At 44.8% G+C, this 72089-nt stretch overlaps 1 protein-coding gene across 1 annotated transcript; it reads right to left on the bottom strand.

The window, feature by feature from the left end:
* Positions 1 to 38403: 38403 nt before the first annotated feature.
* Positions 38404 to 40537, bottom strand: LOC119349177 (calcineurin B-like protein 4). The gene is made up of 8 exons (XM_037617207.1): positions 40390 to 40537; positions 40135 to 40278; positions 39966 to 40048; positions 39720 to 39888; positions 39555 to 39607; positions 39369 to 39449; positions 39127 to 39239; positions 38404 to 38980 (listed from the first exon to the last, which is right to left on the bottom strand). Exons 2-8 carry the CDS (start codon positions 40229 to 40231, stop codon positions 38908 to 38910), a joined length of 669 nt encoding a protein of 222 aa, XP_037473104.1. The 5' UTR covers positions 40232 to 40278; positions 40390 to 40537; the 3' UTR covers positions 38404 to 38907.
* Positions 40538 to 72089: the final 31552 nt, after the last annotated feature.

The following is a 72089-nucleotide window of genomic DNA, read 5'->3' as shown; positions in this document are numbered from 1 at the left end:
CTTCTGCAACAAATGAGCTCGGAAAGTACCCTTCCAAGTAGGTTACAACGGGGTTGTTGGAAAACCAACAACGAAACGAATAAGCTTGTAGTGGGCTTATGGAAAACATCTCAAGACTATGAGATGACATTCTGCCACTAACGAAAACAATTTCTTGCTTTGAGATCGACGAAGAGATGAAAACTTCTTCCACCAAGAGGATAAGAGCAAGCTTGGGTCATGCATAATCACCACAATTAGCAACAACCCTTAAGGAAAAGGTTTTTAGGTGAAATCTGACACAAGATAACTCCAACAAAGAAGTTGATTGGTCGAAAAGATCTCTTGAATGAAGATAAAATGATGGATTTAAAATACCTCATTCTTGACAACATATGAATCATGAGACATGAAGGAAATTGTCAAGAGTGACATAACACCACCTCAAAAGATAAGGTAGAAAGAATTGCACTTTGGAATGCAAGATGAAGAATACTTGAACTCCTCAAAACAAGACATGTGTTGAGCACCATGTTTATTTTTTAGAGTATAGCCTAGCGGGTCATAACTTCGAGAGAAATCTTGAAGAACAATTGAAGAATGAAAGGAATCCTTGATGAACCACCATGTAGAGCCTCCATGAAGAACTCCGGTAATAAAAGGATGATAAAAAGAAAGAGAAGTTGAAAACACAAGCTGAAGCCTTGCGATGATTTAGATGGAGCTTTGCGACGAGATAATGCGAAAAACTTAAAACTCCGGAAAAGAAAAAGATGAAACACTAGAACCGAGAATTACTTCATCATGAACAATCTCCGGAAGAAAAGAATTGAATCACCTCGAGGACATAAGAATAAGATTTATTGTATGCTTAACCTTCATCAAATTAAATTGATGCAAGCAATGGATTTGGCATACTACTTATTCTCATAGAAAGGATTAAAAGAGATATAGCGCAAACTTGAGAAGGTATTGATGGAACCACCGGTGGAATTTGGAAACAACGAATGATTTGATATGATAACCAAGAAAAGAGAACTCTTGAACGAACCACCGTAAGAACTGAAAATGAACGAAGAAAAGATAAAGAAACACCGGGAAGAATTTGAAAATGAACGAAAATACTTGAGAGAATTTAGATACAAGTGAACGCAGAGATCCCGAGCTGATTAGATAATACTTGAACGATGCACCGGTATGATTTGGAGAACAAGAGCTGAAAGCTTGAATGAATAATTCTGAGATGATGGGCTACGGAGAATCAATCTGAAAAGACTCTTGAATTGCTCCGGATGGATGAAAAAAAAATTCTCACAATTGAAAACAATTATGAGAGGATGGCATCAAGCTTGAACTACGCATCTTTTGAAGAACGGGTAAGGATTTAAGAGGAAATCTTCTTCGGACTTCAAAATTCGAGAATGACGACGAGAAACACCACCATGAATTGTTGAGGCACTCCGGAATGACAATTAGAAAGGTTGAACCAATAATGAAAGAATTTCAAAGCGATCTTGGAGAAGGCATGTGACTGCTGGAATCCATTCTTACGTCACACTTTGAAAAGAATTTGGGAATAGCTCCGGGAAGGTTAGAAGAGTCAGGTATGATCCTGGGAAAAGACCTGTGGGTTAGGGCCCACTCAAAATATACACCGTTGAACGATTTTGAAGAGATTGCACTGATTGAATTAAATAGCTTGAATGAGAGAAAAACTTGAAGTAACTCGAACGGATTAAGAAAGGAAACATGATTCTTCTGAGATATCTTGAGCACTCCGGACAAGAATAGAGGGAGGTGAACAATTAAGAGGTGCACCGACGTGGAAAAAACATTTGAAATGAGCAAAAGAATATGATCAACACTGAAAGCTTGAATTGTATCCACCGGAGAAGAAACAACAATGGAGGATGATGAACTTAAAACTGTTGAGCATCTTCTTGGGAAATCAACGGATAAGAACATTGACAGGAAAAAAATGTAGAAAGTTCACATGAATAATTGGATACTTGATTAAGAAATCTGAGTCCTTGAAGAAAAAGGGTGGGAGGGCGGGAAAACAAAGGCAACTTGGGCGGATGAAACAAACACCGGTGAGAAAACTTAAAAATGATCTTGCGAATGTTGAAATGATCGGATCCACTTGAAAAGAAGCACACCGGTTGGAAAGAATTGACATGACAATCTCGATGATCAAAAGGATTAGCACTCCCATAGAAATATGAGAACACCATTTAAGAAAGGTATGGATTCAACATTTGACTCGAAGCAACTCGAATACCACAAATAAAACAAAACAAAGGATTGGCTTGCAGAATAAGCCGGAACAAACATATGATAGAGATTCCGTCCGAAGTTTTTGTGGTGGGGCCCACACGGGCTCAAGTGTACAGCACCATCATATACAAGGCAGTGCACATGACATACGAAGTGTCCCTGAACCAGCATAGCCAAGGGTTCTTTAAGACACAATGAGACCACTGTAAAAACGACCGTGGAAAGGCGGACCACTAGACGTCGAACCCCAATCTCATATCATGCATCTGTCGAAAAGATATTCTAGGAGCTACTTGAATTCCCACCTATAAAACTCTCGAAACTTTCTGGTTATGCAATCTGGTGTTGGGGATATAGGGGAAGCAATATATCTCACCCAAACTAACAATACCTACATCCAAGCTGTATCCATCCGTCAACACATAACCAAGAAACCTTCGGAAATCGTGTACCTCAACCTTCAAAAAGCATCCGTTATACAAGCTATGGCAATACTCCCGAACTCCCCAGTACTGGGTGGCGTCAAGGTTATCTCACCAACAACTGCATAAAAGAGATTTTCGATGTCGGCAAAACTCAGGTATTCCAGAACTACAATGATAAAATTGTGACGACAACACCTCAGAGCTCAACTCCCCGGGTCAAAGCCACATAAATAGACAGGAGGCACCAAGAACAATGTTCTCGTCACAAAACCATCGAAACGATTCCAAGATACCCGCGTGATCCTAAAAATTTTTAGTGAAATTTGAGAAGAGGACAGTCAAAACATCTATGTCAGGAGACCTTACCAGAGCGATGAAGGGGACTGAGGAGTAAAAAGAATCCTACTCTCCGATATATATAATCCTAAGACTCAAAATAGTTTTTTTTCTAGACTCAACAACGGCCAATAATCAAGGGGGCTCCTATGGTCGGCCGAGGCTCTGATACCAACTTGTCACGCCCAATATGCGACCCTATCTAAAAGGAACTCAAAGGTCCCACCAAGGATAGACCCGCATATTGAAACGCTTTTGCAAGGTGGATATCATTACATCAACATTACATAATAGATGGGGATACATACATAAGGCATACAATGCCACATGAATACAACATCACAATACATCAGAGCATCATCCGACTACGGATGAAACACAAACGGAAGCTCCAACGACATCCACCCTGCAAGCCCAGGCTGCCGACCTGGAACCTATCCCCTAATCGAACAAGCAGAAGAAGAACTCAACGCAAGCAAGCATCGCTCTCGCGTCATGATCATCGCAAAACCTGTACCTGCAACTGTTGTTGTAGTAATCTGTGAGCCACGAGGACTCAGCAATCCCATTACCATGGGTATCAAGACTAGCAAAGCTTAAAGGAAAGGAAGGGGTGAAGTGGTGAGGCTGCAGCAGCGACTAAGCATATATGGTGGCTAACATACGCAAATAAGAGCGAGAAGAGCGCAAATGGAACGGTCGTGAAGCTAGCAATGATCAAGAAGTGATCCTGAACTCCTACTTACGTCAAAGATAACCCAGAAACCGTGTTCACTTCCCGGACTCTGCCGAGAAGAGACCATCATGGCTACACACGCGGTTGATGCGTTTTAATTTGGATCTGGTGTCAAGTTATCTACAACCGGACATTAACAAATTCCCATCTGCCTATAACCACAGGCATGGCTTTTGAAAGATTATACCCTGCAGGGGTGTCCCAACTTAGCCCATGACAATCTCTCGCGATCAACGAAGGAATAGACCTTCTCCCAGGAAGGCCCGATCAGACTCGGAATCCTAGTTTACAAGACATTTCAACAATGGTAAAACAAGACCAGCAAGACCGCCCGATGCGCCGACAAATCCCGATAGGAGCTGCATATATCTCGTTCTCAGGGCACACCGGATGGGTCAGCCTACGAGTAAAACCAGACCTCGAGTTGCCCCGAGGTGGCCCTGAAGTCTGCCCGGTTCAGACCAACACTTAGACAAGCACTGGCCCGGGGGGGCTAAAATAAAGATGACCCTCGGGTTGGCCGACCCAAGGGAAAGGGATAGGTGGTGGTGAGGCAAATGGTAAAACCAAGGTTGGGCCTTGCTGGAGGAGTTTTATTCAAAGCGAACTGTCAAGGGGGTCCCATAAATCACCCGACCGTGTAAGGAACGCAAAATCCAGGAACATAACACAGGTATGATGGAAACTAGGGCGGCAAGAGTGGAACAAAACACCAGGCAAAAGGCCGAGCCTTCCACCCTTTACCAAATATATAGATGCATTAATAATATAAGAGATATTGTGATAACCCAACCAAAATCATGTACATCATGGAGAAATCTTCAACTTCACCTGCAACTAGAATGCTATAAGAGGGGCTGAGCAAAGCGGTAACATAGCCAAACAACGGTTTGCATAGGAAAGGTGTCAAAGGTTAGAGGTTCATGGCAATATGGGAGGCTTGATGAGCAAAAGATAGGTAACCCAGCATAGCGATAGAACGAAGCAACTAGCATAGCAATGATAGTAGTGAGATCCAGGGTAGCGGTCATCTTGCCTGAAATCCCGCAAGGAAGAAGAACGATTCCATGAAGAAGACGAACGGAAGTAGTCGAACAAATCCTCACAATCGCAACGAAACAAGAACTATCAAGAAGAAGCAATACCGGAAAGAAGCAAACAACATGGTAAAAAACCATCACACAGACATGGCATGATGCACAACCAAGTATGATGCATGTCCGGTTTAATAAGGCATGGCATGGCAATATGCACAAACAACACTACAAGTTAAGTGGAGCTCAATATGCAACGAGTTGCATATTGACGAAACACCACATGCAGTTATTTAGTTGATCTCGGTTAAGCTACCAAACAATATTAAATGTTGCTAAACATGGCAAGAGGTGAAGCATATGGAAACTAACTATTTAGGCAAGTTTAAATGAGGCCGGAAATAACAAACAACAATTCCGGAAAATCCCCATGTGCATAAAATGAATTTGGTACTGTTCTGTCCTAAACCATATTTTAAGTTTGTTAGACAGCAAAATAAAGTACAGCAAGTTAATCTATGCATTTTTCTACCACATTTACATATGAAGTTTATTAAAAACTGAGTTACGGTTAATTAGTTATGAAATAAATCATTTTAACATGTCATTTAAGCAAATTAATTCAAATAGTAAGTTAAACATTTTAGACATGGATGAAAGTGGCATATTATGAAACTAGATAAAATTCTAAGCATTTTACATATACAGTTTGATTAATTTGGATGCATACATATTTAGTTATAGGCATTTTAAAACAGTGGCAATTCGGTAAATATGCATGCACTGGAAAATGGTAAAATACACAGAGTGGGGGAAAAATATGCACGGGCCCGAAGCATCACAATGCAGCGGCCCAGATGAGGATTCGGCCCATGTGGCTATGAGAGTGTGGAAAATTACAGGAAAACATAGCAAAAATTGGGGCCGCTGGGACTCGAACCCCAGACCACTTGAATGAATAGTGGTCGCGCTAGCCACTGGGCTAGCTGTGTGTTTGTGATACAAACTGCTCCCACGCTCTCTTGAGCTATCTAACGACAGGTCGAGCTTGGCCATGGCTGCACGGCGACAACCGACGGTGAGGGCAAGCGCAAGCGACGATCGTTGGGGTTATGAACCTGCGGCGGGCGTGCGGAAACTGGCGAGGGAAGCGGTGGTGGGACGCGCGTGTGCTATGCACGTATGAGCAGAAGGCGCATGGGTGTGAGGAGCTTGAGCACCTCGTCCATGGCGTACAAGATGCAGTTGGCAGATGCAATCGGGGCAAGACGAGGCCCTTGCGCGTGCACTCACGTGCGTGGGTGTGTGCCCTAAGAGGGTGCAGCCGTGCGTGCGGGAGTGTGCAGGAGCATGCGAGGTGAGTTTTCGAAACTCGTCCATGGCGGATATGGAATCGGCGACTTGGGAAGACGACTACGATGACAGAATTGAACCGGAGAGAGAGATGGGGAGGAGCGGGGATTCACCGTGGGGGTGCTGCTGGAGTCGTACGATGTCGACGACGGTCGGAGGATGCGCTGGTGGCCCGTGTTCATGACGTAGAGGAGGAAGAGGAAGAAGACGAAGACGTGGACGTGGACGACGGCGTGGAGGCGATCCAGTCCAGCCACCCATCAGAATCGGTCGGGGACGAAGACGGGGTGCAGGAGGACATGTCGAAGACGAGCTTGAGGCCCTCCGGCCACGAGAACGACGACGGACGTTGATGGTTTATCTCTCTGCTCTCGGTCCTCTGATTTGTGAAAGAAGAAGCAGAGGGAACGGAAAGAGGTGGCGGCGGCGAGAGGGGAAGAGGGAAAACCTAGGAGGGCTCGGACGCCAAGAGGGGTTAAATAGGGGTGCGGGCGCGGCTGGCTCAGCCACCGTGGCCATGTGCCTCGCTCGGCTGTGCGAGTTACTGAGAGAGAGAAAGAGAACAATCGAGGTGGAAGAAAGGAGCGGACTGGTGAGGCTGGCAAGCGGGCCCAGCGAAGTGAAAACAGTGCCAGCGTGGGAATTTTACCAGAAGGAGGGAGGTTGCGAGGTGGTGAGCGGGCCGGGGACGCGCACTAGTGGGCTGGATGATGACGCTCATGGAACCGGTGCTAGAAGGCTGGAGTCCAGGTAAAGCCCCTCTCCTGTATGCATTCTTCTCTTTCTTTCTTTTCTTCAAACAGAAAACAGAGAAAACAAAATGCACAGGGATAGGAGAGTGGCGTGTGAGATATAAAATATCCTCAGGACCCTGGTGTTATGTGGAATTTGATAAAATTGAGTTGGGCATTTTTAGAGGCAGAAAAATAAATCATGTTTGAATTAAATTCAAACTTGCTCCATTTTTGAACCCAACCAAAACAACTCCAAAATGGATGAAACTTGGCAGAGAGGTGTAAGGCAGGGAGTAAGATTATCAAGAAAAAAATGAACATTAAAGGAGGAGGGAATAAGGTCACTTGCAAAACATTAAATAGAAGAAGGAAGGGAGAGGTGATGATAGATGGGCATGGCTTGAGAGAGAGATAGCAAGGGTTGATGCACACACAACATAAAAGCCACACATAACATGAGGATGAGTGCAATGCACATGATGCTCATAGCAACAACATGAATGGCCAAATGCAATATGACAAGAGATAGGCATGACAAAGCAATATAACAAGTGAGATGAGCATGGTGCAAGTAGCAAAGAGATGACAAGGCACTCAACATGATCATGGCATAAACATGTAGGAATTAAATATGCAAAACAATTATGATAATGCAACTAACATAATAAACACACGACAACAACTAAAATAAAGGAAGGCATCTGGAGCATCGGTCTCGGGGCGTCACAATAAGTGAATTATGAGAGATCAACAATTTCTTCAAAATTAATCCACCGTCGTGCTCTAAAAGATATAAGTGAAGTACTAGAGCAAAAACTATCTAGCTCAAAAGATATAAGTGAAGCACATAGCATATTCTAATAAAATTTCAATCAAGTAGGCTTCTCCAAAAAGGTGTGTACAGAAAGGATGATTGAGGTAAACTAACAAGCAAAGACTAATATAATGCACGATGCTCCAAGCAAAACACATATCATGTGGCGAATAAAAATATAGCTCCAAGTAAAGTTACCAATGAAAGAAGACGAAAGAGGGGATGCCTTCCCGGGGCATCCCCAAGCTTAGGCTTTTGGATATTGTTGAATATCTTGGGGTGCCTTGGGAATCCCCAAGCTTAGGCTTTTGCCACCCTTTATTCCATAGTCCATCAAATCTTTACCCAAAACTTGAAAACTTCACAACACAAAACTCAACAGGAAATCTCATAAGCTCCGTTAGTGAAAGAAAAGAAAACCACCACATACGGTACTGTAATGAACTCATTCCTTATTTATATTGGTGTTAAACCTACTGTATTCCAAGTTCTCTATGGTTCATACCCTTACATCCTAGCGATGGATGCATCAAAATAAGAAAACAACACACGAAAGGCAGAATCTGTCAAAAACAGAACAGTCTGTAGCAATCTGTAACTAGTGCAAACTTCTGGAACCTAAAAAATCCTACCAAAATAGGAAGTCCTAAACAATTTGTCTATTGATCAGCATCAAAAATAATCAATGCAAAATCACGTTCCTGTGATTTATTGAATTGTCTCTCGTGAGCGCAAAGTTTCTGTTTTTCAGCAGAATCGAAATCAACTCATATCATAGGTTATCCTATAGGTTCTACTTGGCACAAACACTAAATAAAACATGAAAACACATCTAAACAGAAAGTAGATGCAAAATTTATTACTAAACAGGAACAAAAACAAGAAACACAAAGAAAATTGGGTTGCCTCCCAACTAGCACTATCGTTTAACGCCCCTAGCTAGGCATAAAAGCGAACATAGATCTAAGTAGTGCCATCTTTGGCACTTGATTCATTGGTAGCTCGCATGATAGATTCATAAGGTAATTTGACTTTCTTTCTTGGAAAGTGCTTCATGCCTTTCTTTAATGGAAATTGGAATCTAATATTCCCTTCCTTCATATCAATAATCGCACCAGTCGTTCTAAGGAAAGGTTTACCAAGAATAATATGGCAAGAAAGATTGCAATCTATATCAAGAATGATAAAATCAACGGGCACCAAATTTCTATCTGCAACAATTAGAACATCATTGATTCTTACCATTGGCTTTTGAATGGTGAATCCGCAAGGTGCAAATTTTAAGAGCAATCATCAAGGTCATGGAAACCTAGGATATCACATAAACTTTTTGGAATCGTGGAAACATTAGCACCCAAATCACACAAGGAGAAACACTCATAATCTTTAATTTTAATCTTTATAGTAGGTTCTCACTCATCATTAAGTTTTCTAGGTATAGAAACTTCCAAATTAAGTTTTTCATCGAAAGATTGCATCAAGAAATCAACAATATGTTTGGTAAAGGCTTTATTTGACTATAAGCATGAGGAGAATTAACAACGGATTGCAACAAGGAAATACAACTTTCTAAAGAACAATCATCGTAATCAAAATCCTTGAAATCCGAGATAGTGGGTTGAATACTATTTAAAGTTTTGACCTCTCCAATTGCACTTTTACCAAATTTAGCATCAAGATCTAAAAACTCCAAATTATCGGAACGCTTTTTAACAAAAGTTGATTCACTTCTAGTCCCATTATTATCAAGATTCATATTTCAAAACAAGGATCTAATAGGGGACACATCAATGACTTTAAGATCTTCATCATTATTTTCATGGAAACTAGAAGAACATGCTTTTATAAAGCAATCTTTCTGAGCACGCAATCTAGCGGTTCTTTCTTTGCACTCGTCAATGGGACTTCTCATAGCTTTGAGAGACTCATTGATATCATGCTTAGGAGGAGTAGATCTAAGTTTCAAAGAATCAACATCGAGCGAAAGTCTATCAATGTTCCTATTCAAATCATCAACTTTGAGCAATTTTTCTTCAAGCAAAGCATTAAATTTCTTTTGAGAGATCATAAATTCTTTCACACTATTTTCAAAATCAGAGGGAATCTTATTAAAATTACCATAAGAATTATTGTAGTAATTTCCATAATTATTACAGGAATTGCTAGGGAACGGTCTAGGATTAAAGTTTCCTCTATAAGCATTGTTTCCAAAATTATTCCTACCAACAAAATTTACATCCATAGATTTATTATTATTCTCAATCAAGGTAGATAAAGTCATATCATTGGGATAAATAGAAGAACTATTAGTAGCAAACAATCTCATAAGCTCATCCATCTTTCCACTCAAAACATTAATTTCTTCTATAGCATGCACTTTTTTACTAGTAGATCGTTCAGTGTGCCATTGAGAATAATTAGCCATAATATTATCAAGAAGTTTTGTAGAATCTCCTAAAGTGATTTCCATAAACGTGCCGACGGTGGCCGAATCTAAAAGATTTCTAGAAGCAAAGTTCAAACCGGCATAAAATTTTTGTATGATCATCCATAAATTCAAACCATGAGTAGGGCAATTTCAAATCATCAATTTCATTCTTTCCCAAGTTGGGCAACATGCTCATGATCAAGTTGTTTAAAATTCATAATATCGTTCCCAAGCGAGATGATCTTAGCGGGAGGAAAATACTTAGAGATAAAAGCATCTTTGCACTTGTTCCAAGAATCAATACTATTTTTAGGCAAAGACGAAAACCAAACTTTAGCACGATCTCTAAGTGAAAACGGAAATAACTTCAATTTAACAATATCATTATCCGTATCTTTTTTTATTTTGTATCTCACACAAATCAACAAAGTTGTTTAGATGGATAGCGGCATCTTCACTAGGAAGGCCGGAGAATTGATCTTTCATAACAAGATTCAGCAAAGCAGCATTGATTTCACAAGACTCAACATCATTAAGAGGAGCAATCGGAGTACTAAGGAAATCATTATTATTGGTATTGGAGAAATCACACAATTTGGTATTACATTGTGCCATGGCAACAAGTAATCCAACACAAAAGCAAACAGAAAAAGGCAAGTGAAAGAGAGGGGAAGAAAACCGCAAGCGAAAAAGATAGGAGATTGGGAAAGAGAGGGCGAATAAAAACGGCAAGGGTGAAGTGGGGGAGAGGAAAACGAGAGGCAAATGGCAAATAATGTAAATGCGAGGGAGATGAGTTTGTGATGGGTACTTGGTATGTCTTGACATGAGCGAAGACCTCCCCGGCAACGGTGCCAGAAATCCTTCTTGCTACGTATTGAGCTTGCGTTGGATTTCCTTGAAGAGGAAACGGTGATGCAACACAGTAGCGTAAGTATTTCCCCTCAGTTTTTGAGAACCAAGGTATCAATCCAGAAGGAGGCTCCTCACAAGTCCCACGAACCTACACAAACAAACAAAGAACTCGCAACCAACGCGATAAAGGGATTGTCAATCCCTTCACGGCCGCTTGAGAAAGTGAGATCTGATAGAGATAATATGATAAGATAAATATGTTTTTGGTATTTTATAATATAGATGCAGAAAATAAAGATGCAAATAAAAGTAGATTGGAAACTTATATGATAAAGAATAGACCCGGGGGGCATAGGTTTCACTCGAGGCTTCTCTCAAGATAGCATAGGTATTATGGTGGGTGAACAAATTTCTGTCAAGCAATTGATAGAAAAGCGAATAATTATGATGTTATCTAGGCATGATCATGTATATAGGCATCACGTCCATGACAAGTAGACCGACTCTTGCCTACATCTACTACTATTACTCCACACATCGACCGTTATCCAGCATCCATCTAGAGTATTAAGTTCATAAGAACAGAGTAACGCATTAAGAAAAATGACATGCTGTAGAGGGATAAACTCAAGCAATATGATATAAACCCCATCTTTTTATCCTCAATGGCAACAATACAATACGTGTCTTGCAACCCTTTCTGTCACTGGGTAAGAACACCGCAAGATTGAACCCAAAGCTAAGCACTTCTCCCATGACAAGAAAGATCAATCTAGTAGGCCAAACCAAACCGATAATTCGAAGAGACTTGCAAAGATAACTCAATCATACATAAAAGAATTTAGAGAAGATTCAATTAATAACCATAGATAAATCTGAACATAAACTCACAATTCATCAGATCTGAACATAAACTCACAATTTATCAGATCTGAACACCGCAAAAAGAGATTACATCGAATAGATCTCCACAAGAGAGGGGGAGATCATTGTATTGAGATCCAAAAAGAGAGAAGAAGCCATCTAGATAAAAACTGTGGACCCGTAGGTCTGTGGTAAACTACTCACAACTCATATGCGGGGCAAGGATGTTGATGTAGAGGCCCTCCATGGTCGATTCCCGCTCCGGCAGAGTGTCGGCGAAGGCTCCAAGATGGGATCTCGCGGATACAGAAGGTTACGGTGGTAGAAATTGTGTTTCGTGGTGCCCCTGGATGTTTTCGGGGTCCGTAGGTATATATAGGAGGAAGAAGTACGTCGATGGACGCCCGAGGGGCCCACGAGATAGGGGGAGCGCCCTACAGGGGGTGGGCGCCCTCCTATCTCGTTGGGCCCTCGGAGCTTTCTTGACTTGCACTCCAGGCTCTCCGAATCAGATTTGTTCCAAAAATAACGCTCCCGAGGGTTTCATTCCGTTTGGACTCCGTTTGATATTCCTTTTCTTCGAAATACTGAAATAGCCAAAAAAACAACAATATGGGCTAGGCCTCCGGTTAGTAGGTTAGTCCCAAAAATGATAAAAATATGTAGAATAAAGCCCATAAGCATCCAAAACAGGTAATATAATAGCATGGAACAATCAAAAATTATAGATACGTTGGAGACGTATCAAGCATCCCCAAGCTTAATTCCTGCTCGTCCTCGAGTAGGTAGATGATAAAAAGAGAATTTTTGATGTGGAATGCGACCTAGCATAATATGTTATTTTCTTTCATTGTGGCATGAATGTTCAGATCCAAGTAATACAAAATAAAAGTTCGTGTTGATATAAGAAATAGTAATACTTCAAGCATACTAAACAAGTAATCATGTCTTCTCGAAATAGCATGGCCAAAAGAAAATGTTATCCCTACAATAGTCTAGCTAAGCTCTATCTTCATCACACAAAGTATTTAATCATGCACAACCCTGATGACGAGCCAAGCAATTGTTTCATACTTTAATAATCTCAAACTTTTTCAACTTTCACGCAATACATGAGCGTGAGCCATGGACATAGCACTATATGTGGAATAGAACGGTGGTTGTGGAGAAGACAAAAAAGGAGAAGATAGTCTCACATCAACTAGGCGTATCAACAGGCTATGGAGATGCCCATTAATAGATATCAATGTGGGTGAGTAGGGATTGCCATGCAACGGATGCACTAGAGTTATAAATATATGAAAGCTCAACAAAAGAAATCTAGTGGGGTGCATCCAACTTGCTTGCTCACGAAGACCTAGCACATTTTGAGGAAGCCCATCATTGGAATATACAAGCCAAGTTCTATAATGAAAAATTCCCACTAGTAAATGGAAGTGACAACATATGAGACTCTCTATCATGAAGATCATGGTGCTACTTTGAAGCACAAGTGTGGTAAAAGGATAGTAGCATTGTCCCTTCTCTCTTTTTCTCTCATATTTTTTTATTTGGGCCGTTTCTCTTTTTTTATGGCCTCTTTTTTTTCGTCCGGAGTCTCATCCCGACTTATGGGGGAATCATAGTCTCCATCATCCTTTCCTCACTAGGACAATGCTCTAATAATGATGATCATCATACTTTTTTCTACAACTCAACAATTACAACTCAATACTTAGAACAAAATATGACTCTATATGAATGCCTCCGGTGGTATACCGGGATATGCAATGAATCAAGAGTGACATGTATGAAAGAATTATGAACGGTGGCTTTGCCACAAATACAATGTAAACTACATGTTCATGCAAAAAAGCAATATGACAAAAGTAATGTGTGTCATATGAACAGAACAGTGGAAAGTTGCATGGCAATATATCTCGGAATGGCTATGGAAATGCCATAATAGGTAGGTATGGTGGCTGTTTTGAGGAAGGAGTATGGTGGGTGTACGGTACCGGCGAAAGTTGCACGATACAAGAGAGACTAGCAATAATGGAGGGGTGAAAGGAGTACGTATAATCCATGGACTCAACATTAATCAAAAGAACTCATATACTTGTTGTAAAAATTTAGAAGTCATCAAAAACCAAAGCACTACACGCATGCTCCTAGGGGGATAGATTGGTAGGAAAAGACCATCGCTCGTCACTGACTGCCACTCATAAGGAAGACAATCAATAAATAAAATTGTGCTCCAACTTCATCACAAAGTGGTTCACCATACGTGCATGCTACGGGAATCACAAACTTCAACACAAGCATTCTTTAAATCCATAATCACCCAACTAGCATGACTTTAATATTACTACCTCCATATCTCAAAACAATTATCAAGCATCAAATTGATCATAGCATCCAATTCACTTTCTATGATAGTTTTTATTATACCCAACTTGGATGCTCATCATTCTAGGACCAAATTAAAACCATAGCAAATACCATGCTGTTCTAAGATACTCTCAAAATAATATAAGTGAACCATTAGAGACTAGCAATTTCTATAAAATTAATCCACCACCATGCTCTAAAAGATATAAGTGAAGCACTAGAGCAAAAACTATCAAGCTCAAAAGATATAAATGAAGCACATAGAGTATTCTAGCAAATTCTAATCAAATAGGCTTCTCCAAAAAGTAGTGTTACAACAAGGATGATTGTGGTAAACTAACAAGCAAAGACCAATATAATACACGACGCTCCAAGCAAAACACATATCATGTAGCGAATAAAAATATAGCTCCAAGTAAAGTTACCAATGAACGAAGACAAAAGAGGGGATGCCTTCCCGGGGCATCCCCAAGCTTAGGCTTTTGGCTATTCTTGAATATCTTGGGGTGCCATAAGCATCCCCAAGCTTAGGCTCTTGCCACTCTTTATTCCATAGTCTATAAAAGCTTTACCCAAAACTTGAAAACTTCACAACACAAAACTCAACAGGAAATCTTAGAAGCTCCGTTAGTGAAAGAAAACAAAACCACCACATAAGTTACTGCAATGAACTCATTCTTTATTTATTTTGGTGTTAAACCTACTATATTCCAACTTCCTTATGGTTTATAAACTAATTTATTAGCCATAGATGCATTGAAATAAGCAAACAACACACGAAAAACAGAATCTGTCAAAAACAGAACAGTCTGTAGCAATCTGTAACTAACGCAAACTTCTGGAACTCTAAAAATCCTACCAAAATAGGACGTACTGGAAAATTTGTTTATTGATCAACAGCAAAACGAATCAATGCAAAAGCTCTTTTCTGTGATTTATTGATTTTTTTCTCGTGAGCACAAAGTTTCTGTTTTTCAGCAGAATCAAATCAACCATCATCATAGTTTATCCTATAGGTTCTACTTGGCACAAACACTAAACAAAAGATAAAAACACATCTAAACAGAAATTAGAAACAAAATTTAACACTAAACAGGAACAAAAACAAAGAACATAAAGAAAATTGGGTTGCCTCCCAACTAGCGCTATCGTTTAACGCCCCTAGCTAGGCATAAAAGCAAGGATAGATCTAACGAGTGCCATCTTTGGCACTTGATTCATAGGTAGCAAGAGAGGATCTCCTTTCTATGGCATTCATCCTTCTATACAGGTTAAGAACATTGCCATTAATGGATGAAGTAAGATTAAGCACGTTACAGAAATTTGCATCTAAGCTAGACTTCATTTCTTTGATAATTTCATTTTGATAAAAGCACAAGAGGGTAGTTGATTCAACTTTATCATTTAAAGGGTGCCCAAATATGGTTTTCATTTTTTCATAGGTATCTATAGCATCCCCTTCGACAAAACCTTCTTCAAAAATAGAATCTAGAACTTGTTTGAAAGAAGCGGGCAAGCCAACATAGAAGCTTTTTAAGTAAACCTCAATTTGATATTGTGGCACATAACTAGCCCGAATCCTTAATAACCTATCCCAAGCATCTTTTTAAGGATTCATCAAGTAAATAGTGAAAGATTCCGAAGTCATCATCATCAAAATCATCTAAATTCTCATTGGTGATCCCGGTGGGTCTTTCCATGGCATCATTGTTTATGAGCTTAGAAAGGATAGAGGGGTTATCCAAGGCACTAGAACTCGGGAGAAATCCCTTAATTCTTTTTCATTCGGGCATGGCAACGGGAAGGCAAACAAAAAGGCGGAGAGGAGAACGGGAAAGAGAGTGCGAATAAAACGGCAATGGTGAAGTGGGGGAGAGGAAAACGAGAGGCAAATGGCAAATAATGTAAATGTGAGGAAGATGAGTTTGTGATGGGTACTTGGTATGTCTTGACTTGAGCGAAGACCTCCCCGGCAACGGCGCCAGAAATCCTTCTTGCTACATCTTGAGCTAGCGTTGGTTTTCCCCGAAGAGGAGAGGGTGATGCAGCAAGTGTAGCATAAGTATTTCCCTCAGTTTTTGAGAACCAAGGTATCAATCCAGTAGGAGGCTCACAATAGATAAATCTGAACATAAACTCACAATTCATCGGATCTTGACAAACACACCGCAAAAAGAGATTACATCGAATAGATCTCCACAAGAGAGGGGGAGATCATTGTATTGAGATCCAAAAAGAGAGAAGAATCCATCTAGCTAATAACTATGGACCCATAGGTCTGTGGTAAACTACTCACAACTCATAGGAGGGGCAAGGATGTTGATGTAGAGGCCCTCCATGGTCGATTCCCCCTCCGGCAGAGTGCCGGCGAAGGCTCCAAGATGGGATCTCGCGGATATAGAAGGTTACGGTGGTGGAAATTGTGTTTCGTGGTGCCCCTAGATGTTTTCAGGGTCCGTAGGTATATATAGGAGGAAGAAGTACGTCGGTGGACGCCTGAGGGGCCCACGAGACAGGGGCACGCCCTACAGGGGGGTGCCCTCCTATCTCGTGGGGCCCTCAGAGCTTTCTTGACTTGCACTCTAGGCTCTCCGGATCAGATTTGTTCCAAAAATAACGCTCCCGAGGGTTTCATTCCGTTTGGACTCCGTTTGATATTCCTTTTCTGCCAAATACTGAAATAGGCAAAAAAACAGCAATACGGGCTGGGCCTCCGGTTAGTAGGTTAGTCCCAAAAATGATAAAAATATGTAGAATAAAGCCCATAAGCATCCAAAACAGGTAATATAATAGCATGGAACAATCAAAGTTTATAGATACGTTGGAGACGTATCACGTATCAGGGACCATTGCAATCTATCACTTTTGATGAGCTCAAAGCTTTGCTTACTCATGCTCCGATTCTTGCTTTGCCCAACTTTGACAAAACTTTTGAGGTTCATTGTGATGCAAGTAGTACCAGAATTGGCGGAGTCTTGATGCAAGAAAAATGAGCCATTGCATACTTTAGTGAAAAACTCTCTGGTGCTCAACTTAACTATCCCATCTATGACAAAGAATTGTATGCTTTAGTGTGTGTGCTATATGTTTGGGAACATTACCTTAGACCTCATGAGTTTGCCATACATATCGATCATGATACGCTTAAGTACTTAAAAGGCCAAACTAAGTTGAACAAGTGTCATGCCAAATGGAGTGAATTTATTGAATCTTTCCCCTATGTGATCAAGTATATTAAGGGTAAGGAGAATGTAGTTGCGGATGCCCTTTCCCGCATATGCACGCTTGTCACTAAACTTGAGTTGAATGTTATTGGCTTTGAGCACATAAAACACTTGTACATCTTATGCTAAGTGTTTGACGCATAAATCTTGGGAACGATATTACATCAAGGATGATTATCTTATGAGAGCTAACAAACTTTGCATTCCCGAGTCTTCTCTTCGTTTGCTCCTTTTGCAAGAGGCTCATGGAGGCGGACTCATGGGACACTTTGGACGCGACAAGAAATTCGCCACACTCTCCAAAAACTACTTCTGGCCCAAGATGTTCCGCGATGTCTCACGCTTCACCAACCGTTGCTCTACATGTCGCAAAGCTAAGTCTAAAGCTCAATACCATGGTCTTTACATGCCTCTTCCTATTGCTTATCAACCTTGGGAAGACATTAGCATGGATTTTGTACTTGGTTTGCCTAGAACTCAAAATGAAAAGGATTCCGTGTTTGTTGTTGTTAACCAATTTTCTAAGATGGCACATTTCATTCCATGCAGCAAAATAGACGATGCTTCACATATTTCCAATCTATTTTGTAGGGAAATCTTGTGACTCCATGGAGTACCAAAGACAATCATCTCGGACCGCGACATCAAGTTCTTGAGTTACTTTTGGAAGACGCTATACGCCAAGCTCGGAATCAAGCTCTTGTTCTCGCCGGCCTACCATCCTCAAACCGACGGCCAAACGGAGGTGACGAACCGTACACTCTCCACTCTACTTCGCGTGTTGATAAAGAGGAACATCAAGGAGTGGGAAGAGTGTCTACCCATCACCAAGTACGCCTACAACCGTGCAAGACATTCGACTACCGGCAAGTCCCCCTTCGAGGTAGTCTACGGCATCAACCCGTTGTCCCCATTGGACATTCTACCTATTCCTCTACAAGAGCTCACCAACCTCGACGCGAATGCACGAGAAAGCTACCTCAATAAGATGCATGAAGATACAAGGCACTCCATCGAGCGCCAAGTACAATGACTCACGACCAAGCTCAACATCAACAAGCAACCCATGATATTCAACATTGGAGATCTCGTGTGGCTACACCTTCGCAAGGACCGCTTCCCCAACGAACACAAGTCAAAACTCCTACCTCGAGCCGATGGACCCTTCAAGGTGCTAGAACGCTACAACAACAACGCTTACAAGATCGACCTCCCACGCGACAAGTAAAACGTGAGCGACATCTTCAATGTCAAGGACCTCTCGCCATACCATGGTGATGACACTTTCGATCCGAGGTCGGATCTTTCCCAAGGGGGGGAGATGATGTGGAGCATCCCTCGATCATCCCCATGGACGTACCTACATCTCCCTCGACTACACGTGGACCTATGACAAGACTCGAGCAAAGACTATCGAAGATAAGGTGAACTCGCTCCTCTCCGAACTCCCTCTCTCTACTTACGAGACATGGCTACTACCTCATGCGGAGACTATGTGTGATCAGGTGCTTGGAGGAGAGCCATGGAACAGCTACATCCAAAGGCCAAGATGGCCAGGACACCAAGTGGGAAGGACAAGAAGAAGAGCTTCCATGGAAGCTACATGCTCCGGACGACCGACCCAGCCCTGAAGTCCGACCCCTGGAGGTCGCAACAGCCAAAGAAAGACTGGAAAGACAAGGCTACAGGCTCCAGACGATCGGCCCTGCCCGGACGTCTGGCAACTCCCAGGCTCCGGACATCCGACACTTCCCCAACAGAACCAAAATTACAGAAATCTGAGGAAGACCGGACGACCATGCCACCGACCACAGAAGCAAATTCATGGACGTCCGAAGATCTATGGACGAACGGGCCGTCCCGAGCCTCCGGACGTCTGACGCCCTCCGGACGTCCGACCCCTGGCTGCGCCTAGTTGCGGGCTGAGGCCCATGTGCCCCTTCACTTTGCCCCTCATTTGCACTATGACTATAAATAGGCCCCTCCTACCTCCTAGCTAGGGTTAGCGTTGATTTAGCTCATTTGTGAGATAGAGCCTCGCTCATCCATCCGGATCTACTCCTCGTGAGGGACCGACACCTCTTCGGAGAAGATCCACCTGGATTCAAGACCTCCATCCGGAGAAGACCATCATCAAGACCTCCGCGCGGTGAAGAACCGGTTACCCTTTGTATCGTCCCTTGTTGACTTTGGATCTTGTATTACCTTATGCCTCCGCATGTGTGACTTTGTTCTTGTTGGTTGAGTGTTTCTCTCGTGTTTTCTCTTGTTCCCCTCCTCGTGTTCTTTGTGTTCCTCGTAGGGATCCTCTCCAAACATGAAAGATTGGCCCCTAGGGTTCTACCCTACATAAGAGATCCTCTCCCCATCCAGGGGGGAGGCCATGGAGGAGGAAGCGCAAGGGGGGGAACCTCTCCTCCATGGAGTGCCATCAGGAGGGGAATCATCGCCGTGGTGATCGTCTTCATCAACATCACCATCCTCATCTCTTTTACGCAGTCCACTCTCCCGCACCCCGCTATCTTGAACATGGTGCTTTATGCCACATATTATGATCCAATGATGTGTTTCCATCCTATGATGTTTTGAGTAGATATCCTTTGTCTTTGGGTTGATTGATTATCTAGATTGGTATGAGTTGTATGTTTTGTTTTGGTGTTGTACTATTATGCCTTCCGTGCCGCGCACACGTGAGGGATTCCCGCTGTAGGGTGTTGCAATACGTTCATGATTCGCTTATAGTGGGTTGATAGAGTGACAGAAGCTTAAACCCGAGTAAGGGGGTTGTTGCGTATGGAACAAAGGGGACTTGATATGTTAATGCTATGGTTGAGTTTTACCTTAATGATCTTTAGTAGTTGCGGATGCTTGCTATAGTTCCAATCATAAGTGCATATGATCCAAGTAGAGAAAGTATGTTAGCTTATGCCTCTCCCTCATATGAAATTGCAAGGACGACTACCGATCTTGTTAACAATTGCTTAGGACAATTCCGCACACTGATCCATCATTATTCCACACTCGCTATTTATAGTACTTAAGTAATATATTTTAACCTTATGATAATAGCACCTACTTTTATATTTTAGCTCTCCGATACCATGCAAAGTTATCCTCTTCATGCCCACAACATAGTTTTATTTCTCGTTTCTAGTTGGAAGCAAACGTTTGGTGTACGTAGAGTCGTATCAGTGGGAGATCAGACTTGATGTACCTTTAGCTCCTTGTGGGTTCGACACTCCATGCTTATCACTTCCACCTTTGTAAATTGCTATGATGATTCCCTGCACTTGGAGATTATCAATATACAATTCTCGCCAACATGGATATCCCCTTCAATGTCGCTTCATGATGTTTGGCATTACTCTTGGGGCTCTGCATTCTATAGACCGAAGGATTATTACAACAACTACTTTAGAGATGGAGAGGCACACCCCGCCTTCAATCAGCTTTGGAAGTCGAAGTGCACTATGAAGATCAAAGTGTTTGGGTGGCTCCTATTCCATGACAGACTCAACACACATAACATGCTGAAGAGGAGACACTATAATATAGGAAACAATTTCAATTGCATCCTCTACGGCTAGAACATTGAATAAACAGTGGAGCACATGATCTTCACATGTCCTTTTGGTCAGAGCTGTTGGGCTAAACTTCAAATTAACTGGCCAGCCTTGGACTGCCGACTCACTCTCCTTGAAACCACACGGGACACTTGGCCAAACCCTTTTTTTAAAAATTCTTGACAGAAGTGGAGCATATGGAAGGAGAGAAACAAAAAGCACTTCATAGGAGTGGCCCCTAGTGTGGATTCTTGGCTCAAACGCTTCAAAGAGGATCTGTCATTGCTTCAGCATAGAGTTAAAGCAACGCATAGAGCTGCCATGGTATCTTTTTGTACCTCTATTGTATAGTCTATACTTTGCATTCTGCCTGGTAGTTTAATCACACATTGGGTGTGGTTCACACAATGTAAAGTAGATGATATGTCTATGTAAACCTCCCATTTATATAGATATATGAAAAAACAGTAGGGGTTTTCCCCCTACTGTCGTTTTGTCAAAAAAAACAATCAGGATAATGGTATACTGAAAGAATAGTGGGAAATGTACCGTACCCAGCATCCTTCATGTCAATGTCTCCAATGACAACATTAGTGATCGTATTGCATTCCCCATGTTGACGCTTATCATAACGGTTAAGGCAACTAGGAGCCCAATGGTCAGGATCTCCGCACACATGACAAACTCCTTTGTTCTTGTTAGTCCTCTTCTTGAAGTTAATGTGCTAATAAGCCTTCTTCTTCCCATCAAACTTCCTTTTACCATCAAACTTACCCTTGTTCTCGAACTTGTGGTGCTGGAAGTTTTTCTTCTGTACCAGATTGGCACTAGAACCTCCCTCAATACCTCGAGCATGCATGTCTTTTGATCTCGCCTTTTCTTCCGCATCAAGAGTGGCAATGAGATCCGGAACGGAAAACCCCTGCCTCTTATGTTTAAGAGAGGTAGCAAAATTCCTCCGCGAGAGAGGAAGCTTAGTGATGATGCCTCCGGCAACAAACTTGTGCGGCAACATACAATTGAAGTGCTCTAGTTCTCTAGCAAATGAATGTATCCCGTGAGCTTGCTCAACCATGGAGCGCTCATCAGTCATCTTGTAGTCATAGAATTGTTTCATGATATACAGCTCAATGCTGGCATCGGAGACCCCAAACTTGGCCTTGAGTGCGTCCCACATATATTTGCCATTATCAATTGACGCATAAGAAAAAACTATATATGAACACTTCCGGTGATTCCAAAGTCCATCTGTATGGAGTTTCTTCATGTGCTTTACACCGATATGACCCAAACGGCAATGCCACAAATAAGTTGCACTATCATTATCAACTTTGCATCTTTTGGCACCAATATTATGAATATGTGTATCACTACGATGGAGATTCAATAAACCATCTACATTGGGTGTATGACCATAGAAGGTTTTATTCATGTAAACGGAACAACAATTATTCTCTAACTTAAATGAAGAACCGTATTGCAATAAACATGATCCAATCATATTCATGCTCAACGCAAACACCAAATAACATTTACTAATCCCGAAGGTAGAGGGAGTGTGCGATGGTGATCTCATCAACCTTGGAATCACTTCCAACACACATCATCACCTCGCCCTTAACTAGTCTCTGTTTGTTATGTAAATCCTATTTCGAGTTACTAATCTTAGCAACTGAACTAGTATCAAATACCCAGGGGCTACTACGAACACTAGTAAGGTACACAATAATCTGCATATCAAATATACCATTGTTCACTTTGCAATCCTTCTTATCCGCCAAATGTTTGGGGCAGTTCCACTTCCAGTGACCATTTCCTTTGCAGTATAAGCACTCAGTTTCAAGCTTGGGTCCAGCTTTGGGCTTCTTCATGTGAGTGGCAACTTGCTTGCCATTCTTCTTGAAGTTCCCTTTTCTTTCCCTTGCCCTTTTACTTGAAACTAGTGGTCTTGTCAACCATCAACACTTGATGATATTTCTTGATTTCTACCTTCGCTAATTTCAGCATCGCGAAGAGCTCGGGAATCATTTTCGTCACCCCCTTGCATATTATAGTTCATCACGAAGTTCTAGTAGCTTGGTGATAGTGACTAGAGAACTCTGTCAATCACTATCTTATCTGGAAGATTAACTCCAACTTGATTCAAGCGATTGTACTACCCAGACATTCTGAGTACATGCTCACTGGCTGAGCCATTCTCCTCTATCTTGTAGGCAAAGTACTTGTCAGAGGTCTCATACCTCTCGACATGGGCATGAGTCTGAAATAGCAATTTCAACTCTTGGGACATCTCATATCCTCCATGGCATTCAAAACATTTTTGAAGTCTCGATTCTAAGCCGTATAGCACGGTGCACTAAACTATCAAGTAGTCATCATACCAAGCTTGTCAAACGTTCATAACGTCTGCATCAGCTCCTGCAATAGGTCTGACACCTAGTGGTGCATCAAGGACATATTTCTTCTGTGTAGCAACAAGGATAATCCTCAGATCACGGACCCAGTCCGCATCATTGCTACTATCATCTTTCAACTTAGTTTTCTCTAGGAGCATATCAAAAAACATAGGGGAGCTACAACGCGAGCTATTGATCTACAACATAATTTGCAAATACTATCAAGACTAAGTTCATGATAAATTAAAATTTAATTAATCATATTACTTAAGAACTCCCACTTAGATTGACGTCCCTCAAGTCATCTAAATGATATGTGATCCAAATCAACTAAACCATGTGCGATCATCACGTGAGATGGAGTAGTCATCAATGGTGAACATCTCTATGTTGATCATATCTACTATATGATTCACGTTTGACCTTTCAGTCTCCAATGTTTCAAGGACAAGTCTGTACATGCTAGCATCACCAAGTTCAACCCGAGTATTCCGCACGTGTGAAACTGGCTTGCACCCGTTGTATTTAAACGTAGAGCTTATCACACCCGATCATCATGTGGTGTCTCAGCACGAAGAACTTTCGCAACGGTGCATACTCGTGGAGAACACTTATACCTTGACATTTAGTTAAGGGATCATCTTATAATTCTACCGTTGTACTAAGCAAAATAAGATGCAAAAAAATAAACATCACATGCAATCAAAATATGTGACATGATATGGCCATGATCATCTTGTGCTTTTGATCTCCATCACCAAAGCAAAGTCATGATCTCCATCTTCACCGGCTTGACACCTTGATCTCCATCGTAGTGTCGTGGTTGTCTCGCCAACTATTGCTTATACGACTATCGTTACCGCTTAGTGATAAAGTAAAGCAATTACATGGCGTTTGTATTTCATACAATAAATCGACAACCATAAGGCTCCTGCCAGTTGTCGATAACTTTACAAAACATGATCATCTCATACAACAACTTATATCACGTCATGTCTTGACCATATCACATCACAACATGCCCTGCAAAAACAAGTTAGACGTCCTCTACTTTGTTGTTGCAAGTTTTACGTGGCTGCTACCGGCTTCTATCAAGAACCGTTCTTACCTATGGCACAAAAACCACAATGGTGATTTATCAAGTTTGTTGTTTTAACCTTCACAAGGACCGGCCGCAGTCAAGTTCGATTCAACTAAAGTTGGAGAAACAGACACCTGCCATGCACCTTTATGCAAAACTAGTTGCATGTCTGTCGGTGGAACCGGTCTCATGAACGTGGTCATGTAAGGTTGGTCTGGGCCGCTTCATCCAACAATACGCCGGATCAAAATAAGAGATTGGTGGTAAGTAGTATGACGATCACCGCCCACCACTCTTTGTGTTCTACTCGTGCATATCATCTACGCATAGACCTGGCTCTGATGCCACTGTAGGGAAACGTAGCTTGCAATTCCAAAAAATTCCTACGCTCATGCAAGATCTATCTAGGATATGCATAGCAACGAGAGGGGAGAGTGTGTCCACATACCCTCGTAGACCGAAAGCAGAAACTCAGTTGATGTAGTCGAACGTCTTCTCATTCCGACCGATCGAGTACATAACGTACGGCATCTCCGAGTTCTGCACACGTTCAGCGCGATGACGTCCCTCAAGCTCTTCATCCAGAAGAGAGTCGAAGGAGTAGATGAGTTCCGTCAGCACGACGGCGTGGTGATGGTGATGGTGATGTGATCCCACAGGGCTTCGCCTAAGCACCACGAGAATATGACCAGATGCGTAAACTGTGGAGGGGGGCACCGCACACGGCTAGAATGAAAGTGCAACTATCCCTAGGTGGTTTTGGTAATTCATAACAACATATAGCTCATTGAGCTAATGCTATTCCAAGACTATTGTTTCAGGGAAGCTCAATGAATGGCATGGCATGGATGATGAAAGTCGATCCCTCAAAATACTAAGGACAAAGGATTGGCTCAAGCTCAAAAGCTCAAGACTCTTCATTTTACATTTTAGTGATCCAAGATCACATTGAGTCTATAGGAAAAGCCAATACTATCAAGAAGGGATGAGGTGTTGCTTAATGAGCCTCTTGCTTCATGTGCTTAGTGATATGCTCCAAAAACCCTCAACTATTTCCCACATCCACAAATGACCTAAACCTAAAGCCAAAATCGGTCACACCGATTCTTCCAATCCGGCGCCACCGATTCCAAAAGTCATAGCCATTGCCACAAACCCTAAGCAAATCGGTCTTACCGATAGGGATCTCAGTCTCACCGAGATGGGATTGTAATCTCTCTGTTTCCCTACGTAACGTTTCGGTCTAACCGAAGTGAGCGATCGGTCCCACCGAGATTGCAATGTAAACTCTCTGTTTCCTTTTTGTAACATTTCGGTCTCACCTAAAAGAGAAAATCAGTCCCACCGAGTTTACCTGACCAACTCTCTGGTTAGCTAATTACCAAAATTGGTCTCACCGAGTTTGTGTAATCGGTCCTACCGAGATTACGTTATGCCCTAACCCTAACCAAATCGGTCTCACCGAGATGCATGTCAGTCCCACCGAAAATCACTAACGGTTACTAGGTTTACTAAATTGGTCCGACCGAGTTTAACGATTCGGTCCCACGAGTTTGGTAAATTGTGTGTAACAGTTAGATTTTGTGTGCAGGCTATATATACCCCTCCACCTCCTCTTCATTCGTGGAGAGAGCCATCAGACTAAACCTACACTTCCAACTTACCATTTCTGAGAGAGAACCACCTACTCATGTGTTGAGGCCAAGATATTCCATTCCTACCATATGAATCTTGATCTCTAGCCTTCCCCAAGTTGCTTTCCACTCAAACCCTCTTTCCACCAGATCCAAATCCTATGAGAGAGAGTTGAGTGTTGGGGAGACTATCATTTGAAGCACAAGAGCAAGGAGTTCATCATCAACGCACCATTTGTTACTTCTTGGAGAGTGGTGTCTCCTAGATTGGCTAGGTGTCACTTGGGAGCCTCCGACAAGATTGTGGAGTTGAACCAAGGAGTTTGTAAGGGCAGGGAGATCTCCTACTTCGTGAAGATCTACCGCTAGTGAGGCAAGTCCTTCGTGGGCGACGGCCATGGTGGGATAGACAAGGTTGCTACTTCGTGGACCCTTCGTGGGTGGAGCCCTCCGTGGACTCGCGCAGCCATTACCCTTCGTGGGTTGAAGTCTCCATCAACGTGGATGTACGATAGCACCACCTATCGGAACCACGCCAAAAACATCCGTGTCTCCAATTGCGTTTGAATCCTCCAAACCCTTCCCTTTACTTTCTTGCAAGTTGCATGCTTTAATTTCCGCTACCTATACACTCTTTGCATGCTTGCTTGTATTGTGTGATGATTGCTTGACTTGTCCTAAAATAGTTAAAATCTGCCAAACTCTAAAATTGGGAAAAGGTTAAGTTTTTATTGGTCAAGTAGTCTAATCACCCCCCCCCCTCTAGACATACTTCAAGGTCCTACAAGTGGTATCAGAGCCTTGGTCTCCATTTGCTTTGATTTCCATAGCTTTTGGTGGTCATAGCCTTGGTTTCACAACCTAGGAGAGTATGGCGTCTAGCGAGGGAAATTATCACCGTAGAGGTCCTTACTTTGATGGTACTATTTTTGCTAGTTGGAAGCATAAGATGAAAATGCATATTCTCGGACATAACCCCGCCGTTTGGGCAATTATTTGTATTGGCTTGCAAGGTGAATTCTTTGATGGGAGAGAACCGAACCGTGAAGCTAATGCGGAAGAATTGAAGATGCTGCAGTACAACGCTCAAGCATGTGACATCATCTTCAACGGATTGTGCCCCGAAGAATTCAACAAGATCAGCCGTCTTGAGAATGCAAAGGAAATTTGGGATACTTCGATTGATATGCACGAAGGTACCGAGTCCATCAAGGAATCCAAGTTGGACGTGCTCCAAAGTCAGCTTGAAAGTTCAAAATGAAGGATGGTGAAGGTGTCGCTGAAATGTACTCTAGGCTTGCTCTTATCACAAATGAGATTGCCGGCTTAGGGAGTGAAGAGATGACCGACAAATTCATCATCAAGAAAATCCTAAGAGCATTGGATGGAAAGTATGATACCATGTGCACATTGATCCAAATGATGCCAAACTACAAAGATCTCAAGCCAACGGAAGTCATTGGAAGAATTGTTGCTCATGAGATGTCACTCAAGGATAAGGAGGAACTTCACAACAAGTCAAGTGGTGATTACAAAGCCTCAAGTGAAGCCCCCACATCATCAAGTGAGAAACAAACCTTCAATGAAGAATTAAGCTTAATGGTGAAGAACTTCAACAAATTCTACAAGAGTAGAAGCAAAGAAAGAAGCTCCAAGTCAAGGTCTTGTCATGACAAGAGATCTTCTAGTCGAGAGCGCAATTGCTACAATTGTGGGAAGCCTGGACACTACTCCAATGAGTATACGGCACCCTACAAAAGAAGAGAAGATTCTCCAAGAAGTAGGAGCAAAAGAGAAGAATCACCACCAAGAGAGAGGAGGAGTAGAGATGATCGTTATGAACGAAGACCCTCACGGAGAAGCAAGGATTCGGAAAGAAAGGACAAGTCATCAAGGAGCTACACAAAACGAAGACATCAAGCTCATGTTGGTGAATGGGTTTCCGGCTCCGACTCCGACAAACACTCCGAAAGAAGCTATCACTCCGACTCCGAATATACTCAAGATGAAGGTGTTGCCGGTCTAGCACTTGTGTCAACCAACTCCTACGACATATTTGATTCACCAAATGAAGGTGTTGGAAGATGCTTCATGGCCAAAGGTCCAAAGGTAACACATCCCGAGTATGTTGATTTCAATAGTGATGAAGATGACTTGCTTGTGGATGATGATTTACTTATTGACAACTCTAGTGATGAATACTATGATGAAACGTCAATTAATCATGCTAATCAAATGAATGACAATGATAAGGAGAAATTGAGCTTCTAACTAAAGAACTAAACACTCTTAAGTTGGCTCATGAAACTATCTTCAAAGATCATCGAGAACTTTTAAGGGCTCATTAGAAGTTACGCTTTGAAAAGCTCAATCTTGAGCAAGAGCATGAGTTCTTAAAGGAAATCAATGATGATCTCCGCAAGAAAAGTTCTTCTTACATTGCCAAGCGTTTACTCTTATCTACTTACATGCCTCAAGTCAAGTCTAGTAACAAGTACAAGAAAGATACTTCCTCTAGTAGTAACAACAATAATGTCAAATCCAATATTGTTGCTTCTAGTAGTTCTCTTGATTCCACTAATGATTCTCTTAGCCAAGTTACACTTGAGCAAGAAAATAGTTTATTGAAGGGAATTATAGAGAAAGGTGTTTACAAGAGCCTTGCCGGGAGTAAGCAATTCAAGGAAATCGTACGCAAGCAAGGAAGGCACCGGAAGAATCAAGGTGTTGGTTTTGAACGAAAGTTCAACGCCAATGGAGTTGAGTGGGAAGAAGATCAATACCCCAAGACAAAGTTTGTTCCTCAACAAGAGAAGTATGATCCTACTTCCTTCAAGGGGACACAAGCTCAAGATGATCTTCCACCACAAGACCACAAGAACAAAGGCAAGGACAAGCTTCAAGAAGAGATTGATGCATTTGAAGAAGCACCCAAGGCCTTGGTCAAGTGGATTCCCAAGACTACGTCAAGTTCTACTTCATCAAGTACAACTACAACTCCAAGGATTCCCATCAATATGATGTGGATCCCGAAGAAGAAGAACTAGAGAGTTCTTGAGGGTGACTCCGCCAACATTCTTCACTCATATCTTTTTGGCAAGAACAAGTGCAATCAACTTTCACATCTTGCACTAGTTCAAGGAGTCAGAAACCCTCATGTTGGTAAGGCAAGGGACAAGGTAACCTAATGTTTTCATGGACATCATCTTGTGTGTGCATCACTCTATGTCTATGGATATCCTTGTTTGTTCCTTGTGGGACTAACCCATGTAGGCAAGTTGAAAGTGCAACTCACTCCAAAGGATTGCTCCAAATGATCTACATCAACACTGAGCATCTACATCTTCAACACCTACATGAAGTCATCATCGACAAAACCCAAGGTTAGTTCATCCCTCTAAGGGGGGATCTCACATCTAGGGGGAGCTTAACTCTAAGAATTGAGTCAAAGCAACTCTAATGGTGTGAACACATTAATGCATAATGTAAAAGTGGTAACCCCACTTGAGCTTAAACAATGAGTATGACCTATGATCAAATGTTCTCATTTGACTCCTAAGTCAATATACTCACATATAGATGACCTAGTCATCGCCAATTGTTTGATAGATTCTAGAATTGGTTGTGCATGCTTTGCCACATATTTCATTTGCCATCTTATTGTGTGAGCATGTTGGTGCATATTTTACTCATTCAAGGACATCCACTTATTGTTTTGTTTGTTTGGATTCTTTTCTTTGTGCCAAGTGGATGGACAAGAATGCCTAAGAACCTTCTTTAGCTATCTATGCTTTTCTCGTCTCAAACTCTATTCATGCTACATCACAAAATTTGATCTAGTCAGATTCGAACCACTCTGTGTGAGGAGCACTCGGAGTCCCCGATTCGTCATGGACTTAAACTTCCAAAACCTCTTTGTGATTCTCGGTCTGACCGATTCCTCCATTTCGGTCCTACCGAGATCATTAAGTTGATCTGAGTTTTCAATTTCGGTGCAACCGATTTGAACTTTTCGGTCACATCGAGTTGCTGTAACTGAACACAGTTATGCATCTCGGTGCCACCGAGTTGTTCCACTCGGTCACACCGACAGGGTCGGGCTATATATAGACACGGGCAAAATTTTGGAAATTTCTCCGAAACCCTTCGCCCGCGCAACAGCTCGCTCTGCCATCGTGGTCTCCGGATCCTCTCCTCGTCGCCAGCAGCCTCCTGTCGCTGGTCTCCACCGCCGTCAACGGATTTCGTCCCCGCCGTTGCCGCCGTAGCAAGTCCACCGCCAAGTTAGGGTATGGACTTGATCTTTGTGCTATCCACATCTGATTCCTAGCACATTGTTTTCATATTGATTCTTGCCACGATTGAAAATCTTCTATCTAGCCAAAGTAGTTCATAGATTAGATGTGATTCAAATTTTTAGGTTTAGGTTTCCGCTGAAACCATCTCGGACCCACCGAGTTGAAAAACTCGGTCTCACCAATTTGGCTTATGCCATTGCACTAGTGACTCTCGGTCTGACTGAGAATTACTAATCGGTGCAACCGATTTGAGAATTCTGTGAAACCCTAGCAGTCTCGGTACCACCGAACTGAAACTCGGTCCAACCGAGATTATTAGTTTAGGTTCCAAAACTGCTTCGGTATCACCGAGTTTGAAAATCGGTGGATCCGAAATGCTTTCTATGGATAACTAAAACTGAACTTTTGAGTCATTCTTTTGTAAAAACCTCTGCATTTTGTGATGCTCATCTTTTCTATCTCATCTATAACTCTTCACTGGGTCAGCAGTCAGCTTGTGCAGAATGTCTGATCAAAGTGACAGCCAGAACAGGGCAGAAGAGCAGATGAACTTGAGTGAGGGCACTAGTCCCTCCAGTACTTCAGATGAAGGGAGCAGAAGTACTCCTAGCAATTTGCCTAAGGCTGCAACTAGGCAAAGGAGGAAAAGAACTTCAGATTCAGAGGATGAAGATTACAAAGCTGAGGAAGATGAGGCTACTTCCAAGAAAGTGGTGCTCAAGAAGGAATATGGCTCAACAAAGGACATAAAGCCAGGCATGAAGATTAAAAGGCCTGCAAGAAGGCAACCTATGCCCAAGGCCAGAGCATCAACTCAACTGCCTGAAAATCCTGATCCCAAAGAGCCAGCTGATGAAAGCAAGAAGAGGAAGGAAAGGGTCAAGAAGACCATTGCCAGAGTTGTAGGGCAACCTTCAATGATGGAAGAGGAAGAGCCTTCTGCACCAGCACCAAAGGCACCAAAGCTTATGGGTGATGCAATCAGATCTGGGGCTGCAACATCTAAGCCCAAGGAAGCACCCAAAGCTGCCCCCAAGGCCAAGTCTGCACCAAAGAGGAATACCAGGAGTATTCCAGCTGCTGAGAAGAACAAGGCCCCAGTGCCTGCGGTTGCTGAGGAGGAAGATGAAGAAGGACAGGTTCTAAGGAAGCTCAAGCCCAAGATACCAGACCACAATGATGCCCATCCTGTGGCTGAGGACATGAGAATCAGGAAGGATTCGGGGCTGAGACTGTGGAGAATGGCATATCCATATGCCACAAGAAGAAGAACTGTTGTTGACTACAGGTTCCATACAAAGGAACATCAGGACTTCTATGAGACAATTTTGTTGGACAAGAAGCCCATAGTCTGTGACATGAGGTGGGTTGACTGGAAATACGTCAAGGAGAATGAAGAGCACTATCCTCGAGTGCAAGACAGCTTTGTTGCTTGTGGAGTTGCAGATTTTGTTGGGCAAAAGCTCACAAATTGGAATGATGAACTTGTCATGCAATTCTACTCCACAACACATTTGTACCCAGATGGAAGAATTGTTTGGATGTCTGAAGGTACAAGGTACCAGTCCACTGTAGAAGAATGGGCAAGTCTAATAAATGCCCCAAAGGAAAATGATGATGATCTGGATGTATATGCCAATAAGAAAATGGGACACAATACCATGGCACACATGTACAAGGAGATCCCAGACAAAACCCTAGAGACTTTCACTTTTGGATCAGTCCACTTTCTGCTGTCAGGGCTAGCTACCATAAATTGGATTCTGAGGCACACTTTGTTGCCCAAGTCAGGTGACCATAACATGATCAGAGGGCATGCCATCAATATGTTGCATTTATTTGATGTGCCACAAAAATTCAAAGTCATGAGCCTTATAGTTGAAACAATCAAGAGGACTATAGCAGATCAGAAGAGGAGCTGTGGATATGCACCTCAGATTCAAGAATTGATAAACTCAAAGATGGGCACAGGAAAATATCAGTTGGATAAGGAACACTTTCCACTTTATCCAGACTTTGAGGACAATGAGGTTGTCATGAATGAGAATGATCCATCATCAGTTTAAGCTCAGGAGAAGAAGGAGAAGGCAAGGAAGGAGAAGGCTGCCAAGATGCCAACTCAAGAGGAGGCATCTGATTATTTCTTGAAAACCAAACAGGAGCAGCTTAGTTACTTGATAGCATCATCTCTGAGGATTGAGAAGGGGTTGGCCACCCTAACTCAAAACCAGGAGAGCCTGGAAAGAATCATGGAAAAAAAATTCTATGATCTAGATGTCAAGGTAACTGAGATTCAGTCAGTTGTGGAGAAGCTGCAGGATGACATGCAGGAGAGGAAGGGCAAGACTACCACCAATGTGTTTGCCAGAGTGCCCAGAGCCCAGAGGTCAGTTGCAGTGCCAGTGACAAACACTAGAGCAACAACTTCAGCACCAGCTACTGCCCCTTCAGCTCCAGTGCAACCAGCTTCAGCATCAACTCCAGCACCATCTACATCAACTGAAGCTTTCGTCCTTGGAGTTATCAGGACACCACCACCAGAAGATCAAGCCTGAGAGTCGATCTAGCACTATGCATTTTTTTATGAACTTTTTGGTAACTTGTTGCCAAAGGAGGAGAAAATGTATAGATCATAGGCTTCGAGAGAGAGTGTGTTGCTTTTGTTCTCTCTTGCTTTATTTGGTGGTTTTTCAATCTTTGTTTGCTTTTGGTTGAGATACTATGCTTGTGAGACATTGATGATCATGTGTTTGATCATAAGCTACACTTATGCATGTTTGATGATATTATCCTATCTATCTTATGTGATCACTCACTATGCTTGGTGATGAGTGCATGTATTCATTGTCTATTATTTTGAGCGCTCCACCAAGATGTATGTGACATGGAAGAGTAACCCATGAGCCTAATTCATTGTGCATTTGCAGTCCAAAGCAAATCTAAAACTATGCACAAATTTAGGGGGAGCTCTTGCTTATCACATACTTCTCAAAGCGACGATGTTATTTAAATTTTATTGTCATTTGTCGAAGCTTTGATCTATATGTTGTCATCAATTAACAAAAAGGGGGAGATTGAAAGTGCAACTATCCCTAGGTGGTTTTGGTAATTCATAACAACATATAGCTCATTGAGCTAATGCTATTCCAAGACTATTGTTTCAGGGAAGCTCAATGAATGGCATGGCATGGATGATGAAAGTGGATCCCTCAAAATACTAAGGACAAAGGATCGGCTCAAGCTCAAAAGCTCAAGACTCTTAATTTTACATTTTAGTGATCCAAGATCACATTGAGTCTATAGGAAAAGCCAATACTATCAAGAAGGGATGAGGTGTTGCTTAATGAGCCTCTTGCTTCATGTGCTTAGTGATATGCTCCAAAAACCCTCAACTACTTTCCCACATCCACAAATGACCTAAACCTAAAGCCAAAATCGGTCACACCGATTCGTCCAATCTGGCGCCACCGATTCCAAAAGTCATAGCCACTGCCACAAATCCTAAGCAAATCGGTCTTACCGATAGGGAACTCGGTCTCACCGAGATGGGATTGTAATCTCTCTGTTTCCCTTCGTAACGTTTTGGTCTAACCGAAGTGAGCGATCGGTCCCACCAAGATTGCAATGTAAATTGTCTGTTTCCTTTTTCTAACATTTCGGTCTCACCAAAAAGAGCAAATCGGTCCCACCGAGTTTACCTGACCAACTCTCTGGTTAGCTAATTACCAAAATCGGTCTCATCGAGTTTGTGTAATCGGTCCTACTGAGATTACGTTATGCCCTAACCCTAACTGAATAGGTCTCACCGAGATGCATGTCAGTCCCACCGAAAATCACTAACGGTCACTAGGTTTACTAAATCGGTCCGACCAAGTTTAACGATTCGGTCCCACCGAGTTTGGTAAATTGTGTGTAATGGTTAGATTTTTTGTGGAGGCTATATATACCCCTCCACCTCCTCTTCATTCGTGGAGAGAGCCATCAGACTAAACCTATACTTCCAACTTACCATTTCTGAGAGAGAACCACCTACTCATGTGTTGAGGCCAAGATATTCCATTCCTACCATATGAATCTTGATCTCTAGCCTTCCCCAAGTTGCTTTCCACTCAAACCCTCTTTCCACCAGATCCAAATCCTATGAGAGAGAGTTGAGTGTTGGGGAGACTATCATTTGAAGCACAAGAGCAAGGAGTTCATCATCAATGCACCATTTGTTACTTCTTGGAGAGTGGTGTCTCCTAGATTGGCTAGGTGTCACTTGGGAGCCTCCAACAATATTGTGGAGTTGAACCAAGGAGTTTGTAAGGGCAAGGAGATCTCCTACTTCGTGAAGATCTACCACTAGTGAGGCAAGTCCTTCGTGGGCGACGGCCATGGCGGGATAGACAAGGTTGCTACTTCGTGGACCCTTCGTGGGTGGATCCCTCCGTGGACTCGCGCAGCCGTTACCCTTCGTGGGTTGAAGCCTCCATACACGTGCATGTACGATAGCACCACCTATCGGAACCACGCCAAAAACATCCGTGTCTCCAATTGCATTTGAATCCTCCAAACCCTTCCCTTTACTTTCTTGCAAGTTGCATGCTTTAATTTCCGCTGCCTATACACTATTTGCATGCTTGCTTTGTTGTGTGATGATTGCTTGACTTGTCCTAAAATAGTTAAAATCTGCCAAACTCTAAAATTGGGAAAAGGTTAAGTTTTTATTGGTCAAGTAGTCTAATCGCCCCCCCTCTAGACATAGTTCAAGGTCTTACATAGAAACAATTGATGGTTGTGTGTCCTCTAGGCGCCCCCCTCCCCATATATATATATATATTGGTTGGAGGGGGGAAGTGGCAGCCAGGGGGCGCCCAAGTAGGTTGAGTCCTACTTGGGCTCCCATCCCAATTCGGCCCCTTTCCTTGTTTTGACACTAGGAGAAGGAAGGAGGAGGTGCCCCCCCCCGGCCCCTTTCATTTCTCCCTTTAGAAGGGGAAGGGAAGAGGTGCTAGCGCTCCTCCCTTGCCTTCCCTAGGGCTGGCCACCCTGGTGGAGGGGAGAACCAGCCCCTGTGGGCTGGTCTGTCCCTTCCTAGGCCCATTAAGGCTATATAGCTTGCCGGGGGTTGCCCGGAACCCCTTCCAGTGACCCTATTCGTACCTGGTACCCCCGGAACAGTTCCGGTGTCCAAATACTATTGTCCTATATATGAATCTTTACCTCTCGACCATTTCGAGACTCCTTGTAATGTACGTGATCTCATCCGGGACTCCGAACAACATTCGGTCACCAAATCACATAACTCATATAATACAAAATCGTCATCGAACGTTAAGTGTGCGGACCCTACGAGTTCGAGAACTATACAGACATGTCCAAGACACCTCTCTGATCAATAACAAATAGCGGAACATGGATGCTCATATTGGTTCCCATATATTCTACGAAGATCTTTATCGGTCGAACCGCTATGTCAACATACGTTATTCCCTTTGTCATCGGTATGTTACCTGCCCGAGATTCGATTGTCGGTATCTTCATACCTAGTTCAATCTCGTTACTGGCAAGTCTCTTTACTCGTTTCGTAACACATCATCCCGCAACTAACTCATTAGTCACATTGCTTGCAAGGCTTCATATGATGTGCATTACCGAGAGAGGGCCCAAAGATACCTCTTCGATACTCGGAGTAACAAATCCTAATCTCGATCTATGCCAACCCAACAAACACCTTAGAAGATACCTGTAGAGCATCTTTATAATCACCCAGTTACGTTGTGACGTTTGATAGCACACAAGGCATTCCTCCGGTGTTCGGGAGTTGCATAATCTCATAGTCGGAGGAATATGTATTTGACATGAAGAAAGCAGTAGAAATAAAACTAAACGATCATTATGCTAAGCTAACAGATGGGTCTTGTCCATCACATCATTCTCCTAATGATGTGATCTCGTTCATCAAATGACAACACATTTCCATGGCTAGGAAACTTAACCATCTTTGATCAACGAGCTAGTCAAGTAGAGCCATACTAGGGACACGGTGTTTTTTCTATGTATCCACACATGTATCAAGTTTCTGGTTAATACAATTCTAGCATGAATAATAGATATTTATCATGATATAAGGAAATAAGAAATAACAACTTTATTATTGCCTCTAGGGCATATTTCCTTCAGTGGTGTCATAGCAGCTCATGGTTTGAAACAATAGAACGACTCTCACACTCCATCTCTTATAGTGCACACCCTCAAACATAGGAGGCCTCATGGAAGCAGCAAAACCACTCAGGGTAAATTGCCTATAATAAGGTTTTTGGATTGTTGTAAATATGAGCAATTTACCATATGATTTTATTAATAGAAATAGTAGATAAAACATGGCTAATATAGTAGAGATGAAACAAGTCATGTAATCTAACAAAGAGAAGACAAGTAGCATCTGCACATGTGAAGTAGAACAGAACAAAACAAATGTAGAACATATACTAGAAGGAAAAACTGTAGCAGGATCTCAAATAGAAAGAACATGAAAATGTACGGAGCAACGGCTGAAGCATTGGTCTTCGGGCGACGTCCTCGCCGACCATGTCGTCGAAGAGGTTGTCGACATCGTCGTTGGGGAAGTGGTCGTCGGAGTCCGGAGCATCCCCAAAAAACCTTATCACCCTTCTTCCGTACAGGACTCAAAGAGGTGGGGCAAGCCGGGATGGGAAAGAACCATGCAGTAGCTCAGAGCTTGGAACTCGGTGGCGAGAGGGAGATGATGTTTTGATGTGTCTCTCTGAAGAGGAGTGACCTCTATTTTATAGGCACAGGAGAAGGAAGCGAACAAGCAGCGACGGAAAATAGGGAGTTGAAATTTAGACATCGGCTCAACTCATTCCCACAACCTGCGGCGTGTCGTGACGAGGCGGGCGGCGGATGAGGAGCGCGCGTGTATGTCTCTCTTGTCCTCATGCTCATACATGTGAGAAAACAACCTCCCTTACAACTTCTACCAAACTAGCAATGTGTGACTAAACTTTAGTTCCACTTCTTGCCTTGCACGAATGGGCTAAGTGGACCTTTAGGATTTATTAGGAATTTCTGAAAATGTCATTGGGCTGGCTCAAAACCAGACTAAACTCGAGCGTATGAGAAAGGAGAGAGCGTGGAGGGCGTTGTCGCATGACGTCGCAGCGCAATTATGTCTTGTGGTTAGGGTTGAGCCGTTGAGGTGCTTAGTGTAGCACCAGCCGTGCCCCCAATATGGCCCCCCAGGGGATTTTTTCGCGCCGGTGCCGAAAAAACGGCTCAGCCGCGTCACAAGGAGTCCGTTTTTCGTCGGTTTGAGCCGAAATTAGCGCCGGCGGACCCAGGCCGAACCCGGCGCGCTGGGGGCGCCTGGGGGCGCCGGGGCAAGCGATTTTGGCGCGAAAGAGCCGCGGGCCCGCCGAGTCAACGACGCGCGCCTCGTCGTCCTCGAAACGCGTTGGTTTCCCGCGTGGAATCAATGGTAAGGCTGACGCCGGTCAACCTTGCCATTGATTCCTCATCACGGGCGCCGTGTCACGGGCGGCGCGGCGACGCCTCCCCTCCCGCCACGCGTGCACACGCCTACGAGCGCATGGAGATGGAGCGTCAGTGCTGCGCCTACGAGCAGTTTGAAGTTCGGTGCCGGGTCCGCGACGAGGGAGGCATCGTCGTCCTCGACGACAGCGACGATGACGCGCCGCCGCCACCGGTCCGCCAGGGCGATGCCGGGCAAGGGTCCAGCAGGGGCGGCCGCGTCAAGGAGGAGAAGGCCACCGACGACGACGGCGAGGATGGCGGCGATGTCGGAGACTTCGCCACGCTCAGCGACTAGCTTCTTCGGCCCTTAAATAGTTGTAGTTGCGGATTTTTAATAACTTTGCTATGTAATGTTGAATATATGTCGAGTTTGCCGAACTTTAGCCGAATAATTTGTTCAATTTGCCGAACTTTGCCGAATACCCTTATTTTTTAACATAAACGGCGTCTGGGGGGCGGCCCGGGGTCAGCGGCTGGGAACCCACTCGCCCCCATGCCGATTTTTAGCGCCGGCTCGCCCCCCAGGCGGCGATTTTATGAGGCGCGATTTTATGCGCCCCCTGGGGGACCAGCGGCTGGAGATGCTCTTACATTGGGTTTGGGAAGCGACAATGATAGACTTTTGGTACTCCGGCGAATTGTTTCGGCTGCCCCTCCGTGTCTGCCACCTAGATGTGTCAAACTCACTACTCACTGTTTCGATCCTTAATCATGAATTTAGCTCCAAATGACCCACTTCTGAAAGTATTTCAGGTTCAGATCCTTCTGTCTACCGTCAATCACGGCAGCAAGGCTAGATGAGCTAGTCTAACGGCGGTAGCTCTCGGTCGACGCTGATGCTTCTATTCTCCTCCTATTTGAGTTTCAACCATTTTTGTTTGCGGTTCAGTCCTGAATGCACTGTTTCCAAATATGTTCAAGGCTGCCTTGGCTCAAAATAAACGGACCGATAACTGTGCCTTACTTATTATTTGCTGATTCCACTGTAATCTTCGACTTCCGAATGCATTACAAAGCTTGGAAACGTCGTCGTAATGTCCCTGAACAACATCAGCCACAACAACGAAAAAATCATGTGAAATGTAACGAGAAAAATAACATCAAAAGGTCTTTACTCTCTCTCGCATAGCATATCTGCTGCCACTCATCTAAATGAGACTAAACTAAGACACACCAGAGTACTCACTGGAGATAGGGCAGTGACATGTTCCTGAGTGATGCCGGGTTCTTCCTGACAAACTCCTCCCACTCCTTGGGGTCTATCCTGCCATCACCATCCGAGTCTGCTTGACTGAACGTCTGAAAGTCCAAAAGGAGCAGAGCAGCACAGAACAGAACATGTTAGAAGGAAAACAGGAAAATAGTTCCGAATGACTGAATATATCTTGTTTTTTTAGGGAACCTGAATATATCCTGTTGATTACATACATTATCGACGATCTCCTCCACGGCGCTGGCCGAGAGACATAGGTCGGACTCATCAAGAAGTGCCACCACCATCTCCCGAAGCTGTGCAGGCAATGTGTTGATTATAAGTTTAGAATTCAGAAAGTCGACGTTACAATAAAGGGCACCATGTACTAGGTTGGATGAGAAAATGATTTAAGTATTTACCTCTTCTTTCTCGATGTAGCCTGTCCCCCTCAGATCGTACAGCTTGAATGCAACTGCAAAGAGGACGATGATGGAGACAAACAAAAGATTTTAATTGGTTTCATAGGGAGGACAAGAAGATGAATGGGCTGCAAATTAGGAGCGAGTAATGGACAGGAGGCGTACAGGCGGTCTTTTCAGATTCAGGCGCTTTGGGGTGGAAGATGCTGAGCGAGCGCACGAACTCGCCGAACTCGATCACCCCGTTGCGCTTCTGATCGAAGAGGTCGAACACCCTGTCCGCGAAGAGGTTCGCCCCTTTGCTGGTCCTGAACAGGGCCAGCCGGAACTCCTCCTGACATGAACCAACCGACCAGAAATTCAGAGGACGCAGTTGAGATCGATGTATGGTAATGGTAGGACTTCAATCACCTTGTGGATGAGGCCGTCCTTGAAGATGGAGAAGCTGAGCTTCTTGTAGAGCTCGTACAGCGCCTCCACCTCGTTCACCGTGACTGCACGCAACAGCTTCAGTCAGTTATTATTACAGAGCAAAGGCAAAGGTATCGACAATTAGCTGGAGGCAGGGGCGGTCGCATACAGGAGGTCTCGGTGGCGAGGACGGCCGGCTCCTCGTACCCCTGCGCGCGCTGCTCACGCCTCGACGGCGACGGCGACGACGACCACGCGCAGCCCATCGATGGTCGATCCTGCGCCGGCCCGGCGCCGCGAGAGGCTCTGCAAGCTACGGCAGGGCAGGCGTTGACCTTCAACTTCCCGTCCGGCAACAGCCCAGCAAGAAGGGCCGGATGGTCGTCAAACGGAAAACACAATCTGACCTGAGAATGAGATATACCTCGCCGGGGCGCCGCTCTCGTGATGGTTGTCACGCGCGGAATCTCCAGCCGGCGCCGGCGCCGACGCCTTGAGGACAACGGCCGTCTCCTCTCTCCTGTCCGTCTGGCCTTGCCGCTGCTGGTGATGGGTCTGCGTCCGTCTGGTCTGTCCCCTTGCTGGGCGGGCGTGATTTAACGGGGCGGGGCGCCAGGTCAAATGGTGGTATTTCCCGCTGCCGTGCGACAGCGAGTGCGAGGCTGCGAGGCGGAGCGCGTGGACCGCCGGGGGTGTCCGTACGCCGTCGCTGTCTCCCCAGATTTCGCCGCCAGTCACCCTATCCTTTCTCCGGTAGCGACCCCGGCGAAGATTCAGCCGCCGTCACTGGGGTTCGCTGTCTCCAACCAGTTCCGCCCGTTGAATTTCTGCGTCCTCGACCAATAAACTACTGAGCAGCCTCCCAAATTGCATTGCATCGCCGCCGTCAGCTCGCACGCGAAAGCGTCCCGCCAGACCTTCTCTTTCCATCTACTGCTACTGCTCCAGATGGTTTGCTTCCCGTTGTTTTACATCGACACCTGCGCTGCGCACGCACACACGCTCCCCTCCGATAGGCTGCGCGCGCCGCGGCACGCGGAGGAGCACGGCGCGTGCACGCCGGCTGCAGCGTCACGCACGTCAGGCGCTTTTCTTTTCCGGTTAAAAAAATGGGGTTCGCTTCCCCGCGCGGCGCGGGTGGGATGGGCCGGTGGACGTGGCGATCGGGGCGGGCGTGTGGATACTGCAGGTGCACGGTCCACGCCGTACATGACTCCTGTAGCGCTGACAATGCCCAAAATAATGCACTCTTTTTTGCCGGTGAAATAATAATTCACTATTTATTATCAACTAAAAAAATTCTCTCTCAGATTGTTTTATACATGGATCCTCTCTCAGATTTTATGGCCTCGAGCCATTTGTCGGAATCCAGGCCCACCATCGCTTCTCCATAGCTCGTAGTTTCATTTTTTTCTAGCAACATGACCCCCAAGACAGGATTACGTAGCACTCTGAAGTAGTACGTATCCTTATCAACCTACGAGTTTTGGTGGTGAATTGATCCAAAGTTTCATGATCAATATCATCAGCTTCCACTTCAATTGGTGTAGGCGCCACAGCAACAACTTTCCATGCCCTGCTACTGTTGGGGAACGTAGTAATTTCAAAAAAATTCCTAAACACACGCAAGATCATGGTGATGCATAGCAACGAGAGGGGAGAGTGTGTCCACGTACCCTCGTAGACCGTAAGCGGGAGCGTTATGACAACGCGGTTGATGTAGTCGTACGTCTTCATGATCCGACCGATCCAAGCACCGAACGTACGGCACCTCCACACGTTCAGCTCGATGACGTTCCCCGGGCTCCGATCCAGCAAAGCGTCGGGGATGAGTTCCGTCAGCATGACGGCGTGGTGACGATGATGATGTTCTACCGGCACAAGGCTTCGCCTAAACTCCGTGATGATATGACCGAGGTGGAATATGGTGGAGGGGGGCACCGCACACGGCTAAGGAACAATCCTTAGATCAACTTGTGTGTCTATGGGGTGCCCCCTGCCCCCGTATATAAAGGAGCAAGGGAGGAGGCCGGCCGGCCCTTGTGGGCGCGCCAAGGAGGAGGAGTCCTCCTCCTAGTAGGAGTAGGACTCCCCTTTTCCTACTCCTACTAGGAGGAAGAAGGAAGGGGGCGAGGGGGAAGGAAAGAGGGGGGCGCCCCCCCCCCTCCTAGTCCAATTCGGACCAGAGGGAGAGTGGGCGCGTGGCCCACCCTGGCCAACCCTCTCTCTTTCCACTAAGGCCCATGTGGCCCATTAACTCTCCTAGGGGGTTCCGGTAACCCTCCGGCACTCCGGTTTTCTCCGAAATCACCCGGAACACTTCCGGTGTCCGAATATAGTCGTACAATATATCAATCTTTATGTCTCGACCATTTCGAGACTCCTCGTCATGTCTGTGATCACATCCGGGACTCCGAACAAACTTTAGTACATCAAAACTTATAAACTCATAATAAAACTGTCATCGTAACGTTAAGCGTGCGGACCCTACGGGTTCGAGAACTATGTAGACATGACCTAGAACTATTATCGGTCAATAACCAATAGTGGAACCTGGATGTTCAGATTGGTTCCTACATATTCTACGAAGATCTTTATCGGGCAAACCGCATAACAACATAGGTTGTTCCCTTTGTCATCGGTATGTTACTAGCCCGAGATTCGATCGTCGATATCCAATACCTAGTTCAATCTCGTTACCGGCAAGTCTCTTTACTCGTTCCGTAATACATCATTTCGTAACTAACTCATTAGTTACAATGCTTGCAAGGCTTAAGTGATGAGTATTACCGAGAGGGCCCAGAGATACCTCTCCGACAATCAGAGTGACAAAACCTAATCTCGAATTATGCGAACTCAACATGTACCTTTGGAAACACCTGTAGATCACCTTTATAATCACCTAGTTACGTTGTGACGTTTGGTAGCACACAAAGTGTTCCTCCGGTAAACGGGAGTTGCACAATCTCATAGTTGTAGGAACTTTGTATAAGTCATGAAGAAAGCAATAGCAACATACTAAACGATCAAGTGCTTAGCTAACGGAATGGGTCAAGTCGATCACATCATTCTCCTAATGATGTGATCCCATTAATCAAATGACAACACATGTCTATGGTTAGGAAACATAACCATCTTTGATCAATGAGCTAGTCAAGTAGAGGCATACTAGTGACACTATGTTTGTCTATGTATTCACACATGTATCATGTTTCCGGTTAATACAATTCTAGCATGAATAATAAACATTTATCATGATATGAGGAAATAAATAATAACTTTGTTATTGCCTCTAGGGCATATTTCCTTCAGTCTCCCACTTGCACTAGAGTCAATAATCTAGATTACATAGTAATGATTCTAACACCCATGGAGTCTTGGTGCTGATCATGTTTTGCTCGTGAGAGAGGCTTAGTCAACGGGTCTGCAACATTCAGATCCATGTATCTTGCAAATCTCTATGTCTCCCACTTGGACTTGGTCCCGAATGGAATTGAAGCGTCTCTTGATGTGCTTGGTCTCTTGTGAAATATGGATTCCTTTCATTTTGCACCAGTATTGTCACCAGTATTGTCACAGTATTGTCACAGAAGATCTTCATTGGTCCCGATGCACTAGGTATAACACCTAGATCGGAAATGAACTCCTTCATCCAGACTCCTTCATTTGCTGCTTCCGAAGCAGCTATGTACTCCGCTTCACATGTAGATCCCGCCACGACGCTTTGTTTAGAACTGCACCAACTTACAGCTCCACCGTTTAATAAAAATACGTATCCGGTTTGCAATTTAGAATCGTCAGGATCAGTGTCAAAGCTTGCATCGACGTAACCATTTACGACTAGCTCTTTATCACCTCCATATACGAGAAACATATCCTTAGTCCTTTTCAGGTATTTTAGGATGTTCTTGACTGCTGTCCAGTGACCCACTCCTGGATTACTTTGGTACCTCCCTGCCAAACTAATAGCAAGGCACACATCGGGTCTGGTACACAGCATTGCATACATGATAGAGCCTATGGCTGAAGCATAGGGAACTCCTTTCATTTTCTCTCTATCTTCTGCAGTGGTCGGGCATTGAGTCTGACTCAACTTAATACCTTGTAATACAGTCAAGAACCCTTTCTTCGCCTGATCCATATTGAACCTTTTCAACACTTTATCAAGGTACGTGTGTTGGTGTCAAAACCGGCGGATCTCGGGTAGGGGGTCCCGAACTATGCGTCTAGGCGGATGGTAACAGGAGACGAGGGACACGATGTTTTTACCCAGGTTCGGGCCCTCTTGATGGAGGTAAAACCCTACGTCCTGCTTGATTAATATTGATGATGTGGGTTACCAGAGTAGATCTACCACGAGATCAAGGAGGCTAAACCCTAGAAGCTAGCCTATGGTATGATTGTTGTTCGTCCTATGGACTAAAGCCATCCGGTTTATATAGACACCGGAGAGGGCTAGGGTTACACAGAGTCGGTTACAAAGGTAGGAGATCTACATATCCGTATCGCCAAGCTTGCCTTCCACGCCAAGGAAAGTCCCATCCAGACACGGGACGAAGTCTTCAATCTTGTATCTTCATAGTCTTGGAGTCCGGCCGATGATGATAGTTCGGCTATCCGGACACCCCCTAGTCCGGGACTCCCTCAGTAGCCCCTGAACCAGGCTTCAATGACGACGAGTCCGGCGCGCATATTGTCTTCGGCATTGCAAGGCGGGTTCCTCCTCCGAATAATTTATAGAAGATTATGAACACCAGGATAGTGTCCGGCTCTGCAAAAATAAATTCCACATACCACTGTAGAGAGAATAATATTACACAAAATCAATCTGCTGACGTATTATGTGGCGTAACGTCACACCACTTCCAAGCCTTTACTCGAATTGTTTTTATTGTTCCACCTCAGCGCGTTTAGCGAGGCGGTTTCCTTGGCACGTCTTGTCGAAGCAGAGATCGTGTTCCCCTTATTCCAGGATTCCCATCAATACGGACGTGGGTAACCCAACAGCGCCATTGATTGCGGCGCTTGGGAGATAAGCGAGTTTTATCAGGCCGGTGGGGACGCATGTTTCCGTCCGCCCATATAAGGGGATAAAGATCCAACCCTTTTACCTGCGCCTTCTTCCTCCTTGGCTTATCCATCTCCGCGAACTCGAGCTCTAGCGCCCAAGCCCGCACATCTCACCTCAACCTTCTCCAAATATGTCCAGAGCGGGAGGCAAATGGATGGCCTCCTCCGTCACGGAGGGGCATATCTAGAAGTTGCACAGCGCCGGATACTTGTCCAGCGACATCGTGCATCGGCTCCCCGACGAGGGAGAGCTCATCCCCACCTCCAGGCCCCATGAGAGGGTAGTATTCCTTCCCCATTTCCTCCGCGGACTGGGCTTCCCACCTCATCCCTTCGTCCGGGGGCTCATGTTCTACTACGGCCTAGATTTCCATGATCTGGCCCTGAATTTTATTCTCAACATCTCGGCGTTTATCGTCGTGTGCGAGGCCTTCCTCTGCATCCAGCCCCACTTCGGCTTGTGGCTCAAGACCTTCAGTGTCAAGCTGAAGGTTGTGAAGGGCGGCCAAGCGGAGTGCGGAGGCACCATGGTGGGTAGGATGTCCCACGTTACGTGGCTGGAGGGCACCTTTGTGGAAACCATCAAGGGGTGGAAATCGGGGTGGTTCTACATCACCGAGCCGCGTGATCCCGAATGGGCAGCGGCCCCCAAATTCAGATCCGGCATCCCCACACGGCTCACCTCCTGGAAAGAGAGCGGCCGGATTTGGGGCGATTCGGAGGAGCTGACCGGACTCCAAGCCTGCATCCAAAAGCTGGTGGACAAGAAGCTCAAGCTTGTCAACATAGTCCGGGTCATGCTCATCCACCAGATTCTCCCGTGCCAACGACGGGGCTTCAATATGTGGGAGTTCGATCCGGCGCAGCACCAGACTTTGAATGGGCTCTTCGACACTACGTACGAAGAGGTCTGGAAGGTGCTGTTCAAGGGCGCCGAGGCTCCCGCATCCGCTACCGAAGATCGCGGATTCAGCTCGCAGCGTCCATCTGACGAGGTAAGTGATATTGTCCTTTACGGGACGCTTGTTATTCATAGTTTGACTCTATGCGGGATCTAAACTCCCTTTCCTTTGACAGGACTGGATGAAGAAGGCCGCACAGGCTATCTGTCCGGCCCCATTGCCAGAGGACCCAGCTGATGCCCGCCTAACAGGGCTGCTGGCTCCGGCACCCCACGTGGTGCCGGAGAAGAAGGCCAAGAAGAAGGCCACGGGGACTCGGAAGAGTTCCCGTTTTCAGGTGCTATTGGACGATGAATCCGAGGCCGACACCTCCCACCAAGGCGAGGAGGAGAAGAAGAAAGCCTCTCCCCCAGCGGGGGGAGGGAAGAAAAGGAAGGCCTCCCCAACAAGGAAGGCCGAAGGGTCCAAGAGGGGAAAAACTCTTCCCCCGGACTGTTCCGCCAACGCCAGTGACGACAACGAGGACTGGCCTCCAAGGGCCAAGCCTCTGGCGAGATTGTAAGTATCCGGACTCCCGAATAACTTCAAGGTTTTCGTTTTCCGCCACATTATGTCTTTCTAATGCCGCATACAACCCTGCAGTCCACCTAAGGATGATCTCCCCACTTCGTCGAGCGGGTCCTTAGGGGCGTCGGATATGGATTCTCTTCCGACTGCCTCCACCCCCCGTGATGCGGACGATGCCGAGGTGGGATCCCAGGAAGGGACCCACCAGGAGGAGAGGGCCCCGGAGGTGTCGCAGGACAACCTCCCGGACTTTGCACCGGACTCAGCCCCGGAACCCATAGTGGCTCCGGAGTCCGGCGGGCGACCCCTTCGTAAGAAGGGCAAGACCGCGACGCCGGCTTCCTCCGTGCAACCGGAGGTGCCGGATAATTTGCTGGAGGCGCTCAACGGCGCCTCCATCGAAGAGGAATACCGCACTATTATGAGTGCGGTGATTCAGAAGGTTCAGCTCGCCAAGAGCGGGCTGACCGAAGCCTGCAGCAGCCTTCTAACAGGCTTTGAGGTAAGAATTTCAATATATGTAAAATGGTACCGCATAGACAGTAGCCCCTAATGCTCGGTTCGGTGTTCGGAAAGAAAAGTCGGACTGAGGATCTTTAGAAAGATAAACGCAGGAGTCATGAAAATATGTCAATATGGGATTGCAGGCTGTGCTGCTGACCTCTGCCGCACTGACTGCGGAGGTCAATACTTTGAAGGAAAACCTCGAGCGGTCCGAGAACGAGCTCGGCCATGCCAAGAAGCAACTCGAGGAAAAAGAAGGTGAGTAATACCTTATGAAAATTGTACCTTACAGAAAAGGATTTGGTTTCAAGAAAAATGACAAGGATAACTGGGGTATTGCAGGGGCCACTAATGAGGTGGCGACCCTGAAGGAGGCGGTGACCGCGGCCGAACGCAATGCGGCTGCGGAGCGCACCGAGCGAGAGAAACAGGAGGCGCGGGTGGCGGAGGTACAGCAAGAGCTCGAGGATCTCGTGAGGGAACATGAGAGCCTGGAGCGTGACTCGAAGACTCAAGAGTTTGAGCTTGCAACGGCTCTTGAGAGTGCCAAAGCCGCTAAGGCCGAAGCCTACAAGGCGCTCCAGGAGATCGAGGCGGTAAAGAAAATAGCAGCGGGTAAGGCATTTTTCATGCAAAGTAAGCATGTGAGTGTTAACTACCTGTCGCTTACCCGAATTCGGAGCTCTCCAGGAGCGTTCGCGGATCTTCCTCGCAGCGTGTCCGATGCTGCCGCATTCTACCGGGCCGAGGAGGGGAGCTCGACGGAGAAGGTCTTCTGGTCTCAGTATGCTGAGGCCGAACATCCGGTGCCCCTTAGCGACCAGCTGAAGTAGCTGGTCGAGCTCCACAAGGCGGCCGAACAGGCCATGAAGGGCCTCATAGTTCGGCTGTGGCCTAAGGAGGCCATGCCTGGGAGCTACTTCGGCCTGGTGCGGCAGCTGGTGGATGCGTGCCCGTGGGTTGAAGTCATCAAGCACTCCGCCTGTATTGAAGGTGCCCGTCGGGACCTTGCCCGCGCAAAGGTGCACTGGGGCAAGATGGATGCCCAGAAGCTTGTGACGGACCCACCACCAGAGGGCAAGGAGTATCGTACGCCCGAGATGTATTATAAGAGTGTGCTGAAGGGCGCCCGCACTATTGCGGGTGAGTGCTCCAAAGATGTAATATTTGAGTAGACTCGCATTTTGTTATCCTGTGCGCTGAAAACTTGGTTCATATGCGCTAAGAAATGCTTGTTAATTTAAAATATTACCTTCTGTGCGGCTGTTTTATCAAATCTGAGAGATGGCAAGTCGTCGGCTTCAGCCCCCATGCCACGAGTGCTGCGGTGTTTGGGATAAACTCGAGCGCTCTTGTTCCCATTTTTGGGTCCATCTAGGGAGGCGCTCGACACAGCGAACAAGGCAACCTGACTTATAATGCTTGAACACTCTCACTTAGCCATAGAATTCTATAATTTTAAATTTCGGCGAAGCCCCTAGTCTTCGGAAGGCCGAATTTGGGGCGCTATCCATGCCTTGGCCGGACAGAATCCGGCTCCTCGCTCGAAGCGGCATAAGTCTTTAGGGACTCGCAAAGAACCTCTCGAACAGCGACCAGCTCTCGCCTCATCATGACGGTCAGTTTTAGCTTTCTCCACTGAGGCGTTAACCCAGCTCAACTGGGGCACAATCGCAGTGGTTCTCCCAGTGCTACCTTAGCCGATAAAACGGAACATAAGGTACCAAAACATGGGAGCCGGGCAAACCCAACTATTGACCCAAGAACATGATTCGGAGCCGATGCATATAATGCTATAAGTTCGGGGTGCCACACTTGTGAAAGTGTTCGGACTTATCACACCATAACGCGGGAAACATAAGCCCCTGGTGTATTTAGCCGTACCAAAATGTACGGATGCAACATGTCATAGATGAACATATGTGTAAGAAAGAAATGCAATTGGAAGCAAAAATGTGCTGCATTGCTTTATTCAATAAAAACTGCTGTAAGTGCAGGACAATACAAGTGGTGCGGTAAGGAAGGGATGGGACTGTTTACCATGTCCCCCCCCAGGGGTAGGCTACGGCATAATGCATAAAACAGATTTAATGCTCATGATGGAGACCTCCTGGATTTTCGTTGTAGCCTTTCTCCTTCCCTGGCTGTTGCATCGTGGGTTCGGCATGTCTGCTGCCGGACAGGGCCTCTGACGAACGGAGTCCTGTAGGTAAAAAATAAAAGGAAAAGAAAAAATAAACGACACACTTAAGAGCCCCTGGTGCGGTTGAGCCGCAGTCTGGGCTTATCGTGGTCGAGCCCCTTGCCCCATGCCCATGGTATCTTCAGAGCGTAATGGAGTACGCGAAGGGTCTGTCTTAATGTTTTACAGGGGCTGGGGTTGGGTCCGCATTGCTACGCGTGCTCGGAATGTGCCAGGTGGTCGTGTTGTAGGTTACTCCGGGCACGCTTAGCTGTGTCTGGCCGCTTAGCAGCCGGACTCGAGAATTGCCTTAAAAGGCTGCTTTGTACTTCTACTGCGAGAGCCGCTGTATGTTCCTCCGTTCGGAGGGAGCGTTCAGTGTTTCCGTTGACCGTGATGACTCCTCTAGGGCCTGGCATCTTGAGCTTGAGGTATGCGTAGTGCGGCACCGCGTTGAACTTTGCGAACGCGGTACGTCCGAGCAAGGCATGATAGCCGCTGCGGAACGGGACTATGTCGAAGATTAACTCCTCGCTTCAGAAGTTATCCGGGGATCCGAAGACCACTTCCAGTGTAACTGAGCCTGTACAATTGGCTTCTACACCTGGTATGACGCCTTTAAAGGTCGTCTTGGTACGTTTAATCCTTGAGGGGTCTATGCCCATTTTGCTCACCGTATCCTGATAAAGCAGGTTTAGGCTGCTGCCGCCGTCCATCAGGACTCTGGTGAGATGAAATCCATCGACGATTGGGTCTAGAACCAATGCGGCGAACCCACCATGGCGAATACTGGTGGGGTGGTCCCTTCGGTCAAAGGTGATCGGGCAAGAGGACCATGGATTGAACTTCGGGGCAACTGGCTCCATCGCGTATACATCCCTGAGTGCACGCTTCCGCTCCCTTTTGGGTATGTGCGTGGCATATATCATGTTCACCGTCCGCACCTGTGGGGGAAAACCCTTCTGTCCTCTATTGTTTGGCGGTCGGGTCTCTTCTTCGTCGTCGCTATGTAGCCCCTTGTCGCTGTTTTCGGCAATTAACTTGCCTGCCTGCTTGAACACCCAACAGTCCCTATTGGTGTGGTTAGCTGGCTTTTCAGGGGTGCCATGTATCTGGCACAAGCGGTCGAGAATTCGGTCCAAATTGGATGGACCCTGAGTTGTTCTTTTGAACGGCTTTTTCCATTGACCGGGTTTAGAGCCTCTGAATCCGGCATTGACTGCCATATCCTCACTGTTATCGCCGTTAATGCGGCGTTTGTTTTTGTTGCGACGCGACCTGCCACTAGGGTCCTTGATATCCGGACTGCCAGAATTTTTGTTGAGGTTGTTGCTGCGTGCTAGCCAGCTGTCCTCACCCGCACAGAAGCGGGTCATGAGTGATGTAAGGGCTGCCATGGATTTCGGCTTTTCCTGTCCCAGGTGCCGGGCAAGCCACTCGTCGCGGATGTTATGCTTGAAGGCGCGAGGGCCTCGGCATCCGGACAGTCGACGATTTGGTTTTTCTTGGTTAAGAACCGTGTCTAGAATTGTCTGGTCGATTCATCTGGCTGCTGAATTATGTGGCTTAGGTCATCTGCATCTGGTGGTCGCACGTACGTGCCTTGGAAGTTATCGAGGAATGCGGCTTCCAGGTCCTCCCAACTCCCGATTGACTCTGCTGGCAAGCTGTTAAGCAAGTGCCGGGCTGGTCCTTTAAGTTTGAGTGGGAGATATTTGATGGCGTGGAGATCGTCTCCGCGGGCCATGTGGATGTGGAGGAGATAGTCCTCGATCCAGACCGCGGGGTCTGTTGTGCCATCATAAGATTCAATATCGACGGGTTTAAACCCTTCTGGGATTTGATGATCCGTTACCTCATCTGTGAAGCACAGTGGGTGTGCGGCGCCTCTATACTGGGCGATATCGCGACGGAGCTCAAAAGAGCTTTGTCTGTTGTGTTCGGCCCGGCCGGACTTAATATGTCCGGGGTGACGGTGATCATCACGTATCGTGGGGTGCCCACGTGATCCATAGATCGATCTTGATTGTCTTGCCTTATCCTCCAATATGTCTCGCAGGTCCGGAGTGTTCCCCTGTGGCCTTGTGCTTTTCGAGCGATGCCGGGGTACGGGTCTAGTGAAGGGCCTTGAGGCCTCTCTGTCGCAACCACGGGGTGGTCGATCAGCCGTATTGTCTCCTGGTGAAGCGGGATCATATGCCTCCTCCTCTAATCGGGGGAGCAGCTTACGTTTGGGGTAGCTTTTGGAGGGGCGTTCGAGTTCATGCTCTTCGGCCGCGAGGACTTCGGTCCATCTGTCAGCTAGCAGATCTTGATCAGCTCTAAGCTGCTGCTGCTTTTTCTTGAGGCTGTTTGCCGTGGCCATAAGCCTGCATTTGAAACGCTCCTGTTCGACGGGATCCTCAGGCACGACGAATTCGTCGTCGTCGAGGCTTGCCTCGTCTCCGGAGGGAGGCATATATTCCTCTACCTCTTCTTCGGCCGCTCTCTCATGAGGGCTGGCGTCCCCCTCCTCCTGTGCTGGATTTTGCTGGAGTGGGTTGTCTTCGGCGCTATCCGGTGTATTATTGTCTCCGGTGTCGGAATCCTCATTCTTGCTATGGCGGGATTTAGAGCGGCGCCGCTGACACCGGCGCTTGGGCTGTTTCTTGGAGGGGTCATCCTCCGCTATTCCTTCGCCGTTCCCATCCTTTGGGATATCCACCATGTATATGTCGTATGAAGAGGTGGCTTTCCAGTGCCCGGTGGGTGCTGGTTCTTGGTCGTCTCCGGCATCGTCGTCCATACCGTCGATGTCCTCAGAGTCGTAATCTAGCATGTCGGTTAGATCGTCGACAGTGGCTACCAAGTGGGTGGTGGGTGGGCTCTCAATTTATTCGTCGTCCGCATCCCAACCGTCCTGGCCGCAGTCCGGCCAGGCCTCTCCTGATAACAAGAGGTACTTTAGCGAACTCAAGATGTTTCCAAAAGGTGAGTATTGAAAGATGTCCGCCGCAGTGAACTCCATGATCGGTGCCCAATCGTATTCGACTGGAGGGGGGCGCGGGAGGTCCGGAGTCCAGCAAGGAGTCCGGCACCTCAGAGTCACGAGCTTCATGGGGGACAAGATCGGTGTTCGGCTCTATCACCGTAGAGGTTGCAGCCCCCGAGGCGGTGTCTAGGCATCCATCCTCGATCTGCGGAGCTGGCTCCGAATTGAAGATCGGAGTGGTTTCGAGTGCGGCCTCCAGGGTACTGTCCGGCTGTAGAGCTAAATCATGCCCATCGTGATAGTACGGCACGCTCGGCTATGGCTCGAATCCGTCGAGGATCAAGTCCTCGCGGATGTCAGCCGTGAAGTTCAAACTTCCAAATCTGACCTGACGCTAGGGGCGTAGCCTTCGATCTGCTCCAGCTAGCCAAGCGAATTGGCCCGCAGTGCGAAGCCGCCGAATATGAAGATCTGTCCGGGGAGGAAGGTCTCACCCTGGACTGCATCGTCGTTGATGATCGAAGAAGCCATCGAGCCTATCGGTGACGACACAGAGGAACTCTCAATGAAAGCACCAATGTCGGTGTCAAAACCGGCGAATCTCGGGTAGGGGGTCCCGAACTGTGCGTCTAGGCGGATGGTAACAGGAGACGAGGGACAGGATGTTTTTACCCAGGTTCGGGCCCTCTTGATGGAGGTAAAACCCTACGTCCTGCTTGATTAATATTGATGATGTGGGTTACAAGAGTAGATCTACCACGAGATCAAGGAGGCTCAATCCTAGAAGCTAGCCTATGGTATGATTGTTGTTCGTCCTATGGACTAAATCCATCTGGTTTATATAGACACCGGAGAGGGCTAGGGTTACATAGAGTCGGTTACAAAGGTAGGAGATCTACATATCCGTATCGCCAAGCTTGCCTTCCAGGCCAAGGAAAGTCCCATCCGGACACGGGACGAAGTCTTCAATCTTGTATCTTCATAGTCTTGGAGTCCGGCCGATGATGATAGTTCGGCTATCCGGACACCCCCTAGCCGGGACTCCCTCAACGTGCATTGTGGAAGTCCAATCAAGCGTCTTGATCTATCTCTATAGATCTTAATGCCCAATATGTAAGCAGCTTCACCGAGGTCTTTCATTGAAAAACTTTTATTCAAGTATCCTTTTATGCTATTCAGAAATTCTATATCATTTCCAATCAACAATATGTCATCCACATATAATATTAGAAATGCTACAGAGCTCCCACTCACTTTCTTGTAAATACAGGCTTCTCCAAAAGTCTGTATAAAACCATATGCTTTGATCACACTATCAAAGCGTTTATTCCAACTCCGAGAGGCTTGCACCAGACCATAGATTGATCGCTGGAGCTTGCACACTTTGTTAGCTCCCTTAGGATCGACAAAACCTTCTGGTTGCATCATATACAACTCTTCTTCCAGAAATCCATTCAGAAATGCAGTTTTGACATCCATCTGCCAAATTTCATAATTATAAAATGCGGCAATCGCTAACATGATTCGGATAGACTTAAGCATCGCTAAGGGTGAGAAAGTCTCATCGTAGTCAACCCCTTGAACTTGTTGAAAACCTTTCGCAACAAGTCGAGCTTTATAGACAGTTACATTACCGTCAGCGTCAGTCTTCTTCTTAAAGATCCATTTATTCTCAATGGCTTGCCGATCATCGGGCAAGTCAACCAAAGTCCATACTTTGTTCTCATACATGGATCCCATCTCAGATTTCATATCTTCTAGCCATTTTGCGGAATTTGGGCTCATCATCGCTTCCTCATAGTTCGTAGGTTCATCAAGGTCAAGTAACATGACTTCCAGAATAGGATTACCATACCAATCTGGTGCGGATTTTATTCTGGAAGACCTACGAGGTTCAGTAGAAACTTGATCTGAAGTTTCATGATCAATATCATTATCTTCCTCACTAATTGGTGTAGATGTCACAGGAACTGATTTCTGTGATGAACTACTTTCCAATAAGGGAGCAGACATAGTTATCTCATCAAGTTCTACTTTCCTCCCACTCACTTCTTTCGAGAGAAACTCTTTTTTCTAGAAAGGATCCATTCTTAGCAACGGATGTCTTGCCTTCGGATCGGTGATAGAAGGTGTACCCAATAGTCTCTTTTGGGTATCCTATGAAGACACATTTCTCCGATTTGGGTTCAAGCTTATCTGGTTGAAGTTTCTTTACATAAGCATCGCAACCCAAACTTTAAGAAATGACAACTTTGGTTTCTTGCTAAACCATAATTCACACGGTGTCGTCTCAACGGATTTTATATGGTGCCCTTTTAACGTGAATGCAGCTGTCTCTAATGCATAACCCCAAAACGATAATGGTAAATCAGTAAGAGACATCATAGATCGCACCATATCCAATAAAGTGCGGTTACGACGTTCGGACACACCATAACGTTGTGGTGTTCCAGGTGGCGTGAGCTGTGAAACTATTCCACATTGTTTTAATTGAAGACCAAACTCGTAACTCAAATATTCATCTCCGCGATCAGATCGCAGAAATTTTATTTTCTTGTTACGATGATTTTTCCACTTCACTCTGAAATTCTTTGAACCTTTCAACTATTTCAGACTTATGTTTCATCAAGTAGATATAACCATATCTGCTCAAATCATCTGTGAAGGTGAGAAAATAACGATATCCACCACGAGCTTCAATATTCGTCGGTCCACATACATCTGTATGTATGATTTCCAACAAATCTGTTGCTCTCTCCATAGTACCGGAGAACGGTGTTTTAGTCATCTTGCCCATGAGGCACGGTTCGCAAGTACCAAGTGATTCATAATCAAGTGATTCCAAAAGTCCATCAGTATGGAGTTTCTTCATGCGCTTTACACCGATATGACCTAAATGGCAGTGCCACAAATAAGTTGCACTATCATTATTAACTCTGCATCTTTTGGCTTCGACATTATGAATATGTGTATCACTACTATCGAGATTCAATAAAAATAGACCACTCTTCAAGGGTGCATGACCATAAAAGATATTACTCATATAAATAGAACAACCATTATTCTCTGATTTAAATGAATAACCGTCTCGGATCAAGCAAGATCCAGATATAATGTTCATGCTCAACGCTGGCACCAAATAACAATTATTCAGGTCTAAAACTAATCCCGAAGGTAGATGTAGAGGTAGCGTGCCGACCGCGATCACATCGACTTTGGAACCGTTTCCCACGCGCATCGTCACCTCGTCCTTGGCCAGTGCTCGCTTATTCCGTAGTCCCTGTTTCGAGTTGCAAATATTAGCAACAGGACCAGTATCAAATACCCAGGTGCTACTACGAGATCTAGTTAGGTACACATCAATAACATGTATATCACATATACCTTTGTTTACTTTGCCATCCTTCTTATCCGCCAAATACTTGGGGCAGTTCTGCTTCCAGTGACCAGTTTGCTTGCAGTAGAAGCACTCAGTTTCAGGCTTAGGTCCAGACTGGGGTTTCTTCTCTTGAGCAGCAACTTGCTTGCTGTTCTTCTTGAAGTTCCCCTTCTTCTTCCCTTTGCCCTTTTTCTTGAAACTAGTGGTCTTGTTGACCATCAACTTGATGCTCCTTCTTGATTTCTACCTCCGCAGCCTTTAGCATTGCGAAGAGCTCGGGAATTGTCTTGTTCATCCCTTGCATATTATAGTTCATCACGAAGCTCTTATAGCTTGGTGGCAGTGATTGGAGAATCCTGTCAATGACGCTATCATCCAGAAGATTAACTCCCAGTTGAATCAAGTGATTATTATACCCAGACATTTTGAGTATATGCTCACTGACAGAACTATTCTCCTCCATCTTGCAGCTGTAGACCTTATTGGAGACTTCATATCTCTCAATCCGGGCATTTGCTTGAAATATTAACTTCAACTCCTGGAACATCTCATATGCTCCATGACGTTCAAAACGTCGTTGAAGACCCGGTTCTAAGCCGTAAAGCATGGCACACTGAACTATAGAGTAGTCATCAGCTTTGCTTTGCCAGAGGTTCACAACATCTGGCGTTGCTCCTACAGCAGGCCTGGCACCCAGCGGTGCTACCAGGACGTAATTCTTCTGTGCAACAATGAGGATAATCCTCAAGTTACGGACCCAGTCCGTGTAATTGCTACCATCATCTTTCAACTTTGCTTTCTCAAGGAACGCATTAAAATTCAACGGAACAACAACACGAGCCATCTATCTACAACAAACATAGACAAGCAAAATACTATCAGGTACTAAGTTCATGATAAATTTAAGTTCAATTAATCATATTACTTAAGAACTCCCACTCAGATAGATATCTCTCTAGTCATCTAAGTGATTACGTGATCCAAATCAACTAAACCATAACCGATCATCACGTGAGATGGAGTAGTTTTCAATGGTGAACATCACTATGTTGATATATCTACTATATGATTCACGCTCGACCTTTCGGTCTCTGTGTTCCGAGGCCATATCTGTATATGCTAGGCTCGTCAAGTATAACCTGAATATTCTGCGTGTGCAAAACTGGCTTGCACCCGTTGTAGATGGACGTAGAGCTTATCACACCCGATCATCACGTGGTGTCTGGGCACGACGAACTTTGGCAACGGTGCATATTCAGGGAGAACATTTCTTGAAAATTTTTAGTGAGAGATCATCTTAAAATGCTACCGTCAATCAAAGCAAGATAAGATGCATAAAGGATAAACATCACATGCAATCAATATAAGTGATATGATATGGCCATCATCATCTTGTGCTTGTGATCTCCATCTTTGAAACACCGTCGTGATCACCATCGTCACCGGCGCGACACCTTGATCTCCATCGTAGCATCGTTGTCGTTTACGCCATCTATGGCTTCTACGACTATCGCTACCACTTAGTGATAAAGTAAAGCAATTACAAGGCGTTTGCATTTCATACAATAAAGCGACAACCATATGGCTCCTGCCAGTTGTTGATAACTTCGGTTACAAAACATGATCATATCATACAATAAATATAGCATCACGTCTTGACCATATCACATCACAACATGCCCTGCAAAAACAAGTTAGACGTCCTCTACTTTGTTGTTGCAAATTTTACATGGTTGCTACGGGCTTAGCAAGAACCGTTCTTACCTACGCATCAAAAACCACAACGATAGTTCGTCAAGTTAGTGATGTTTTAACCTTCGCAAGGACCGGCGTAGCCACACTCGATTCAGCTAAAGTGAGAGAGACAGACACCCGCCAGCCACCTTTAAGCACAAGTGCTCGTAACGGTGAAACCAGTCTCGCGTAAGCGTACGCGTAATGTCGGTCCGGGCCGCTTCATCTCACAATACCGCCGAACCAAAGTATGACATGCTGGTAAGCAGTATGACTTGTATTGCCCACAACTCACTTGTGTTCTACTCGTGCATATGACATCTACGCATAAAACTAGGCTCGGATGCCACTATTGGGGAACGTAGGAATTTCAAAAAAAAATCCTACGCACACGCAAGATCATGGTGATGCATAGCAACGAGAGGGGAGAGTGTGTCCACGTACCCTCGTAGACTGTAAGCGGAAGCGTTATGACAACGCGGTTGATGTAGTCGTACGTCTTCACGATCCGACCGATCCAAGCACCGAACGTACGGCACCTCCGTGTTCAGCACACGTTCAGCTCGATGACGTTCCCCGGGCTCCAATCCAGCAAAGCGTCGGGGATGAGTTCCGTCAGCACGACGGTGTGGTGACGATGATGATGTTCTACCGGCGCAGGGCTTCGCCTAAACTCCGCGACGATATGACCGAGGTGGAATATGGTGGAGGGGGGCACCGCACACGGCTAAGGAACAATCCGTAGATCAACTTGTGTGTATATCGGGTGCCCCCTGCCCCCGTATATAAAGGAGCAAGGGAGGAGGCCGGCCGGCCCTTGTGGGCGCGCCAAGGAGGAGGAGTCCTCCTCCTAGTAGGAGTAGGACTCCCCCTTTCCTACTCCTACTAGGAGGAAGAAGGAAGGGGGAGAGGGGGAAGGAAAGAGGGGGGCGCCGCCCCCCCCTCCTAGTCCAATTCGGACCAGAGGGAGAGGGGGCGCGTGGCCCACCCTGGCCACCCCTCTCTCTTTCCACTAAGGCCCATGTGGCCCATTAACTCTCCTGGGGGGGGGGGGTTCCGGTAACCCTCTGGCACTCCGGTTTTCTCCGAAATCACCCGGAACACTTCCGGTGTCCGAATATAATTGTCCAATATATCAATCTTTATGTCTCGACCATTTCGAGACTCCTCGTCATGTCCGTGATCACATCCGGGACTCCGAACAAACTTCGGTACATCAAAACTTATAAACTCATAATAAAATTGTCATCGGAACGTTAAGCGTGCGGACCCTACGGGTTCGAGAACTATGTAGACATGACCTATAACTATTATCGGTCAATAACCAATAGTGGAACGTGGATGTTCATATTGGTTCCTACATATTCTACGAAGATCTTTATCGGTCAAACCGCATAACAACATACGTTGTTCCCTTTGTCATCGGTATGTTACTTGCCCGAGATTCGATCATCGGTATCCAATACCTAGTTCAATCTCGTTACCGGCAAGTCTCTTTACTCGTTCCGTAATACATCATTTCGTAACTAACTCATTAGTTACAATGCTTGCAAGGCTTAAGTGATGAGTATTACCGAGAGGGCCCAGAGATACCTCTCCGACAATCGGAGTGACAAAACCTAATCTCGAATTATGCCAACTCAACATGTACCTTTGGAAACACCTGTAGCGCACCTTTATAATCACCCAGTTACGTTGTGACGTTTGGTAGCACACAAAGTGTTCCTCCGGTAAACGGGAGTTGCACAATCTCATAGTTGTAGGAACTTTGTATAAGTCATGAAGAAAGCAATAGCAACATACTAAACGATCAAGTGCTAAGCTAACGGAATGGGTCAAGTCAATCACATCATTCTCCTAATGATGTGATCCCATTAATAAAATGACAACACATGTCTATGGTTAGGAAACATAACCATCTTTGATCAATGAGCTAGTCAAGTAGAGGCATACTAGTGACACTATGTTTGTCTATGTATTCACACATGTATCATGTTTCTGGTTAATACAATTCTAGCATGAATAACAAACATTTATCATGATATGAGGAAATGAATAATAACTATATTATTGCCTCTAAGGCATATTTCCTTTAGCTACACACTAGTTGAAGTGACGGTTCAATAACCTCATCACGTCTCCACCATCCTCCCACTCAATTATTTCGAGAGAAACTTTTCCTCGAGAAAGGACCCGATTCTAGAAACAATCCCTTTTGCTTCCGGATTTGAGACAGGAGGTATACCCAACTATTTTGGGTGTCCTATGAAGATGCCTTTATCCACTTTGGGTTCGAGCTTATCAGCCTAAAACTTTTTCACATAAGCGTCGCAGCCCCAAACTTTTTAAGAAATGACAGCTTAGGTTTCTCTAAACCATAGTTCATACGGTGTCATCTTAATGGAATTGTGTGGTGCCCTATTAAAGTGAATGCGGTTGTCTCTAATGCCTAACCCATAAACGATAGTGTTAATTCGATAAGAGACATCATAGTATGCACCATATCCAATAGGGTGCAATTATGATGTTCGGACACACCATCACACTATGGTGTTCCAGGCGGTATTAGTTGTGAAATAATTTCCACAATGTCTTAATTGTGTGCCAAACTCGTAACTCATATATTCATCTCTATGATCATATCATAGACATTTTATCCTCTTGTCATGACGATCTTTCAACTTCACTCTGAAATTACTTGAACCTTTCAATAATTCAGACTTGTGTTTCATCAAGTAAATATACTAAGAATTTACTCAAATCATCTGTGAAGTAAGAGCATAACGATATTCACTGTGTGCCTCAGCACTCATTGGATTGCACACATCAAATGTATTACTTCCAACAAGTTGTTGTCTTGTTCCATCTCACTGAAAACAAGGCCTTTCAGTCATCTTGACCATATGGTATGATTTGCATGTCTCAAGCTATTCAAAATCAAGTGAGTCCAAACGATCCATCTGTATGGAGTTTCTTCATGCATATATACCAATAGACATGGTTGGCATGTCTCAATCTTTTCAAAAACGAGTGAGTCCAAAGATCCATCAACATGGAGCTTCTTCATGCGTTTTATACCAATATGACTCAAATGGCAGTGCCACAAGTATGTGGTACTATCATTACTATCTTATATCTTTTGGCATGAACATGTGTATCACTACGATCGAGATTCAATAAACCATTCATTTTAGGTGCAAGACCATTGAAGGTATTATTCAAATAAACAGAGTAACCATTATTCTCCTTAAATGAATAACCGTATTGGGATAAACATAATCCAATCATGTCTATGCTCAACGCAAACACCAAATAACAATTATTTAGGTTTAACACCAATCTTGATGGTAGAGGGAGCATGCGATGCTTTATCACATCAACCATGGAAACACTTCCAACACATATCGTCATCTCACCTTTAGCTAGTCTCCGTTTATTCGGTAGCTTTTATTTCGAGTTACTAACACTTCGCAACCGAACCGGTATCTAATACCCTGGTGCTACTAGGAGTACTAGTAAAGTACACATTAATATAATGTATATCCAATATAATTCCGTCGACCTTGCCAGCCTTCTCATCTACCAAGTATCTAGGGTAGTTCTGCTTCTGTGACCGTTCCCCTCATTACAGAAGCACTTTGTCTCGGGTTTGGGTTCAACCTTGGGTTTCTTCACTAGAGTAGCAACTGATTTGCTGTTTCATGAAGTCTCCCCTCTTTCCCTTTTCCTTCTTGAAACTACTAACCACCAACAATTGATGCTCCTACTTGACTTCTACTTTTGCGGTGTCAAACATCGCGAATAGCTCAAGGATCATCATATCTATCCCTGATATGTTATAGTTCATCACGAAGCTCTAGTAGCTTGGTGGCAGTGACTTTGGAGAACCATCACTATCTCATCCAGAAGATAACTCCCACTCGATTCAAGCGATTGTAGTACTCAGACAATCTGAGCACATGTTCAACGATTGAGCTTTTCTCCCTTAGTTTGCAGGCTTAAGAAACTTGTTGGAGGTCTCACACCTCTTGACGTGGGCACGAGCCTGAAATCCCAATTTCAGCTCTTGGAACATCTCATATGTTCCGCGACGTTTTAAAATGTCTTTGGTGCCTCAATTCTAAACCTTTTAACATTACACATTGAACTATCACGTAGTCATCAAAACGTGTATGTCAGATGTTCGCAAGATCCACAGACGACGCTCGAGGTTCAGCACACCGAGCGGTGCATTACGGACATAAGCCTTCTGCACAACAATGAGGATAATCCTCAGTTTACGGACCCAGTCCACATAATTGTTACTATCAACTTTCAACTAAAATTTCTCTAGGAACATATCTTAAACAGTAGAACTAAAGCGTAAGCTATGACATAATTTGCAAAGACCTTTTGACTAAGTTCATGATAATTAAGTTCATCTGATTATTTAATGAACTCCCACTTAGACAGACATCCCTCTAGTCATCTAAGTGATACATGATCCGAGTCAACTAGGCCGTGTCCGATCATCACGTGAGACGGACTAGTAATCATCGGTGAACATCTTCATGTTGATCGTATCTACTATACGACTCATGTTCGACCTTTCGGTCTCTTGTGTTCTGAGGCCATGTATGTACATGCTAGGCTCGTGAAGTCAACCTAAGTGTTTTGCGTGTGTAAATCTGGCTTACACCCGTTGTATGCGAACATTAGAATCTATCACACCCGATCATCACGTGGTGCTTCGAAACAACGAACTTTCGCAATGGTGCACAGTTAGGGGGAACACTTTCTTGAAATTTTAATGAGGGATCATCTTATTTATGATACCGTCGTTCTAAGAAAATAAGATGTAGACATGACAAACATCACATGCAAATCATAAAGTGACATGATATGGCCAATATCATCTTGCGCCTTTGATCTCCATCTTGAGGCACGGCATGATCACCTTCATCATCGGCATGACACCATGATCTCCATCATCATGATCTACATCATCGTGTCTTCATGAAGTTGTCTCGCCAACTATTACTTCTACTACTATGGCTAACGGTTAGCAATAAAGTAAAGTAATTACATGGCGTTTTCAATGACACGCAGGTCATACAATAAATTAAGACAACTCCTATGGGCTCCTGCCGGTTGTCATACTCATCGACATACAAGTCGTGATTCCTATTACAAGAACATGATCAATCTCATACATCACATATCATTCATCACATTCTTTTTGGCCATATCACATCACATAGCATACCCTGCAAAAACAAGTTAGACGTCCTCTAATTGTTGTTGCATGTTTTACGTGGCTGCTATGGGTTTCTAGCAAGAACGTTTCTTACCTACTCAAAAGCCACAACGGTGATATACCAATTGCTATTTACCCTTCATAAGGACCCTTTTCATCGAATCCGATCCGACTAAAGTGGGAGAGACTGTCACCCGCTAGCCACCTTATGCAACAAGTGCATGTCAGTCCGTGGAACCTGTCTCACGTAAGTGTACGTGTAAGGTCGGTCCAGGCCGCTTCATCCCACAATACCGCCAAATCAAGATAAGACTAGTAACAGTAAGCATATTGAACAAACCAACGCCCACAACTACTTGTGTTCTACTCGTGCATAGAATCTACGCATAGACCTAGCTCATGATGCCACTGTTGGGGAACGTAGCAATAATTCAAAATTTTCTACGCATCACCAAGATCAATCTATGGAGATTCTAGCAACAAGAGAGGGAGAGGATGAGTGTATATTCTTACCCTTGAAGATCGCGATGCGGAAGCGTTACAAGAACGCGGTTGGTGGAGTCGTACACGCAGCGATTCAGATCGCAGTCGATTCCGATCTAAGCACCGAACGGACGGCGTCTCCGCGTTCAACACACGTACAACCCGGGGACGTCTCCTCCTTCTTAATCCAGCAAGGGGAGAGGAGAAGTTGAGGGAAAACTCCAGCAGCACGACGGCATGGTGGCGATGGAGCTCGTGGTTCTCCGGCAGGGCTTCGCCAATCACTACGGAGGAGGAGGAGGTGTTGGAGGAGGGAGAGGGCTGCGCCAGGGGAGGGGTCCGGCTGCCCTCTCTCTCCCTCACTATATATAGGGGGAAGGGGGTGGAGGAGGCACCCTAGGGTTCCCTAGGGGAGGGGTGGCGGCCACAGGGGAAACCCTAGATGGGTTTGGGCGCCCCACCCCTAGGAAACTTGCCTCCCAAGCCGGGAGGGGCGGCTGCCCTAGGGGAGGCGCCCCCACCTCTCCTGGTTATGTGAGAGGGGTTGGGAGGGGCGCACAGCCCCTTAGTGGGCTGGTGTGCCCCCTCCCCTTGGCCCATAAGGCCCCCCAACACTTGTCGGGGCCTCCGAAACACCTTTCGGTCATGATGGTTGTCACCCGATACTCCCAGAACAATTCCGGACTCCAATACCCTTCGTCCAATATATCTATCTTCACCTCCGGACCATTCCGGAGTTCCTCGTCACGTCCGGGTCTCATCCGGGACTCCGAACAACCTTCGGAAACCACAAACTATTTCCCATAACAACTCTAGCGTCACTGAACCTTAAGACATGACCGAGACGTTCTGCGGCCAATAACCAATAGCAGGATCTGGATACCCATGTTGGCTCCCACATGTTCCACGATGATCTCATCGGATGAACCACGATGTCGGGGATTCAAGCAATCCCGTATACAATTCCCTTTGTCAATCGGTACGTTACTTTCCCGAGATTCGATCGTCGGTATCCCAATACCTCGTTCAATATCATTACCGGCAAGTCACTTTACTCATTCCGTAATGCATGATCCCGTGACTAACTACTTAGTCACATTGAGCTCATTATGATGATGCATTACCGAGTGGGCCCAGAGATACCTCTCCGTTACACGGAGTGATAAATCCCAGTCTTGATTTGTGCCAACCCAACAGACACTTTCGGAGATACCCGTAGTGCACCTTTATAGCCACCCAGTTATGTTGTGACATTTGGCACACCCAAAGCATTCCTACGGTATCCGGGAGTTGCACAATCTCATGGTCTAAGGAAATGATACTTGATATTTAGAAAAGATTTAAGCAAACGAACTACACAATCTTGTGCTATGCTTAGGATTGGGTCTTGTCCATCACATCATTCTCCTAATGATGTGATCCCATTATCAATGACATCCAATGTCCATGTTAGGAAACCATGACCATCTATTGATGAACGAGCTAGTCAACTAGAGGCTCACTAGCGACATGTTGTGGTCTATGTATTCACACATGTATTACGGTTTCCAGTTAATACAATTATAGCATGAACAATAGACAATTATCATGAACAAGGAAATACAATAATAACCATTTTATTATTGCCTCTAGGGCATATTTCCAATAGCCATATCCTTCATGGGAAAGATATCTTCAAAGAAAGTCGCATCATTCGACTCCATGATCGTACCGACATGCACGTTAGGTACCTCAGATTTTACAACCAAGAATCTATAACCAATGCTATGAAAAGGATATCCCAGGAAAACGCAATCCACAGTCTTTGGTCCAAGCTTCCGCTTCTTTGGAATTGGAACATTGACTTTCACCAAACAACCCCATGTTCGCAGATAAGAGAGTTTTAACCTTTTCTTCTCCCATTCCTCGAATGGAGTTATCTCTTTGTTCTTTGTGGGGACTCGATTTAGGACATGACATGCTGTCAATATCGCCTCCCCCCACCATGCCTTGGAGAGAGCCGATGTGTCTAACATGGCGTTAACCAAATCAGTTAGAGTACGGTTCTTTCTTTCGGCCACCCCATTTGACTGAGGTGAGTAGGGAGGCGTCCTCTCATGGATTATACCATGTTCCGCACAAAAATCATCAAATTCATTGGAAAAATACTCTCCACCACGGTCGGACCTAAGCCTCTTGATTTTCCGATCAAGTTGGTTTTCCACTTCAGCTTTATAGATCTTGAAAAAGTTCAAAGCCTCATCCTTAGATTTCAGAAGATACACACGGCAGTATATAGTGGAGTCGTCAATTAATGTCATGAAATATTTCTTTCCACCTTTTGTCAAAACACCATTCATTTCACATAGATCTGGATGTATAAGTTCTAGTGGTGCAAGATTTCTCTTCTCCGCAGTCACGTGAGACTTACGAGGTTGCTTAGCTTGCACACACACTTGACACTTAGATCCCTTAACAGTGATGAAACTAGGGATTAAGTTTAACTTCGCTAGTCGCGACATGCAACCAAAGTTAACATGATAGAGACGTGAATGCCACACATTTGATTCACTATTGTTGCAAATATGATTAACAACTTTATTGCGAACGTCTGATAAAGATAAACAAAACAGGCCTCCTGACTCATAGTCTTTACCAACAAAGGTTCCATACTTAGAAATTACAAATTTATTTGACTCAAAGACAAGCTTGTAGCCATCTCTACACAGAAGAGATCCGCTAACAAGATTTTTATTGACGGAGGGGACATAATGCACGTTCTTCAGCCGCACGATCTTCCCCGGAGTAAACTTCAGATCGACCGTGCCAACACCACGAACAGAAGCACTTGAACCGTTTCCCATTAGCACGGTTGAAGTCCCCGCGGTCTGATAAGACGAAAATATGGAAATATCACCGCATACATGCACATTAGCACCCGTGTCAATCAACCAATCAGGAGAATGACATACTGAAAGAATAGTGGGAAATATACCATACCCAACATCCTTCATGTCAATGTCTCCGATGACAACATTAGCCATCTTGCCGCCTTTCCCAGGATGACGCTTGTCATAGCGATTAGGACAACTAGGAGCCCAATGATCAGGATCTCCACACACATGACAAGCACCTTTCTTCTTGTCACTCTTCTTCTTGAAGTTCGTGTGTTGTACACTCTTGTTCTTCCCATCAAACTTTGCTTTACCATCAAGCTTGCCCTTGTTCTTGAACTTGTGGGTCTGGAAGTTTTTCTTCTATACCAGATTGGCACTAGATCCTCAGCTCAATACCTCGAGCACGTGTGTCCTTTGCTCTCGCCTTTTCTTCCACATCAAGAGTACCAATGAGATCCGGGACGGAAAACTCCTGTCTCTTATGCTTCAGTAAGGTAGCAAAGTTCCTCCACGAAGGAGGAAGCTTAGTGATGATACCCCCGGCAACAAACTTGTTCGGTAGGATACAATTGAAGTGCTCAAGTTCTCTAGCAAATGATTGTATCTCATGAACCTGCTCAACCACGGAGCGCTCTTCAGTCATCCTGTAATCATAGAATTGCTCCATGATGTACAGTTCAGTGCCGGCATCCGAGACCCCAAACTTGGCCTCGAGTGCGTCCCACATATCTTTTCCATTGTCAATTGACACATAAGCATCAACTATGTTCTCACCAAGAACACTCAAGAGAGCAGCCTTAAATGAGGTATCCATTTTCTGAAAAGCTTGTGCATGTTGGGCATCTTGCTCTCCTTCAGGTTTGCCAAGAGTGCCGTCATAGCAACTCATGGTTTGAAACCATAAGACTGCTCTCACGCGCCACCTCTTATAGTGGATACCCTCAAACATAGGAGGTCTCATGGAAGCAGCAAAACCATTTGAGGTAAATTGCCTATAATAAGGTTTTTGGATTGTTGGAAATATGAGGAATTTACCGAATGATTTTATTAACAGAAATAGTAGATAAAACATGACTAGTATAGCAGTGATAAAACAAGTCATGCGATTTGACAAAGTGAAGGTAAATAACATCTGCATATATGAGCTAGAAAGGATCATCTCTCGAGTAGACAGTAGATCAAGATGCATATATGAGGTAGATCCTACATGTGTAGGGTAAACACTAGAAGAAAGAACTGTGGCAGGACCTCTAACAGGAAAAACAAGAACACGTACTGGACAGCAGCCGGAGCAGAGGCACTGGACTTGGGGTCGGTGTCCTCCATGTCGTTGAGGAGGTTGTCGACGTCGGGGAAGTAGTCGTCGGAGTCCGGGGCGTCCGTGATGAAGAAGTCAGTAGTCGCGCAGAGCGCTCCCCAAAAACCTTATCACCCTTCTCCCGTCCAGGACTCAAAAGGTGCAGTTTCGGAGGCCTACTGTCCCGACCTGCGGTGCACGCCGCAGGTCGGGATGGGGAAGAACGTAGCAGCAGCGCAGTGCTCAGGAACTTGTGGCGAGAGGAGGAAGAGATTCTGGTGCGTCTCTCTGAGAGGAGCGACCTTCCTTTTATATGCGCAAGAGAAGGAGGTGAGAGGCTGCGCCGGGAGCTGAAGGAAACGCGGGAGACGAAACGAACAAGCAGACATCGGCTCGGCTCATTCCCGCAACCTGCGGAGCGTCGTGACGAGGCGTGGCGTGGCGAGGCGGGCAGCGGAGGAGGAGCGCGCGTGGATGTCCCTCTTGTTCTCATGCTCATACAAGTGGGGAAAGAACCTCCCTTATAAGGAGGTCCAACTCCCACTCAACTAGCAATGTGGGACTTAATATTAGTAGTATCCCTTGCCTTGGACAAATGGGCTAAGTGGGCCTCTAGGATTTATTTAGGAATTTCTGAAATAGTTATTGGGCTGTCCCAAAATAGACTAAATTCCAGCACCTGCCCCCAGCGAGATCCGCGGGTCACAACACCACGCAGGTTGCATTGCAGTTCCATCGTCGCAGACCAGAGATGGCATCCTCCATTCAGCTAGATGGCACCTACGTGATGGCTGTTCGGGCATTCGCAAACCTCCCCTATCTTTGATTCTGGTTTGCGAAATTTCAAATGTGCGGACCGCGGGCGTTTGATGCACGTCGTTGGATGAAAACAAATGTCTGGTCCAAACGTTTTGATGCAGAGCGTTGGAGATGCCTTTTACACGGTGAGAATCTTACATATTTCTTAGTGAGTTTTATAACGAAAAATGTCAAACGGAAACCAAGCTCTATGGAGGCCTTAATTTGGGAAGTTCAAATTCAAACATTTGAATTTCATTTTTTTTTGAAAAAATACATATATACATAGCGACATAATGTACATGTGTGTGAATTTTTGGGTCAAATTATGTTAAAAATAAGAGCTACAAAAAAATGAAATCTGGGCCTTTTTATCATATGTGTTGTTCATCCTTAAAGTCCATGATTTTTCTTGTGCAGCTCGCAATTCAAGGTATTTCATCCTGAAATTTTGCGCACATGCACATTACATCCTCATATACATGTGTGTGTGTTTCCAGAATTTTTTGGAAGTGAGATATTTATTTTTTATTTTTTGAAATTAAAGTCTTCATGAAGCTCGGTCTTTAAAATGCCCTACATGTTTGTATGAATGTATTTCCACATGGATCCCTTGGTGTGTTTGGCCTGAATATGTGTCGCCCATCTTGAGTGCGTTCTCAAGCTACACTCCAAATACTACGGGCCCTTCAAAGTTCTGCAGAAAATTGGCCAAGTTGCTTATAGACTCTTGCTGCCAGACGATTGCCAACTACACCCCACCTTTAACATCAGTCAGTTGAAGAAGAATATAGGACCTGATGCAGTCCCAAACCCCAAGCTTCCACTATTAGATGATTAGGGCCATATATTGATCAAACCTGAAACCCTGCTGGAAAGGAAACTGATTCCACGAGTCCAAGGTGATATCAGCATACCGGTGGTACAATGGTGGATCAAATGGGTCAACTTGCCGGTGGAGAACGCTACTTGGGAAGACGCAGCTTTCATTCAAAAGGATTTTCCCGATTTTCAGCCTTGAGGGCAAGTCTGATCTCGTCAGGGGGGAATTGTCAGACCCGCGGCAAGTGTTAGATGAGAAACAGTATGTTTGGCATTGTCGGAATCGCCCCAGCCGTCGATCGGCCATCCAACGGTCGCCAGGGGTACTTACCGCTTCGCGGGCTGCCGTTGTCTGTGAGCCGTCGATCTTCAGATGGACGCGCCGCGTGCGAGTGGTTGTTCAACAGTTAGTGTACCTTGCTGAACCTGTCGTTTTCATGCTTTTGCACTTTCTGTAGCCTTCTTAAGCCGCTCCGCTTGTGGAGAGAGGCAGATTATTGTAATTCCGGGCTGTGCCCTTGGAGCCGCCGTGTTCCGGCTGGCTAACCCTAGTTGAAACTCCTCCAGATCTGGAATGAAAATCCTCCAACTTCCCGTGCAAATTAGTGTTTTTCCTCTGCTTTTCTGAATTCTAGCGATAGTCCTTAGTTCGATCCTGTCAGTGCGTTTGGCCTGAATATGTGTTGCCCATCTCCAGTCTAATAGGAGTAGATTTTATTTTTCCTTTTCACCGTATGGGTTGTTTCTGTTGTGGTACAGTGGTCTCGGTTTTGACGGCAGGTCCGCAGCGCATGAAGTCAAACGTCTCACAGTGCTGTGGCTTGTGACGTTTTTGCGCTTGGCGAATGGCGGACAGAGCGGACTGCGGCCTCCGGAGTCCGGAGAGGGAGACGTACAGGTGCGCCGCATCCATACATATCGTGGCTCTGTTCTGTTGAGCAGTTGAGCAAAAGCCTCGACTGGTCCGTGCGTCCACGCCACAAACCGGAGGGTACGTGCTCCTGCCACCTAGGAGGCGTCCTGCCTGTACTTTTGTAGCCAAAAGGAGAGAAAAACGAGACGATCTTTTGGTTGGTAGCCACGACGCGGACGGCGAGCTCAACTGAAAGAAAGAGCAACGGCACGGGGCCGTGGCGGGTGCTCGCTGAGTCCCTGTCACGGAAGTGTTTTTTTTTTTGCGGAAACTGTCACGGGAGATTTCGACGTTTCTTCTACCTCCTTTTTATGTGCCCACATGACGAGATATTGCTTAGCAAGCTGCTACAGTTAATGAGTATTGTATGTTATCCTACTGCGATTCGATTAATCAGTATTTTCTTTATGTAATTATGCTGTCCTGCTTACGCTAAATCAAGTGGCCCGGAGGGCGAGACCATGGCACACCGGCATTTGTCAGCCGGTCCAAAGCGTACACACTCCGTTGAGCACAGAAAGACCGAGTCACCAGTGCCAACCCTGAACCCAGAACCCTAACCCCTAACCCTTTTTAAGGTCTCCATCGATAAAGGTGACAAGATGTCCTACGTGACAGCCCGCGTGTGGCAAACGGGAGCTGATGTCGCAAATTCAAGAAAATTCATGAAATAAAAAAAGAATTGAAAAAAATATTTTTTAATTCAGAAAATCTCAAACAATGTTCGCGAATTTAATTTTTTTTACAAAATCAATAAATATTCATGAATTTCAAAAAGGTTTGTGAAATTTTAAAAGTGCGTGTAAATTTTAAAATTTTCCATAAATTTACAAAAATATTGATGAATTTAAAAAATAAGAAAGCAAAATAAAAAGAAAAAAGAAGAAAGCACCCGCCATGCCCAGTTTGTTGTTGTTTTCTCCTACCGTGGCTACCTAGTTTGTTATTTTTTTTTGCTTGCTCCCTCAGTGTAAGTTTCGTTAGCTGTATTTTTCTTATGTTTGTTTATTGGTTGGACCAGTCCCGTTTTATTGGTATTATTTCTCCCTTTTGTTTTATATTCTTCACCATTTTTTTCTTTCTTTCTAACTTCATTTTTCTTTGTTTCCTTATTGGATTTCTTCGTTTCTTTCTTGGTTTTCACTGTTTATATTTTTTGCAACAGGTTTTCTTTGTTTTTCTTCCTGTTTTCGTTGGTTTCTTTGTTTTTCTTTCTTTCTCTGCTGGTTTCCACTCAAGTGCATTGCTTTTTTTTGGTTTTATATATTTCTTCGGTTCTCCTTGTTTCTTTCTCGGTTTTCTTTCTTTCTTTTACTTTGTTTATTTTGTAAATTTTCAGTGACTTTCTCTTTCTCTTGTTGACTAGAGCTGGATTTTTTTAACACATCTCTACTTACTTCAGCACACAATATACATTCCTTGTATAAACATAATTTATTATTTAATACATGTTGAACATTTTTTAATACACAATGTACATTTTTCTTTACATATATGATTTTATGACTTTTTTTATACATGGTCAAATTTTTAAAAATACACATTGAACATTTTATGACACAAATATTTTTTCACTTTGCATAATTATTTTTAAAATTTCACAGACATTTTTTGTAAACACTTGAACATTTATTTAAAATTCACATACAGTTTTTAATGTCAATAAACATGTTTTTACCTATGCAGTCCTTTCTTTACATTGTATAAACATTTTCTGTGTCGATGTCGAACATTTTTTCCAATACATGATTAACATTTTATCTAGATATATATTTTCATGTCAACTTCTTTTCATACACATTCCACGTTTCACGTATACACCTGGAATTTTTTATATACATGTTTAATATTATTTTTAAACTAATATTTGTTTATGTCTGCCATTTCCCATACATATTGTAAGTTTTTTTGTATACATCAGGAATATTTTTTATATACATTTTTAACATTTTTCATTTAAATGATAACATTCTTTCAAACATATTTTTTGACGTCTACTTTTATAAACATTGCATATTTTTTGTATACGTCATGAACATTTTTCTATAAAGATTACTAAGGTTGTTGACATATGTGATTTATATTTTTTAAACTTAAATTTAAAATGATTTTTATAATAGATGTAATTAGAATATTTCAAAATATAAGAAAAATAAAGCAAAAAATGAAACTTAAAATGTAAACAAATGGATAAAAAAGGAGCACTAAAGGCCTATGATCCATGATGGACCGGCCCTTTTTGCGGCTGCTTGAAATGAGACGTACCTATTGTCTCGCGCTCTCTCCTCTAATCCCAACTCGACACGGCTGGACGGGTTAGTGTTCTTCTGATGCTGCAAATTGAATGCAGATTTGCAATGGCTAAAGAAAGGACGGAAGATATGTGAGGC

This window comes from Triticum dicoccoides, chromosome 1B, assembly GCF_002162155.2.
Source record: "Triticum dicoccoides isolate Atlit2015 ecotype Zavitan chromosome 1B, WEW_v2.0, whole genome shotgun sequence".
Classification (NCBI taxonomy): Eukaryota; Viridiplantae; Streptophyta; class Magnoliopsida; order Poales; family Poaceae; genus Triticum; species Triticum dicoccoides.
The sequence above is the reverse complement of the archived record's forward strand: the minus strand, read 5'-3'. Positions and strand labels throughout refer to the sequence as shown.

Coding starts and splice junctions, on each gene's coding strand:
- LOC119349177 (XM_037617207.1), bottom strand. CDS start 40,231: ATGGGCTGCGCGTGGTCGTCGTCGCCGTCGCCGTCGAGGCGTGAGCAG. Junction 39,608..39,719: donor TGAATCTGAAAAGACCGCCT/GTACGCCTCCTG, acceptor TCCTCTTTGCAG/TTGCATTCAAGCTGTACGAT. Junction 38,981..39,126: donor ATGTCACTGCCCTATCTCCA/GTGAGTACTCTG, acceptor GATGTTGTTCAG/GGACATTACGACGACGTTTC.